This window comes from Falco punctatus (assembly GCF_963210335.1).
Source record: "Falco punctatus genome assembly, chromosome: 13".
In the NCBI taxonomy this organism is placed as follows: Eukaryota; Metazoa; Chordata; class Aves; order Falconiformes; family Falconidae; genus Falco; species Falco punctatus.
The window spans coordinates 9,646,471-9,717,585 of NC_137593.1; the positions used below are offsets into that span (position 1 = coordinate 9,646,471).

General features: G+C 48.3%; 1 protein-coding gene and 1 long non-coding RNA gene across 2 annotated transcripts; one reads left to right on the plus strand and one right to left on the minus strand.

The window, feature by feature from the left end:
- The first annotated feature begins 17,953 nt into the window (after positions 1-17,953).
- SOX2 (SRY-box transcription factor 2) lies at positions 17,954-26,353 on the plus strand. Its single transcript, XM_080410071.1, has one exon. The coding sequence runs from the start codon at positions 24,344-24,346 to the stop codon at positions 25,289-25,291; it is 948 nt and encodes a 315-aa protein (XP_080266197.1). The 5' UTR covers positions 17,954-24,343; the 3' UTR covers positions 25,292-26,353.
- A 7,813-nt stretch (positions 26,354-34,166) lies between these two features.
- LOC308072759 lies at positions 34,167-47,889 on the minus strand. Its single transcript, XR_013931781.1, has 3 exons — positions 46,483-47,889; positions 45,327-45,397; positions 34,167-42,163 (listed from the first exon to the last, which is right to left on the minus strand). It is a non-coding gene; the product is annotated as an uncharacterized lncRNA (long non-coding RNA).
- Positions 47,890-71,115: the final 23,226 nt, after the last annotated feature.

The window sequence follows — 71,115 nt, forward strand, 5'->3', positions numbered from 1 at the left end:
CCTACCCTTCCTGCCAAGTGGTGGCCAGGTTTTTCATGCTCTTTCCAGCCAGCAAGCTGCAGAGAACCACCCACAGACTCTTCTTTCCCTCCCTGAGGGTTTCCGTGCAAATTTCTACTTGTGGGCGTGGCAGACATACAGGCACAATGACAGTGACTCTGTGACTCCTACAGTCAGGAGAATGTGCATGTGAATGTGTGGCTCTTCATGCTAGGAATATGCTGCTGATCTGGGTGAAAAGTTACCAGGCTCTTCTTAGCCTTGTTACTTGTCCCTTCTTTTCCTTCTCCATCAACACTTGTGGCATCTTCACACTTACTAGCATAACTGTATGTGTTCTGTCAATGTGATTCCGTTTAAAACAACCAAACAAAACAAAAAAACACAAAACCCAACCAAAGAAAAATTACTTGTAAACATGTTCAAGATAAACCAGATAATTTTAACAAGCTGTTCGTAGACTGAGCATACGTGTGGTTGTGTTGAAATTGAAATTTCAGATGGGAAGTCGCTAAGAAAAGGTGGTGGCAGTAACCTCCTAAGCTGAATCAGCGACAGCCAGAGCAAGGAATCAGGGCAGCCAAAAAAATGACTAAGCAATGCATAAAAAACCCCAGAGAAGTGGTTTTTCATGTTGCCCATCATTCACATGTGAAATTCATTGCCACAGAATTTCGGTAACATGATTAGGAAAAAAAAAAGGGGGGGGGGGGCAAATAAAGGGAAGAAAAAATTATGAAAATCCTATTAAAAACTATCTGAGACTCAGAAAGTTCCTGAACTTCAAGCTGCTGGGCATGGGGTGAATATGGCAGGGAAATAACACTTTGTACTCGCTCTGTCCTGGCACTACTTTTTATACTTCCACTGACATTTACTGTTTCAGGAGGATACAGGGCTAGATGCAGCTGTATTGCAACCATTATGAATTCAGATTTCATGTAATCAGGTCTTGTAAGCATTCTGTGTGAACCTGCAATCACACATGCTAAATCCTGTGAAGTTCTTAGCTTTTTCTGAAGTCTGTGGAAGGTACTTGAAAAGTCTGGTTACAGTTCAGAAACTGCTAACCTGGCTTATAGATATTGAAAATAAATTGTTACTCACTCTCCCCAGTAAAGCACTCCCATTTCTGTGCTATTTTATAGTGGGAAGGAAGCGCAATTTAGCTCAAATCAGGGCTTGTGCAATCTGACCGTTTAAGTGGCTGACTTTTTCCAATCTGCTATGTGTGTGCATGTATCACTGTGTTTGTAATTTGGCTTTTTAATGATACGGAATGTTTAGAATCAAATAAATGTTCTTTCTTATTTTCCTTTGAGAAAAGTAACTTGAGTTAGGCTGCAACAAGTATCCTGATTAAGAAAGAAATGTAAAACTTTTACTTTCTTGGTAGGACTTGATTTAGTCATTCTGAAATGTAGAATAGCTACTTCATCTATCAAACAGTACAGTCTCAGTTATCATCCACTGAAGTACACTTTTTTCCAGAGATGTAATGGAAATATAATGGGGGGGGGGGGGGGGGGGCGGGGGTGAAATGAGGGTAAGGAAAAGAAAATTACACTAGGTCTTCTGAAATTGAACATTTTAATGGCAATAGAATGAGATGTATGTTGCAAAGGACTTTTCACTTGAATTATAATTTTTTCTATAATTGTAACATCCTAAATGATATTACAATATTTAGTATGTGAGATTAGATTATTAGCATGAGTAAAAGTAGAAAAAGGACACAATAAGACAAATTTCAAGCATTTGGGACTGGAGGAGCGGTATGAACAATATGAATTGACTCACCAAGGCTCCAGTATAGCAGTTACCAATGTTCATGAAAGTGATTATTTCCTCTGGAACTATTTATAAACATTAGGCTAGACAGGATCCTAGGATCTTATAATACTGAGGCTAAATTAGTCTTCTACAGAACTCTGGCTTTCTAATTTAGCTTTGGTCACTACCTGAGTAGCACTGTGATGGGTTTTTAAGGTAATCTCAATTACTTTAAAAAAAACAGAATTAACAGTGCATTTCTTTTTTGCTTCTCTGGGTGGTAAAAAGTGTCCTGGACACTGTCACTATGCGCCTAATAGCAGCGAGGGCCAACATCAGTCCCACGTTGTGCATGTGCATTACAAATGATGGATAAAATCAAAGACAGAGAAGTCGTATCACTGCTGATGATCAGCCAGCATCATTTCTATCTTATCCAGGGATCTCTGGTCATTTAACTTTGTTCTGTGTCCCTGTTCCTACAAGATATAACATTTAAAAGAATAAATCAGATACTTGAGAAATGTAGGCTCCTATGGGTGAACGTGTTGAGGACCCTAAGGCTCTTTGATTTCCCAGCACATTTGTGGGTCTGGACTGTCATGTTGACTATCATCAGCTCATTGTAAATAGTGTAGAACATACTTCCACTAACTATTTTATTATCCCTAAATGCCTACTGTGGAGAAGAAAAGACAAGATAGATCCCCACAGGACTCGCCATGGAAACACTGATCCTCAGGGGAAAAAGCCGCTCAAGATCAGTGCTGTCCACTCTGTGCAAGTACAGAGACATTCAGGTGTATTGTATGAAAAAATGTTTGTATGTGTAAGAATTATAAGCACAAGTATCTGATCATCAGCCACTGACAGGGTGAATGTACCCATTAACTAATTAGCAACAGAATTTGCATAGCCTGCAACTCTCAAACATTTTTATGAATAAATTGATGGTCATCCAAATACTTGCAAATGAATTAATTAAAAGAGATTATAGGATTCTACAGATAACCAAATGAAACTAACCATTTTTAGTAATTAAAACATTTTACCCTGATGATTACTTACCTAATTCTACTAGATTATTTTTGTCTGGTTCAGTGGAAAAATCATGACCTGTTACTACTATTTTTTTTTTTTTTTTGCTTTTTATTTTCTTTTATCTCTTGACTGTGCTGATTTATCCAATATATAAAAAAATAAGTGCATTAGCTTATTAGTGATTAGCTTCTTAGGCAGGACTTGTGAAAATTTAAAGCATTTAAAATTCTCCGGCTGGCTGCTACTTTCTATTTTGACTGCTACAGAATTCACCCATACTCACAACATATTTCTCTTGTCCTTTGGTAATTAATAGGCTAGAAGTGCCAACAAAAAAAAAAAAAAAAAGTGAGAAGAAAAGGAGAAAAAAAAATCCCTGTTGCCCTGGCACAATTAGAACAGGAACTATGAGCCTCTAAAAAGTATGAAATACCTTATTCTATGTTTAGAGGTGATGGTATTATTTGGTGGTTGTGGCCTTGAAGTATTTTGATTTCATCTTAGAAAACAGGGCTGATCTGGATGAATTCCAACTGAAGCTACAGGAATTGAAGAATTAAGCTACAGAACATAATGAAATGATTCAGTGCCATGCAGTCTGATGAGCATCACCGTGTGTAATAGGGGGTGCGTGTGGTTCTATCTGAAGCTGGTTGTATACCATTGATTACAAAAGTACCTTTTACACATAGTGTAAGATAATTACTTTGTATGAAAAGCAGACTATTTTAAAGCATTTATTTTAATAAATACATTTAGTACTAGTTTTCTGTATGTGGGTATATTGTTAGTGGGTAGTATTCAAGGCTAAAGTCCTTACCTTTGTGCCGATGCTGAAAACTATCAATTATAAAACACCTAACAATGTTCTACCAATGAGCGTTCTCTGTTAGCGGCACGTTCCCATTCCTCTCTTTAAAAGACAGATATTGCTGCGTGCAGGAGCACTGAGACTGGGGTACCATTGTTAGGGCTGATTAAGGGGAGGAGAAACTGTTCAAATTTTAGGGTTCTTTTCTTATCAGACATCTATTGAACTGAATAGCATTTTGTTTTATATCACACTTTTTATGGCCTAGGTATCTCAGAGCTCTTTACAAAACAGTCTGTTTCAACAATAAATATTACTAGTATAGTGATTGTGTAGGCATCTATTATGTGATCTGCAATAGCTCACATACTCTTTGGCATTTGAACAATGCATTTAGGTAGTAGGGTGATGGGAATATGTAAGACAGTTTTATTTGCAAGAGTTAAAATAAATGTTTAAGAACCTTAGCATTGAAACCAAAAGTAGGAGGAAAATATTTATCCTGCAGCTTGTAATTTGCTAAAATCTGCTTAGCATCCACCTGGATACAGAGTTGCAGTAGGCAAGAAAAGCCAGAGTGGTAATTGGTGGAGGGATGGAGCTCTTGAAAGAAATAGTCACAACCTACAAACATCTCACAAGTGGCTTAGGACCACAGTAGGAACGGTCCTTCTCACCAAACCGTCTTTGTTAGAGTGGTGGACCTCAGACTACATAGAGTAGGTCCACAATTTCAGCTAATCTTGACTGTTTATGAGGAGAAAAATACGAGGGGGCATGTAATAAAGGCTGAAGAGGCAGTAAGAAACAGAGAAGGGGAAAATAAGAAAGCAAGACAGTAAGGTTTCTGTGCCTCTCCTTCTGAAATTGCTGGATCAGTCTCAAACTGTACTGGCGCAGTTAGCCTCTATGGCATCAGTAAAATTACTGCATTGCTAGCTGGGGCTATGAAAAAATACACATCTGCAGCTCAGCCACCACAGTTCACAGTCCAGCAGAGTGGAAACTAGGGGAGACAGTGGGATAAGTAAAATCCTGTGTTGTCCCCGACTGTATAAATTGTCCTGAACATGGTCTTTCTTACAGGTACATATATGACAGGCTTACAGCTACGTGGATGCCTTTCTTTGACTGTGCACCTCAGATGCATTTTCTCTTTCTTTTCTCTAGATTTCTGGCTATCTGTGCCCTAGCTATCTTTTCCTGTAGTCAGCATCTCTCTCTCTTCTTTCTCAACCTCCATCTGCTCTCATCTCCCTTTCAGCTCTTCTCTGGCCCCCCTCCTTCAACCTGGGCAACACTGCACCTCTTTTCAAAGCCTTTATTTTTAGAAGAAAATAAAATACATGAAATCTGAATGACTTCAAAACCATATTCTGGTGCTTTCTCTTGCTTCTCAGTCCACTATTGTTGTTCAGACAGTATATACAGCACTATATCAAGTAATTGGGTATTATCTTCTGGACTGTAGTTCAGGCACTAAAAATAGCATATTAGTGACCACTTTGTTCTATATGCCTCCTTTATAAAAAGACCTAATGGCACTTTTTCAGGTTTTCCATGTTGGAACATCAACTTCTAGCAGAGGTGCTATTCTTTTTGTGGTCAAAGCAAAATAACTATGAGCTGGGGGTGATTGTCGCTTCTATGTAATACCGTAAAACTCATTGCCACATGATTATTTTCTGTCACCAGGCTCATACTTGCAAGTTCAGACTGATATGGTCTCCACTGCTGCTGTTTGACGGCATATTGCTTTGTTGTTCTACCATTCTTTACCCCGTGCTCTAACAGACTGTGTAGGGCAGTAACAAAATCACTCTCATTAAGACAACCACCAAGTGGGCCACTGTTACCAAAGGTGGCTGATGATTTTTGGTTTTCAGCTAGCAACACCTCACAGGAGCCTTATTATCAAAAATTATAAGCCACTGCCCTGTGCAAACCATGCTTTTATAAAGTATATCACCTAGGCCTCCAAAATTGAGGAACCCAAAATACCTGGTCACTTTGTGAAATCACTTCGGTGCTGTCCACGACTGGGTAGATGATCTTCAGGACTGCATAGTGGTTTCTGTCCCTTGGTGTGTAAAAGGACCCAATGTGGTCCTGAAAAGTTGGCTTGAAGGCCAACTTTTGTTGGAGTGGCTCTTCCTGTGTACCCTTCTTTGTTCAGTTGTTGGGGGACCCTGAGAATGTACTTTTATTTCTGAAAGTCCTGCAGGTTATTACCCCACTCACTTTATCATCAGCCAGTGAGGTCGAGCTGCTGTGCATCGCTGCGGGGTGATCTCTTTTTCTTACTGCAGATGTTGAGAAGAAGGATGACCAACTGACAGTAAAATTGCTTGGTATTGATGAGCCCTTGGCTTTGTTACTGTCGTAAAACATACATCATTTGACAGCTGCTTGTGAATGGAAAAAACCATAAATGATTAGCGGTTTCCTATCTTTTCTTGCTACTGATCTTCTTTGCTTATGACAGATGAGACTCAGATGTCTTTTTTTAAGAGACAGAGAGAGAAAGGGAGAATATTTAAACTTGTTCTCACCTAAGTCTTTTATGTTATCCTAAGGACCTTATTTGTGGTAGAGATTTTTTCTGAATTTCAGCTCTCCTGAAATGATCAGCTCTGTCATTCAGCTTTAAAAGGGAACATATACTCTTCCCCTTCTGGATTTTTTTTTTTTTTTTTTGCAGAAGAGTATAATGCTAATTTTACTTATTCAGAAATTAAAATAGCAAACAGTTTATATGAGGTGTTGATAATTACCTATATTACTGTAATGCTGTGACAGATGTTGGCAAAAAAGAGGCAGAAAATGCCTACAGCTGTGCACTCCATGACATCCAGTTTATACTCAGACAGAAGGCTAACAGATGTTCTGAACTGTCACTTTGCCTAAATGTTTTTAAAGTCTAAGGACCTGCTTTATAATTCACTAGGGCCTCGTTTGGTTTCACAGAGGTCCTCAGAATTCCCATCTGTGACAATTAATGTCGAAGACTTTTATAAATCAACCCCTGTCCTTATTAGCCCTCTGCAAATAGATACTGTGTATCTGTATACTCCTGAGACTTCTATTTTTGTGACCCAGTTATTAATTTCTACAACTTGTGTATAACATAACCCTCATTTTGAGTGGCGAGAATTGGATTACATGAATACAGCTAGAGCAACAAAGTCAAAAGATTGCTGATGTACATTTTACTGACCTCAGAATACCTATGTTAAAATATTCTTTATTCTCTTCCTGAATGCTATCGTCATTTCTAAGGTGGCTGTAAAATGCTAACAGCTTCAAACTACTTGCTTTCCCAAAGGAAAATGTAAATGGTGGTGGTATTAACATAGAGCACTTAAACAAACATGTTCAACTGCCAGAGACATTCCTATTCCTAGAGAATATTCTCATTCAAAAATAGTTAAATCATTTAAGAGATACTTTATAATACAGATCAAGTTTCATCTATTAAATTATGCTCTTTAATTTAAAAATTGATATGTTATAAAAGTGGCATGTATGTAGCATGTGCATGTAGAAAAACTGAGACTGAAAATAGTCTTGGGTCTTCAAGCTCCACCCAAATTTTCCAGCATACCTTTAGATAAGCAAAAACTGTCTAGTGTAAAGCAACTTAATACTTTGTTGAACATTGCCATTTCTTTTTAAAAGCTGGATTCCTGTTATACAGTAGTTTAATAGTTTAAACATTGTGCTAACATAATCAGTGTTTGGCCTCTTCTGTTCCCCAATCCTGTATAGAAGCAGAACTCCAAATTGTACATCTTTCTGGGTTTGTTTCTAAATTACTCCCCACACTTAATTACGAGGATGAGAGGGATGCCTTATTCCTCTTTGTTATAGGCTAAGCTCTCAGTAATCCCAAACAAAAGAGCCAGTTCTGGAAGATATAGGATTTGCTAGCAGGATTATGGTCTCATAGATAATGATGTGCAGTCAGCAGAAGCGAAGCTTTATTTTAATTCAAATAAGCTAGTAAACAAACCACTGACAAGTCTGCTGGTGAGAGTAACTGGCTTCTGTTGCCACATTGGCAGCTAAATTATAGAAAATCTATTATACCCTGTTCACCATATGTTTAATTTAATACAGATACAAATTAAACTATCCACAGTGCCAATTAAAATAACAATACATATTTTTAAAATATATGAATGTTTTAAGATACATTCCCCTGACCTTAAGAAGGGTAATGCTGATTTGGGAGACTAGAGCAAAGCATATGCTATAGTCAACAGTTTCTCTTCAACAACAACAGTGATTTGAAAAACCCAGAATATTAATAGTACAAATTTGTAACAGATAATGAGGTTAATTGGGGTGGTTTACCTTCTAAGCATCTGCTCTTACACACTTCCCTCCCCCTAGGTTCCTGGGCCTTGGATTTGATAGACGTGGTTGATATCTAATCCATTGTATACTTTTTAATTCAGTGACAGCTACAGTTTGAGGGGTTTGCCCTTTTCCTGCTGCAAATAGCTATCCCTCTTTTCTGCATATTCTCATTTATTAATGTTCTTTTAAATAACCTGGATTTCTTGACCTGTCAGGAACCTTGGAATTGCTACTCTGTGATATTGGTGGAGAGTTTCAGATAATGCAGAGGAATTCCTGCCCAGGGCCTATGTTGTTCAGAGGAAGAAGTGTTGAGGAGAATGTTTTGTGGCCCGATATGGACACTGATTGTTATCTTGAGTTTTGTAATGGCTAGCGTAAAAACAAATATTGGGGAAAAAATGAGAATAACAGGAGGCGAACATTGCCAGGGTCTATCTAAATCTGGCTGTTTCCAAAAAAATTTAACTTACCTCACAAAGTCACTAAGTCACTGCAGGCTATGGGGATCAGACATGTTATAGTGATGAGGTGGTGATGGTAGACTTGAAACCGTACAGAAACCACAGAGAAAAAAAATAACTTCCCCAAATTCACCATATATTTTAAGTGATAGATGATGAAGAAACTGCCACTCTGCCAGTTCCAGTCTGTTAACAGCAACTATAAGCATGTAATGAAAACCTAAGTTTTGAGAAATGACCTGCATGTAGGCTGTGGATTGTCATCTTACTCCATGGTAGTATGTTCAGAATTTAGCATTCAAAATTAGGCTTCTCACATCATTTAAGATGTAAGAACACATGCAAACTCCATGTGCATGTGCAGAAATATGTGTGAAGGGAGTCTCTGACTCCTATAAATGTGCAGTATTATATGCCATGTATGTACCAGGCACTAGATTGTATATGATCATATGTGCAATGTATAGCATGTGCATGGGTAAGAGAGGTACAGTGTAAAGTATATATACACTGTGTGCACATCGTCTATTTATTTATTTTAATCACTGTTGTTATTTGCCAAAACATTTTCAGAATCAATACGTATTTGTGATGCAGATGTAACATACACAGGAATTGAATAGTTATTGCAAACAAGTTTTGTTTATTCGATAGATCCATCTTTAGTGTGTAAAAAAAGTCCCATTCCAAATAAAGTTGCCATCTAAAGAACTGAATATATGAAGGCGTCAAGTGCTAGAGATAGCTGGAGAAATTACTTACAGAATATTACTGGTGCTATCCTTTCTGCTCTTTTTCCCAGGAGAAATGTATCCTATACCATGTGGTCACCTTTCAGTAACGGCATATTCAGCACCGCAGCTACCCGTAGCAAAAACATTGCAGTACATGTTGAGGTACTAAATGAGCAGGTCTCGGCTCTCCCATAGCAACCATGAGCAAAACTGGACGGCTGAAAAATCTCCAGTTTTAGGAAGCACATCTAAAGTTCTCCTGTACGTTGCTATACAGCGAAAGGCCTGCCCGCTGTGCAGCCCTGCAGCTCCTCAAGGGCCGCTTTTGTAAACTACAGATTCTTCACGTTAAAGTAACTGGTTTTTTACTATCGTGTCATGGAGGGGTGGGGGGAACAACGAGAAAACCCTGCTCTCGGTGTGTCACAAGCGTTTTTCAAGGCCACAGGGTGGTGGGGAGCCTGTCCCCCCTTTCCGAGGGCTCTGTCCCTGCCCGCACGCCGGCGGCACACAGGGATTCTCACGCGCAGCTTTTTGGTTAGAAAAGCCCGAACGCTGTTAAAATGAAACGCGAGGGGAGAACTGCTGGAAAGGGTCATTTGGGAGGCGCTTTCCCCCGGGAAAAAGCGCCAGAGGAAAGGCGGGGGGGCGGCCGGGGAGCGAGCCCGCCCCGTGCCCCCGCGGAGAGGGACGTAGGAGCTGCAGCCTCTCCCGGCTGCGCGGCGCGGGGGCTGCGGGACCGCTCTGCCCGCCGGGCCGGGCCGGACCCCCCAGGCAGCCCCGGGCGCGGTGCGGCGGAGCCAGGCCGCGGGGCTCACCGGGGCCGCCCGAGCCGCCCTGCGCGTCCCCGTCCGCCTCCGGTCCCGCGTGGCCGGGGCAGGCGGCGGCTCGGTGCGTCCCGCCGGTGTTACACCTTAACCCCTGCCAGCGGGCCAGCGTGCGGAGCGCGGCGTGTCCCGTTGCGGGTTAGCCCGAACTCCTCCGGGAAGATTAACTCGGGGCGGCGGGGAGCGGGTCCGGGGGCGGCTGGAGCCGGGCAGAGGTCGTGGCGGAGCAGTTAGAGCCCGCGGGGACGCAGCGAGGGCAGGAATATCGGCTGGGGGCGAGAAATGCCAGCAGCAGCCTGACGCTTCCTCTCTCCTTTAAAGCAGGGTCAGTGGTTTGTCCTGGGCAGGAGCCCCACAGTCCAGAAATTCTTTTTTTCCTGGACACAGCTGTGGGGCAGACACCTGGCGCTCAGCCCCTCTGCGGGAAAGCGCGTCTGACAAACACCTTGCTGATCGTTTCTGTTTGGATATGCAACATAGAGATACAGATATATTTCGCAGATTTGGAGTGATCTGTTATTTTATCTATGCACCTGGGTGCAGGTGGTTTTGTTCCGAGTCTAAAATGAATTGTGGAAGCCAAAATATAGGACATTCATTTTCCCATCCCGTGGGATCGGTCTCGGCACAGAGACTTAAGGGTACCGATGCCCGTGTGGGAGCCCAGCCCTCCCCAGACCAGGGCGAAAAATACATGTTGAGATGCGAGTTTCTTTTAGAGCCCTTCCAACACTCTTCTTTTCTCCACCACCACCCCACCCACCCCCCTCCAGAAAGTCTGAGAAATTGCTGCTGAGCGTTAGAAAGTTGCAGCCACCCGGTCCACGCACTGATGATTTCGTTTCTGGTTATCTGCAAAATGAGCTTTAAGCCAATTTCGTGCTTCAGGCTAAAGAGAGGAATTCGTAGTTCCCTCCTAGATGCGTGGCATTCCTGGAATCTCTTTGTCAGCTTGCCGTAGGATGCTGCTGCAATTTGCCTGGAAACTCCAAAATTTTTATACAGCAGTTAAGAACCACGTAAAATTTTTGAGCCGTCGGGATGTTTTGTCTGGAAAGAGAAAAAAGATCATCTTTCCTTGATAAGTCGGTATTAAACTATTCAGAGACTGGTTCCCATATAACCCAAAGAACCACCGTAGGCAGCAAAACGCGCATTTCTACTAATCCCTTTCCTTCACTGCTCAGAGAAATAAAATACCTCTTCAGGAGAATCGGTACTTTCTTCCCGAGTCTTCCCAGTTCAGGAAAGTTCTTGCACGATTTCCGGAACTTTGGCACGTTTGGATCTTTTATGCCACTTCCCCCCCCCCCCCCCCCCCGTATGTAAAGGCTATTGCAAAATGACAGCAGGTTGCTTGAACTATGTGCGTGGAGGTGAGCTCTATCACTCTCCCTGCGAGCCTTCTCTCGGCGTTCAGCCTGGAAAGAAAAGCCACCCCGGCCCCTGGAGGCACGGGAGGCACGGCCCCCCGGTGCGGAGGCGTGCGGGGCCGGCCGGGACCGCTGCGGCCGGGCGCTCTGACAGGGACCGGGACGGGGACCGGGACGCGGCCGCCCCGAGCCGCCCGGGAGAGGCTCCCCGCACCCTCCCCGCCCCGCTCCGGCAGAGCGAGCTGGCGCGAAGATGTTTATCCTGAGATGGAAAATGGGTTGTTGAAAAACAAGCCATGTGCAAATAGTTTAATTTTCCGTTTTGATGCTTATCTTTGTCTACCGAATTTCATCGGAGAGGCTTTAATTGGCGTGTGGGTAATAGTTCCTAAATAATCCCTTATTAGATGACTTCAGACGAATTGTGAACCAATAACGACTTAGACCCAAAAGTGAAAGTAGAATTTGAAGGCGCAGGTCAGTTTTTGTCAAAGGGCTCATTTGAGCATCTTTTAGTTTGCTGAAAAAGCTAATTAAAGAATGTTTGAAGGTTAAAGTCATTATTCCGTGCTGTTGTCGCGCTACAAGTGAGCCGAGTTTTGTGAAAACACAAAGGGCAGAAGTCACAGAGGTGGATTACTGTCAGTCCAGGCTACAGAGGCACAGAGAACTGTGGCATTAATTCCTATAGAAAGGTAGACAAACACAGTCACTGACTAACAACTTTCCCGCAGAGCCCTATTGTCTAAGCACTTTCTTTTGCTTTGGGGCTCTCTTCGAGTTGCCGCAGCCGTAACCAGATCCAAAAGTGGGTACCGGGGAGACTTTCGGGCGCAGAATTCCTGACCTGTGAAACAATTTCCAAGACAAAACCAGCTGTGGAGCTTGGCGTTGCCTTCTAATATGTGTTTCCCCTTTCGGCGGTGCTAATTTATTCATGACTTAGCAAAAAGTTCGCAATGCACGGGAACTCCACTGGAGCCCGCAGCACCCTCGGTGCACGCTGGCTGCCGGTCGCTGCTGCCCGGTGCGCTCCGCGGGCTCGGCCCCGGCGCTGCGGAGGGGCCGGAGCAGGAGCCTGCTCTGCGGGGCCGGCTCGAGGCGCTCCGCAACTTTGCGGGAGGCGGTACCGCGCAACAGCGGCGCTGCGCGGGAGTTGCGCGCTGCGGAGGGTGCGGGAGCGCACGGCCCCGCCGCGTGCCCGCCCGCTTGGAAATGCCGTGGGCTAATCCCGGTGGCCGGTAGCACCGGGGTGCGCCTTTGTGTGTGCGTGTGCGTGGGCAGCGGGTCGCAGAACACCACACACAAAGATAGGCGTCTGCACCGCACGGCCGGGGCTGCTCAGCCTCGCCTCTCCATCGCACGCTGCCTTCGCCTCAGAGCTGATTTGCCCCGCTCGCTCTCCAAGTCTGGATTTTTAGGTCTGCCTGCGACTACAGATCTCCCCAAATGCAAAGAAACAGATGTTTGGGCTGATTAGGGATGGGGCGCGGGGGGAGGGGAGGAGGGATCCCTGCAGCTGCAACTCAAAGAAATATATTGATAAAATATTTCAGTGGTAATAAATACGCAGAGATCAGCTCGACCTTGCGAGGTCTTTATTTTAATTTTTTCCCCCTATATACAAAAATCTTTATCAAACCTCTATTCTATGGCTTCAATAAACAGAACCCATTACCTCACGGCAGCTTTTGTTGGCCTGTATACAAGCGAGAACAAAATGGTTATTCAGGAGAACGCTTTCGATTTTTATTGTGTGTAGTATGCACAAAGAGCAGTGTTATTGTATTAAAAAGAACCATCTGTAGCAGAAACAATGGCATCAAATTATCTTTGAATACCCACTGCAAAAATATAAAGCTTTTTTATTATTCTTCTGCTGTACGGTGGGGGACAGAGAAGTGACTTTTTTGTTGTTGTGGGTGCATTCTTATAACACACAGAGAAAAAATCAGCCATTTGGATTTTTTAAGCCATAAACGATTTTTTCCCCTCTTGTTCCAGGGACTGCAGTTAAAAGCCAGGGCTAGGACTTGGAGGATGTGTAGGCAAACGGAAGGAGAGCCGGGGGAAGAAAAACCGAAATGGATTCATTCTCTGTCCTGGATGGAGGAGGAGAGGAGAGGAGAGGAGAGGAGAAGGGGACGTGCGAGCTTCCTTCAACTGCCTCTGTCCGGTGAAAAGTGCTCAGACCCCCGGGGCTGAGCCGGGCTCAGGAGTCCACGCGGACTTTCGCTTTAAGCTGCCAATCAAACCGCTAACTAGCCACCACCCTGCGCTGGCACCGACATGTAAGTAGCCGCAGCACAACTTTGACATTCACAGTTTTTCCCCCCTCCTCCCCCGTGACCTTTAAAATGATCTGGAAATGTAGCTCCCACCTACGACCCGCCGCTCTGAGCTCCGCAGCGTTAACCTCGGGGACTCGTGTCCGGGTTTGGGCTCGGCTGAAATTGCGCGGTAGCTGATCGCGACCGTACCGCTGGGCAAGAAGCGCTCCCCGTCCGCAGGCTGCCTCTGCCCGCCTGCCCCACTCCCCCGGAGCGCACGGCCCGGGGGAGCTCCGAGCTGCTCCCCCGCCGCTCCGGGGCGTTCCGGACGGGGCTGCTATTTTGGCGTTCCCTCGTGGGGTGAGCCGAGGAGCGGGGGGGCAGCTCCCAGCTGCGCAGCGCGCACCCCGCTCGGCGGCAGGCATTAAGCCATCTCGCCGCTCCGAGCGATGCGCTGGCTGTTTCCTTCGCCGGGAGGTGCCTCCGGCGGGGGCGCTCCGCAGGGGCGGCCGGGGCTGTGCGCGGGGTGCGGTGCGGCGGCCCGGGCGGGGGTTACCTGGGCGCGCAGGGGCGCGCAGCGCTGGCGCGGCGCCCGCGGCTGCTGTTCTCTGGCGCCCCCTGTCGGCGGCGCGGCGCGCAGCCTGCAGCCTCCTGCCAGCGAGGTGGCGGCGCTCCCCGCCCGCGCCGCCGGTCCCCAGCCCTCTCCCGCGGAAGAGGAGGCGGGGGAGGGGGGTGTCACCCCGGCGGGGCTCCCCGGGCCCCGAACGCTGAAAATGGGGTTGCGCCGGAGGGGAGACGCAACGCATCGCCGGACAGGGCTCTGGCTGCGCGGGGGGGCCGCGCCCGGAGAAGTTGAGAACAAATCAATACATGTAACTGCCTCGGTCTAACGCTGCCTTCAGATGCACGGCAGTTTGGTGTGGAAAGAGATCGATTTTGACGTTTCGGGTCGTTATAATGGTATTTAAAGGGAAGCTCTTTTTAGTTACAGTTAGCAAAGTTGAGGCTGGATTTTCCTCCTCTTTTTTCCCCCCTCTTTTTTTTTTTTTTTTTTTAGGTTAGAATTTGGTAGATAAAGGTTAATCTTGGGCTGAATGATAGAGCTGTGATTGACAAGAGAAAAGGTGTTGAGGGCAGGTCGAGCTGTCTTATTTACAGCCCACTGCTTGCTATAGAGCCTTTGTTAGGACTGGAAAGCTAATTTAGTGCTGATCAAAAGCACCACAGAGTTAAAGGACTGGTAATGACTGCTAATTTCATTTCAGCCTTATACATCCCCAACTGCTGTAATTAAAGACGTGCTATTTAAATACAGGTGAAGAGTTTTTGTAGTAGGGGGAAAGTGGGTAGCCGGTTACAATTTTATTTACGCTTACTATGGTAAAAGACCAACATTTGATTTATTATTTCAGTGTGTTGCTTTTGTGCGGTATTCTGCCTCTCCAGGGCAGGGCTGTGCGGCAGAGGCCGGTCATGTAGAGGCAGAGTGAGTACAACGCGCCGCAAACGAGGGATGCGAGCCCCTATTTAGCCTGGGTTTATTTTATTTTTAATTATTCTCATCAAACGGCAGTCAGGAAACATCGGGAGCGCTAGGAAGAAGGGAGACGGAGGGGCATGTGTCAGCTTTTAAGTGCCTCAGCGGAAGCTCGGGTCCTCATATTATTATTATTTTTAATTAAATTATTTTACCACTCCACGGCTGGTTCGTTGGCTCTGAAACGATGTAATTTCACAACCTATGTAACAGTTTCTTTCTGGGAAACATCAAAGGATAAAAGCTCTACATTTTCGTAGTTGGCTAAAATTGATAAAAAAAAAAAAAAAAGAAGAAGAAGAAGAAGAAGAATTTAGCCTTTAATCTCTTTTTATCCGCGAAGACTAAAGATCTGTACTCGACCCCGCTAAGCCCCGGGCTCTCCCCCTCTTCCGGGGCCGCGCCGGGCGGGAGGCGGTGCCGAGCGCGGGTGGCGGCGCCCCCTGTCGGCCGCATCGGGGCTCCCTGCTGCCCGCGGGAAACCCGCAGGAGAGGCTGCGCCCGCAATTAGAGCGCGAGCGCGTGCAAGGGATTAAAGGCGAGGGGGAAGCCGGCGCCTGGAAGTGGCTCGGAGTCGCTGGGGGGGCTTTAAAGTAAGCACGGTGAAGCAGGGACAGGCAAGGTGAGCAGATAGCCTAGCCCAGAAATCACAGAAAGGGAAGCCGCCTCCAGCTTGTGCTGTTTGCTCTGTGGATAAACAAATGTTAAAAAAAAAAATAAATTAAAACGTCACAGCTTTGTTTCTAAGCAGAGCTTTCCGAAAGCCTGCGTTGTCTAGAAATGTCGTTCTGTGTTGCTCTCCCACGCCTAGGCAGAGCAGAGGTGCTGCTGCAGACCGCGCCGCCAGCTTGGGCTCTGCTCGCCAGGCAGCGGGGCATCCTCAAAAGATCAACTTCTTTACTGGTAGCATGAGGCACAAAAGTAAGGATGAATTTCCCCTCGTTCCTAACTTCGGTGTTCCAGTGCTGTCAGTAAACGCCAGCCTTTCAGAAGATTGTGCTTGTGTTTTCCTCCCAAGGTGTCTTAAATAAGTCAGCGTTGACAGGTGTTACTTGTGAGCAGCGTTGAACGTTTCCTTTTCATTAAAGAAAAATTTTCTAAATGGCATGTGTTTAAACCCGAAGCAATAAAGTTGTCTCACCTCCCTCCACCCCCACCCCCCCAAAAAAAAAAAAAACAAACGGAGCAAAATAAACACCCCCCCTCCCCCAGTTCCTGGAAAAGGAAGAAGCTTTATCTAAAGTGAATGCCTGGAGTGGGTTTTTTCTTCCTCACTGTGGAGACGACAGATTTAAAAGAAGCCTGGGTGATATAAAACGATTAGCCAAAATATGTGAACTGCTGCATTGTCACCAACTTTTTAGATAAATTAGCTACTTATTTTGTAGGCATCTGCATAGCTCTGTGTAGTGCATTCAATGGTGGTGTTTGCGAGTTGCGCTGCTACCCAGCACGGTTTATGCGTCTTGCGTGTGAAGAGAAACACTAATGGAAACCAAATTATTTCTGCTAAATTGGGGTTATTTTATAACTCCTGTGGACAGCCTGGATGAAAGTCATAACGCCGCAGTTTTTCTATTAAATGAATCCTATGGTTGTTGGTCTCACAATAAACTTTTCACTTTAGAAATTATATACGAATAGATTTTTATGAAAGATTAGTGTTTGTCGCGCTGAGTATACTTTCTCCATTCTCTCAGTTTGATCTCCGCTTGAGACTCTTAATAAGGCAATTCTGTAGTAAGAGCGCCCAAAATAAAGACATAGCATTTTCTATAAATAATAGCAAGAGCCCCGCACAGATTTCCTGCACAACGGAATTCCCAGATTTCCTTTACTGTTTCTTTAGTTAGCATGCGTTGAGTATATATAACTCTGAAATTAAGCACAAATATACATCTGTATAGATCTGTCAAGCTAGCTATAAACAGAGATATTATATGTCAATTACCACAGGAAACGGAAAAAGTACAGAGCGGTTGGTACACACGGTTTAACGTCAGGAGGCACTTTACAAAAAATTTAGTGACTCCTGCTGAAAGGTGAATGATTAACCCGGTTCTAGGAGAGGGGCTGTTAGTGCTCCCCTTAGAAACAGCAGCCGTGAGGGGGGCTGTAAAGGGGTCGTAAACTCCTCCCTCCTAAGGGCAGAAGTTGGCACATAAAATCAAGGGTCCCGAGCGATCGGTTTAACCAAAATGCGGTTTTCCTGGGCTCGGTCCATAATTCAGCTGCCGGGGTTTATGCTGCGGACGTTACTCAAGGGAGCAAATGCTGTAAATCTGGGATCGGGTCCCAGGCTTGGCAGACAGCTGGCAGCAAGGGAGGGGGGGTTAGCTCTGTGCTCCTTCTCGTTCATCTCTACTTGGAGGAAAAATGCATTTTTAGTTTATTTATGTCTTTTGGAAGGAAGTTTTGGAAGCCGACATTTCCTACAGCTCTCTCTTGGGCGAGGGAAGGGGAGTCTGGAAGAAACAAACCAGAAAAGCAACTTCAGATGCGCATTTCCCTCTTCACCTTTTTTTTTTTTTTCTTCTCCCTCAGCTCCTCCGTGGCACCTGCTGCCTTAAGCACCTGCCCCGCCACAGCTCTGCCCCTGCCCGTCCCGCACCGCAGCCCGCCCAGCCCGGTGGGCAGGCCTTTCGCCCACGTTCCTCCGGCCCCACCGGGAGGGCTCCCGCGGGGACACGAGGGGTGCTGGGAGAAGCCGCGCTCACTCGTGATTTCCAGGGTAAAAGGGCTGTGACACCACCACCCCCACACACACCCCTGACCCAATCCAGAGGTGCTCCAGATCTTTATGTGCCTGAACCGCTTCCCCTGCCCGCGCTGCTGGCAGACGCGTCCGTGGGCCAAGCCTGGGCAGAGGGTGGCAAGGAGGCAGCCCGGGTTCCCTCTGCTGCCCCGGGGGCGCTGCCTGTCCCCCCGCGGCCTGAGGCACCCTCGCCTCCCCCCCGGGCACCCGGGCTTCCTACAGCAAAAGCTCTCTCAGATCTTTGGTTGGAGGACAGCGGATAGACACAGGGGAAGTGTTGTTATTATTTATAGCACCGTCTCTCTGCTCCGATTAAGCGCCGTCTAAATATGAATTCACAGTATAGACAGCTAGTCTATAATTTGAATTAAAATCCCCCCAACGAGCCCGTCGTTGAAGAATTCTGAAATCACAAGCCTAAGTTGACACAATGAGCCCATGGTGTCAATAAACCATGGGCGAGATGGAGAGATTGTCACTCCAGACCATAACAGTTCTGAAAGTGTCATTACCGTCTGTCCTGTCAATGAGCTCCAAATTAAGGACTATGAGGAACAGCGAGATAAAAGTCACCGTCTTGGCTCCATTATGGGCGATTGTGTCAGTGATCTGAGAATCATTGGAAAGGGCTGCTTTTTTTTTTTTTTTTTTTTTTTTTTTTTTTTTTTTTTTTTTGTAATGTACTTTTCAACCCATGCCTCGGGATGCCAGGGTTTGAGGTGCGCTGAGGAGAGAAGCAACCTTGAAGCACCCCAGGCTGTGCCTCAGGTGTTCCCATTGAAACTGCCAGAGTTTCTTTGGGAAACGGTGTGAATTCAATGGAGGAGACGGAATAATTCCATCAAAACTGCGCTGGGGCCAAAGAGGACTTCATTTGATTTGGGCGACACGTGTGATCCCATGAACAGACACTTTTTTAGACCATTATTTTCTTAAGTCAACACAAAGATGGTGAAGGGGAAAGAGGGAAATAAAATAGAAGTCTCAACTTTAGCAAAAGACAGTACATCTCTATTTGAGATAGCCCCTTCCAGGCATTAAGACTTTCAGAAAATGTCCCCAATCTCTCTCTCCTGCGAGCCTGAGCGAGTTAAGGGGACTTATTCAGGAACTGGAAACCTTCAATTCTGGATTTTTGTGCTTTTGTGGGTTTAAGCAAAGCAGTTAGCGTTCTTCAGGAGGGGTTTTGTGTTTAATATACATGAGTTCATTCATCTACAATGGGAAAAGAAAACTCATTTGTTCTTATAAAACTAGGAAGGAAAGATAACTTTAAATAGACTGCCAAAAAGGATCCTGCTCGAGGGAGCTGCCTTCCCGCTAAAGGGCCTACATTCAACTGTAATTTCACCCTGTTATGTTGTGCAGTAATTCCTGAGTTTACCCTCGCCACTGGTGTTTGATTTTCTGATTTATTTTAAGGTCATGTAAGAAAAAGTACGGGCTTCAATTATACTCTCCTCTGGGAAGGAGGTCCGGGGAATGTTATTTCAGATGCAGGGGAAAAATCGTGGAGAGTTTGAGAAGGCTGTTGGCTATTTATGAAGAGTCCTGGAAGCGTGTTTGGACAATCGGCTTCTCCATTTATTGAGAAGCCTTTTGAAAGCGACTTTGAGAGGTGGTGTGTGCGGGTCGGGCTTTCTGCTGTTTATTGTGTCCGTTAAACTCGTCCCAGGATCTGAGCTTTTTTTTTTTTTTTTTTTTTTTTTTTTAATTTCGCTGCTCGTAGCACTGGAGAAAAGCAGAGTCTGTTCATTTTCTTCCCTCTCTTTCCTTAACCTCTCCGCGTTTTGTTTTTTAACACCCGAGCCCCCGGCAGCAGCGCGCTCAGTCATGCGGCGGTGGCCGGGAGGGGAGGTGGCAGCGGGGCCGCTCGGAGGGCACGGCGGTGCCGCCGCGGCCAGGCTGGGGCAGAGACCGGCGGCCGGGCGCGCTGCGCCCGCGTCCCCCGCCGTCCCCCGCCGCTCCGGGCCCCGCGGCTCGGAGCAGGCTCGGGCCGTGCGCTGGCCGCCCGGCCGCACGTGTGCTCACCCTGCGGTTTCATTAGGGAGAAGGAGGATGAAAGGGGAGGCCGGGAGGGACGCGGAGCTCCCTCTGCATTCCCCGGCTTTCAAGGGTCCTTAGAGCCCTTGAATGAAACTACTGGGCGAAATGGGGTCTGGCGGGAGCGGTCGTGACTCGCCCCCCTCGTTGGTTTGTACATGTAATGCCACTTCTGAGAGCGACAATCGGGCTACTTGCTGGACAGGCAGGGACAAAAAGGAGATTAAACCGTTTTAAATAATAATAAAAAATATCCAAAACGTAAGCAGAGTGGATTACACTTGCTCCAGCGTTTCGGTTCCCCTCAGACCCCCTCACAGCCGCCCTCGGGCCTCGCAGAGAGGGTGGCCTGGGCCGGGGCAGCGGCGGAGCCCCGGCGGGGTGCGGGGTGCCGGCCGGGCGCGCCGCCCTCCCTCGCCCCCGCCAAACTTCTCAAGTTCATGTGAGCTCTTCCCTTCCGGGCCCGGCGGTCGTCGCTGGGTCTCTGTCCGTCGCTGTGTGAGATATTTATTTGGCTGCAGAAATGTCGCATTTTGCCCACCTCGGGAGCGTGCAGGAGGCTGGGGAAAGGCGGCCCTGGCGGGTCGGGCAGCGGGGCTCCTCCTGCCCTCCTGCCCCCCTGCCCCGGGCCCGTCCCCACTCGAAGTGTGTTTTTTATTCTAGGGCATTCCAGAAATATCTGACCCAACTTTTCCTCGGGACACTACCGCAAAGTCACCATGTGATATTTGAAATTCCCGAGACTGGGGTAGAGTTAGTGCGGTAAAACTTCCCTGGCTAACTTGGGCTCCTGAGCGCTGGGCTGCCACAGCATCAGAGGGGGAAGGAGAAATTTCTTTGTACATTTTCGTCTTCGCATTTTTTTTTAACGTAATGAAATTAAAACTTTTGGAGCTCACAGTTGACATTTTGCAGAAAATTGAGTTATCAAGGCAGTAATTATTTCACAGGGAGATAAAACTCTCATAGCCCTAACTGTCAAATAGGGCCCTTTTCAGATTTTAATTACAAAATAAAATTAGTCTGCTCTTCCTCGGAAGGGTTTGTGAGTGGCTAAACAGAGCTTTCCCCAATACTGGTGGTCGTCAAACTCTGCTAATTAGCAATGCTGAGAAATTCCAGTTAACAAGGACATTCTCTAAGTCTCTGCAGGTTCCCTGCCGTTCGCCTTCATTTCCATAAGAAGATTAAGAGTGGAGGGGAACACACTCAAATGCAGATGCAGAAAAGAAGCGTTTTTAACAAGCATCATAATAGTAAGATGCTTGGCTAGTTCTCACCTAATTACTGCAAGTTAAACCTCTATTTGCAGCTAAGGACAAAAAATGGAGCTGCAATCTCCCATCTCCACAAGACTGCTTAATAGTTTGCTTTAGATTGGTTACTAGCAGGTTCAGGAAAAGAAAATAATATGAAAATGTGTATATTCTTTCCGATACAGTTAACACGATAGGTTGTATCCTTAGGGCTTTTAGAGAAATCGGCGAGTATTAGAACAATAAATACATGAAATCCAAGTAGTTAACATTCATTTTCTTTTTAAGACACTCATAACCTGGAAATAAGAGCGCGTGTGCCGCAGAGCCCATCACTGAGAACATTTGCAGACTACTTGTTTAATGTAAGCACTTTTCATTTCCATAAATTATACCAAAGGCAACGATTTTTTAAATCCACTCAGATTAAACCATCCCTCCGCAGGCCTTCCTTCCAACGTGGCTATATTCTTCCAGAGAGTGGTGGTATTATTGTCATTAATACAGAAAATCAGGGACTATTTCATCTTTTTTTTATTTTATAGCCAGCATCCCGGTCTGCCTTTGCTCCCGGCCGTGCATGTGTGTGTATTACACACTCCCAACCAAGCACACCTCCATACCCAAAGGAAAGGCAGAAATGCCCCAAAAGAGCCATTGCCCTCCCCTTATTTTCTGTGGTGCATTGTTATGTATATATGCCAGATAATTAATAGTTTTAATTATAGATGCCATAAACTAAAATAGCTCTGTAAATACCCGCCATGACACAATCGCTAGGCATTTCCCATTCCTTATATCGCACGATAGAGGCAGTCAGGAAGGGCCAGGCCCTGAAGGTCCTGCAGCGTGCACAGGGCCACCCCACGCACCTCCTGCAGCTACAGCTCGAGCAGAAATAGCACCCTGCCTCTGCACCACCAGCCCTCGGTTCTCAGTGTATTATGATGAACAAGCACCACCGCCACCCACCCATCCCCCCGTTTTTTTAAAAAAAGTTGATTATCCCTAAGGGTTTTTTGGGGGGGGAGAAATAACACTATCAACTGCAGACCAAAGGGAGAACAATAAGAAAGTAAACAGCCGCCGTGCCCTCAGGAGTGTCTGGACAATCAGAATCCGTTTATATCCCACATCGCGTAATTTGCACCTATTTTTCGATGGTTTAACCTATCACTTATCTACGACTTATATATACATTTTCGAATTAAACACATTAAACCCGATAGGATTTATTTGCATAATCCACACACAGGAAAAAAGATGCGTTCTTGTTCGCTGGCGGGGTTTTATTATTATTATTTAGATTGGGTGTAATTGCTTGGTCCCTTCCCCCCCGCCCCGGCTCCCCGTCTCTCTCCCGGCTCCCGGCGGTGCCTCTCCGCCCGGGGCGCGACCGGGCCGGCAGGGGGCGCCCCAGTGCCGCGGCTGAGCCCGGGCTCTGCCCCGGCCCCCCCCTGCCCGCTCCGCGCCGCTCCGCGCCCGCCGAGCCCGCCCGCGCCCCGGCCCCCTGCGTGGCGCTGCCCCGCCGCCCCTCACCCCCTCGGGCGGGTCGGGGGAGGGCGATGGCACCGCCAGGCGGAGCGGCCCCGGCGGGGCGGGGGCGGCGCACAGCGGAGCGGGCACCGCGGGCGCGGCGGTGCGTGTGGAGCGGGGCCGGCCAGCGGCTCCCCCCCTCCCGCTCCGCGGCCTCCCTCCCCTCCTTCCTTTGTCGCCAAGTGCGTTTTAGCAACAAAGCTCCCAACAAGAGAGTGGAAGTAAACTTAGCCGGGGCTTTGTGCGGCCCGTGTAGTGACAACAAGAGAAACAAAACTACCTATTTGTAGCGGCCGGCCGCGCTCCCCTCGAGTCGCCCGCACAATGGGCGCGGGGCAGCGTTACACCGCGGGCAGCGCTCCCGAGGGGGTCCCCGCCCCGCTTTGTGTTCGGCAAGGGTGGCATCTAGGGGACCCGTGTGTGCACTGGACACCCCCATCCCCCGGAGCCGGAGGCTGGAGGGAAGGGCTCCGTTGTGTGCCACGGCCGGAGCGGAGCAGGGCCCGCGGGACGGCTGGAAAAGGGCGCAGCCGCTCCCCGCGCTGTGTGGTGCGAACGCGGCTCCCCGGCGGCGGCGGGCAGCGGGAGCGGCGCGGCGCCGGGCCCACCCGCGGGCTGCGCTTCCGCGGGGACCCCCGCCCGCGGCGGCCGGCTGCCGGCGTGCGGGGCCGAGCTGGGCCGGCACTGCACACGCAGGGCCCCGCGCAGCCGGGAGGACCCTCCGTCCCGAGGGGGACTGGCAAAGGGGGGGGGGGGGGGGCGCGGGGAAGCCGTTCCCGCTCCGCTCCCCCCATGGCTTCTCCCAGCCCAAGCCAACACCAACTTTAAAAAAAAACAAAAAAAACAAAAAAAAAAAAAAACAAAAAAAAAAAAACACAAAAAAAAACCCACCACGTAGCAACAATGCTGTTTACCCACTTCCTCCAAAAGGCGTGTGTGACCTGTTGCTGGAAGGGGCGATACAAAGGCTTCCCAGTGGCTGCCTGGGCCGCCTCCGGGCCCGCCTCCCCGCCGTGCCGTCCCGGCGGCTCCCAGCCCCCGCCCCGTTTCATGCAAAACCAGGGGTAGAGACTTGTCCTCAGTGGCGGAGCCGCCGCGCGCTGATTGGCCGGGGCGAACACATTTATTCCCTGACAAGCCCCCATCACATGGATGGTTGTCTATTAACTTGTTCAAAAAAGTATCAGGAGTTGTCAAGGCAGAGAGAGAGAGTGTGTGTGTTTGCAAAAGGGGGTAAAGTAGTTTGCTGGCTCTTTAAGACTGAGGTGGAGAGAGAGAGAGAGAGAGCGCGGCAGGCAGAGAAAAGGGAAAAAGGAGGAAGAAGAAGTTTTTAAAAATCAAGGCTCCGGAGGTAATAATAGCAGTTATTAGCATTATTAATCCATCAGCGAAGAGGAAGATCCTGATCTTGATCCAAGTGTGGTTTTGGGGAGTCCCCCTCCCCCCTTTCCTACCCCTCCCTAGGAAAAAAAAAAAAAAAAAAAAAGGTCCGGCTCGGGACTTCGCTGCGGCTGCTCCTCGCTTCTCTGCTCAAGGCTGGTTCCAGGCAAAAGTAGTTTGAATGTACAACATGATGGAAACCGAGCTGAAACCTCCCGCCCCTCAGCAAACTTCGGGGGGAGGCACGGGCAACTCCAACTCGGCCGCGAACAACCAGAAGAACAGCCCGGACCGGGTCAAGCGCCCGATGAACGCGTTCATGGTGTGGTCCCGCGGGCAGCGGCGGAAAATGGCCCAGGAGAACCCCAAGATGCACAACTCCGAGATCAGCAAGCGGCTCGGGGCGGAGTGGAAACTTTTATCCGAGGCGGAAAAGAGACCCTTCATTGACGAAGCCAAGCGGCTCAGAGCTCTGCACATGAAGGAGCACCCGGATTATAAATACCGACCCCGGAGGAAAACCAAGACCCTCATGAAGAAGGATAAGTACACGTTGCCAGGGGGCTTACTGGCACCGGGCACCAATACCATGACGACTGGGGTAGGGGTTGGGGCCACCTTGGGAGCTGGGGTGAACCAGAGGATGGACAGTTACGCGCACATGAACGGCTGGACCAACGGAGGCTATGGGATGATGCAAGAGCAGCTCGGCTACCCGCAGCACCCGGGTTTAAACGCGCACAACGCGGCGCAGATGCAGCCCATGCACCGCTACGACGTGAGCGCCCTGCAGTACAACTCCATGACCAGCTCGCAGACTTACATGAACGGATCGCCTACCTACAGCATGTCTTACTCCCAGCAAGGGACCCCGGGCATGGCCCTGGGCTCCATGGGCTCGGTGGTCAAGACGGAATCCAGCTCCAGTCCCCCCGTAGTCACTTCCTCGTCTCATTCAAGGGCTCCTTGCCAAGCTGGGGACCTTCGGGACATGATCAGCATGTATCTACCAGGTGCTGAAGTACCAGAACCAGCTGCCCCAAGCAGACTTCATATGTCCCAACACTACCAGAGTGCACCTGTTCCTGGCACAGCCATTAATGGCACACTCCCTCTATCGCATATGTAAGACAAAGGGGCCGGGGGAGGGGGGGGCGGGGGGGGGGGGAAGGAAAACTAAACTAAACAAACAAACAACAACAAAAACTTTTATTAGAAATTCTGGACTTTTTTTTTTTTTGGACTATTTTTGTACAGAGAAAACGCGGGGCGGGGGGGTGGGGGGTGGGAGGCAGAAATTAAATCGACAAGGAACTTGTATAGATCTCGGAGGGGAAGCAACTACACAAAACTTTTAAAAAGTTCTAGTGAAAACGGTAGGAACTTTGCAGAAAGTTTGCAAAAGTCTTTACCAATAATATTTAGAGCTAGACTCAAAGAGCGAAGAGGAAAATGTTTTAATATTTGCAGGCAACTTTTGTACAGTATTTATCAAAAGAAACATGGCAATCAGAATGTCCATTGGAAATACAGAGAAAAGGAAAAAAAACTAAAGTCGCGAATTTGCCAATTATTTTTTAAAAACAGAGTCTACTTGGAGCATTGTGGATTTGGCAGCTGAATTTATTGCAGCTGCGGGAGGAAGGGAAATTATTTTACAGCATTTGGACATTTAAATTGTTTTAGAAATTGTACAAAAGACAAAAAAGGTAGGATCAGTACTTGCGAACCATGGGCTTGGTTTGCTGTAAAAGGGCAAACGTTTAGATTGTACTAAATTTTTTTTTTTTACTTCTTGTTAAAAAGCAAAAATTGCCATGCAGGTTCACACGCCGTTTGTTAATTTATAATAACTTTTTGTTTCCAGACTTCATCCTGTTCAAAGAAAAGAAAAAAAAAAAAAAAGAAAAAAATACCAACCTGAAATTACTGTGTTTGAAATATTTTCTTATGGTTTGTAATATTTCTGTAAATTTATTGTGATGATATTTTAAGTTCTTTTTTTTTTTCTCTCATTTTCCGTAGTTGTATTTTAAAGATTCGGCTCTGTATTATTTGAAATCAGTCTGCCGACAGTCCATGTATATATTTGAACTAATACCATCCTTATAACAGGTACATATTCAAGTTAAGTTTTTACTCCATTATGCACAGTTTGAGATAAATAAATTTTTGACATATGGACACTGAAGTTCCGCTTGAGTCTTGGATTTATTTTTGTAACGCAAGGTGTTTTTTAAATAATTCATGCAGTAGAAGGTATCATCGTAGCTGCCCGAGTACGATAAATAATGCAGCGATATATGTAACGCAGGACTATTTTTTTGTATGTATAGAGAGAGGGAAGGACGGATAGCTCTGGTGGAACAGCTGCCCGTGCCTCCTGCCGGGGGACGGGGACGCGGTGCCGGACGCCGGTTCCCAGCTCCCTGCCCCCCCGGGGGCGGCGGGCAGGGGGCTCGGCCGCGGCCGCCTGTGCCCACTTGTTGCCCGAGGCGGGGCCGCGCGGGGGCTGGCGGGGCGCAGGAGCGGGGCCCGGCCCGGGCACGGCGGCCGGGCGCCGGGTTTGCCTGTGCAGATAATGTCTTCCTCTCTTTTCCCGACGGTGCCTTCCCCCTCCGGGGCACGCAGGAGGGCAGCCGGCCTTCCGTGATGGGAACCGTCAGCGGCCGGCCCGGCGGCTGCGGCTGCGGCGCGGCGCTGGCAGGGGGCTGAGCGCTCCCCGCTCCCTTTGTTCAGGACTTCCCAAACTTTCCTCTCCTGGCTTCTGGGCAGCGCAGGAGGAGGCGAGAGGTGGGGGTGGGGGTGGGCTTGGCCGGGCAAAGGTAAGAAACAGCAAAAAGCGAACAAACAAACAAAACCCGTCGAATACAAGAGGCTTTCACGCTTTGTCACAGCTCTTTCTTGAATCCTATTTCTTAAATTGCCAGCGCAGTGTAGCCCCGTTTCGGACACTCTCTGCAGCCGGTCACAAACCCCACAGAGAAGCGGTGGCGCCCGCCAAATAGGAGGAGAGATCCGCCATCCGTGCCAGGTAGAGTTTTACTTTGTACAGTCGCGACCGCAGCGGCCGAGGAGCGGGCACGGCGCTGCTGCGCGCTCCGGCCGCGGGCCGCGTTCCGGCCGGCCGCAGGACCCATCGCCCCTGGGCCGGGCCCGGGCAGGGGTCGGCGGGCAGCAGAGCTGAGCAACCGCTGCGACAGCCCCAGGTCCTCCCCTTGGAGCCCCAACGTTTATTCGGTGCTGCTAACGCGGCCTCCGGTTTCCCTTGGGAAACGCGCGTGAGGGAGATGCTAATAATAATAATAACTGGGAAAAGAAGAAAAGGGGTGTGAAACGGGGGGCACTGTGATTGCAGACCGGTCGTGTCTTCTGCTAATGGCGTGTCGTGCATGGCAAGGAAAGGATGTGATGGTTGGCTTGGGCAAGGCACAAAGTGGACACTCTGGAATGGGGGCAAGTGTTGCTCAGCTTTTCTCTCTAGTATTTCTTTGTCGGTCACTGGATTTCGCTTTAGCTCAGGGAGGAAGAAGGCAGAAAAAGAACACCCACCCCCCCAAAAAAAAAAAAGTTACCTGCCTGGTTGTGGCTTTTATTTGGTAGTGCTATTTCCTAAGCTCAGCCCTGGCCTCCATCCTTGGAGCCTGGTGTCCAGATGAAAACTAACCATGCCAGAGTAGGAGATGTGGAGTTTTGCTCACTGCCTTGTTTTGTAGTTCAGCTCCCTTTGTCTCTTTTATTTTTACACTGTCGCAGTACTTGGGAAGCACAGCGATTCCTGCAGATTCCCACTCTTTCTTCTTTCTTTTACGTTAAGGCAACGAGTAAAATATTCTTTTTCAGAGCTGCGAGCGTTTACAATTCGTCTGGGGATTATTCACGTGGTAACGAGCCCACATTCCCGCTCGCCTCGCGGAAAAAAGAGAACCAGGAATAAAAGCCCAATCGATATCGCGATTCCATTTTTTAGAAGGGAATCTTAGCCAATTAACAGCAATAAAACCTGGCCCCTTTTTGAAGTGCTAACTAAAATATTCGAGGGGGGTAGTTGGAAATGTTGGTCCTTTTACAATTCACATAGAGAAGGCGAGCTAATACCATTAAACAAAAGGCACTAAGCCACATATTCAGGCTTAGTGAATTCAGCAACTTTTTATATGGGCAATTTGTTTAAGCTTAGATTTCGGAGTACGATGTGGAATATATGTGGTTGAAACCTGATCTCTCTTGGACAGATTCCTTACATCCATCCATCCATCCATCCATCCATCCATCCATCCATCCATTTAGAGAGGATAACCCAAAGCGTCTTACACGTACAGCTGAACGATTTTATTTATTATTTTTTTTTTAGTGTTACTTGGAGGAACGCCATTGTCCGCTGCTAATTTTAAATTCAACACATTCAGTAACCCCATTTACACCTAAGCCATTATCCTAGGCTTTCGCTTATGGCAGCTGAAACGTGTAGCAGAGCTCGTGGATATGTTTTTATTTTGGTTTTTGAAGACCTTTTGGGTTCTCCTTGTTTTCCCTCTCGTGAACTGTTGTTGTGTGCTTTATAGCCAGGGTGATGCTCAGTCCAAGAGCGCCAGCGTAACGTTTCGCTAACCTTCTACAGAGCCAAAATGAACCCAAGGATAAGATTATAGTTTCCCCTGTGATTTTTTTTACGGTGTTTTAAGGACTGGGGTGTTAAAATATTTTGCGGAACTGGAGAGGTAGATTAGCAGGGTTTCTTGCCAAAGCTGGGAAGCTGGTATTACTGACTGTCCCAGGGGGAAATCGCTCACATTAACCACTAAATGAATATTTGACAAGGGCTCATTCGGGGGTATTATTACTACAAACGGGTCCCTACTGGACTTTCCAAGGGTCAAAGAGCAATGGTTCAATTAATTATTTAGACTGTTAGTAGATTTGGTTGTAATAGCTGTACTTATTTCTGCAACCGACAGCTTCTTGTGGCGGGGGACCCGGGGAGAGGCGCAGCCCGCGGCGGGCGGCCACGGGGCGAGCGGCTGCCGGGTGCCATCGGGCATTTCTGGGCTGAAAACATATTTTTATTCCTTGAGATGCCCACCGGTGCCGTGTGGGACATCAGGGGTGGAGGCGATCCCCGCAGCAGCGTGTTCTCTCGCAAGATTAATTCCTCCTGGTCCTCAACGGGCAGCAGACGTGTATATCTGTCTCCGAATAGGAGGTAGATATCTCAGCAAGTTAATAGTATATAATATAGGTCCAACAGAAAGAAAGAGGCCCATTACTGATAGGTGTGATTAGATACAGTTCAATTATTTAAATCCTGATCTAACTCAAATATTAAAGCCTAAAGCCTGCTTCGGTGCGTTCGAGATTTCCGAGGATATATGCAAAATGCTGCCAGCCTCGCCTGACACTGTCGTTTCAGCATTTTTGTTGTTGTTGTTGGGGGGGGGGGGCGAGAGAAGGGAGGATTATTTTGTTTAATTTCTACAACAAACATGTCCGCAGTAGTAGATACTAAAAAAAAAAAATGTTGGGAGTGTGCGATTAGGTGACAATAATATATGTTGAATGAATAAGAGATAAGCTGCAAGGGGGGAGAGGGAAGCAGTAATTACAAACCCAATTCATTCAGCTTTTCAGGACTTTTGTTGTGGGAGCTCCATTGACGGGCTTCGAGCTGCCAGTTTTCTCACATTAAAAAGAACTGATCAGCGCCTCAGGGGGACAAGCAACACCGCTTAACTGCATAGTGATGGGGTCCTCATTTAGAGCCATTACAACAAGAAAATTAAACAGAGCCTTTGTGTGCACCAGGTTTACTTTTCAATTGCTGACAGTTTATAGCTAACTGCTCAGAGATTGAAGTTTGATTGCGGTTTGATCGCCTGCTAGTTAGCACCAGCGCTATTTTAGTTTTGGTAATTAAAAGCAGTTTTTCTGACGATGGCACGGGGAACCGCCAGAAGTTCGGTACTGTTCTGCTTTTGAGGAACCGGTTCCCTTGGCGAGGACGTGCAGCGGTGAAGTGAGTGTGGGGGCTGTTTCACTCGCGAGCTGAAAAGACAAGGAACCCAGGGATGGAAATTCTCGGAGCTGCACGTTTGGCTGTGCCAGAGCGGGAGGGCGGGCTGCGGCCCCCGCCAGCCCCGCTGCGGGCGCCCGGCCGGTTCTGCCCGGGGCCGGCTGCGCTCCGCGCTGCGGGCTGGGCGCCGCTGCCGGCGGGGCAGGTGCCAGCCGGCGGGCGGAGCGGGGCGGGAAGGGTGCAATGCAAGACCCCAACCTTGCCGTGATGGTTTGTGAGCTTTGCTTTGCCCCTGGGCTGTGCAGCGGGTTTGCTGTGGCTAAGCCCGGTGCGCGCCTCTGTGTGTGCGCGCGTGTATGTGCCTGTGTGTGTGAGTGTGCGTGTGTGTGTCTCTGTGTGCGTGTGCGTGTGTGTGTGTGTCCGTCCGTGTGCGCCTGTGCGTGCAGGGGGAGGGGGCGCGCCGAAACGAGCTGCAATTTTTCACTACAATTTAGCACGGTTGGTAGCGAGCCGGGCTCGGACACTTGCTGCGGGGGATGGTCCGTCCCCGCCGGTCCTCTGTCCCGCGGGAGAGCCCGAAGGGCTGTTGGCAGGAGGGGGGGGCCCGCTTGGGGGTCCCGGCTGGGGGGGGCAGCGCAAGTTTCGCCCGGAGTTTGTCTGCGATAACTCCGGCTGCAGGCATCAGTGCGGCGCGCCGCCTCGCAGGTTCTCTGCCGTGTGGACGAGAGCTTGGACAGCGTGTTTTTATGTCTTTTTTTCCTATTTAATTTTCTTTAAAAAAATTATTTTAGGGTTTCGATGTGTTTTGTTTGTATCCCCGCCCCCGCCGGTGAAAGAGCCTCTCCCCCCCTCCAAGTGCGTTTCAGACTGAAGTCACCGAGAGCTTGTTCCAAGGCAACCCGTTGACTCCTTCAGAGGAGCGAGAGGGCCGCAGCTGGGGGGGTCCCTGTGGGGCACCCCACGGGGCGGGGGCCTGCCAGGCCGCTCCCGGGGAGCCGGGTGGAGCTCGGTGGGACCAAAGCGGCGATGTCGGCGGTTCCCAGAGGCTCTGGGGACAGCGAGACCACAGCAAGCCCCGGGGGAGCCCGGCCAACCCCGAGACACAGAGCGGGGCCGCGGCCCCTCGGCCCCCCAAGGCGCGTCCTCCCCCGGCGGCGGGCATCGGGCTGGCTCCCGGGCAGGCGGCGGAGACCCGGGCCCTGGGGCGCTGCCCCGGGGGAGCGGGAGGGGCGGCCCGGCCCCCTGCGGGCTCCCCCGCCCCGGGACCTCGGTGACCTCATCATCTCCGCAGCGGTTAGGGCTCATGACGTAATATGGGCGCTTTTTTTTGAGGAAAGTCGTGATTAACGGAAAGGGGGGGGGTAGGCGGGTGTGTGTGTGTGCTGCAGAGAAACAGGCCTCTGCGGAGCTGCTCCCGCGGGACGCCTCCGGAGGGGTGCCAGGGGACATCCCCCAGGCTGCGGGCCTGATCCTGCAGCCCTGCCGCCCCTCCTGCGGGCAGCTCCCGGGGCCCGGCCGGGCGAGCGGAGCTTACCCGGGCCAGCAGGGCCGCCCGGCGGCGGGGCCGGCTTCCCCGCCCCGAACCCCGCAGCCCCGCGCGGGCGGGCCGCTGGCTGCGCAGGGGGCTCTCGCAGCAAGGCCGGGGCTCGGCCCCCCTGTCCCCGTCTGCCGGGCTCCTGCCAGGGGCGCGGGGGCCACGGGAGAAGATCTCAGACATGTCCTGGCATTTCTTGGCATGATGGTTCCTTTAAGCTCTTACAAATTGCAAAAGTTGCTGAAGACAGAGAAATAATTAATGTATTAAAACAAGCAGCGAATTCCTCAGGAGGCACCTTATCAACTCCAGCCACACTGGCTTCATCCCTCCTCGTATGCTAATGCCCCGTGACGTCACCGGCGCCAGATTGAATGTGAATCAGTTATGAAATTATTAGTTTTAGCTTAAAAAGCAATCCGGCTCTCCCGCGAGTGGGGTTTGCATTGCTGCGGGTTCTCTCTCCGTGTCCTCCCCACTTTATACACACACAGTAGTTGCGACTTTCCTGTCACATGAATCAATATTTCCAAAGCACACATCCGAACAGGGGTTGATGTAAAGAAAAGCATAGATTAATTGGGTTCCGTTTCTGAGACGGCTGTGTCTTCCTTATCGATATACACATTACACCCGAAACCAGACAATCGGATTTCCTCCTACTTTTCAGGTAGGCAAGAGCTCCTTGTGATTTATTTCTGTTAAGAGCCCACTGAGGGGGTGTGATTCTTTGCCAGCGTCTGAGAAAAAATACCCAGGAGTGTTTGCTTTTGCTCGCGATAGAGGAAAATGGGCCAGAAACGGGGGGAATACAGAATTTTAATTTTTTTTGTTTGTTTCAAATAGAAAGATTTTTAGTTTGGATTTTGAAAAGGAGAGAAGCCCAGCGGTGGAGGTCCAGGGGATCTGAGCGGGGAACAATGGGAATTAACACCGTTTCAGTCGCTGAGGCCACTCTAATTAGATGTCTGGATCCGGCGAGATCAAATACCTGAATCTAACCCCCTCGGCTCGGTTTCTTTCGCTTGCAAATGCTTCTGAAAAACGGTTCTTGAAGAAACCGAACTAACCCGAAATTCGCCGGAGCCCCCTTCGAGGAAGTTTTGCCGATAACAACTTTCTCCCCGGGTTAGGGGTTGGAGGGGGGGGGGGGGGGGGGGGGGCGGGGAGGGAGGGGGGCGGCGCGCCCCCTCCCCGCGGCCCCGGAGCTGCCCGCGGCCCCGGCCCAGCACCCCCCGTAACCCCCCGCCGCCCCCCCCCGAGTGCTGGCGGACACTTGGGTCTGTTGGGCCGTTCCTCTCCGCCCGTCTCCCGAGAGCAGGCTGCTCTGCTACCATGAATTATGAATAAACTTGTGGCTCTTGCTCCTGGGGACACCGCCATCGGCCCCTCGCTCGGCTGGCTGGGGCCGGGGCGCCGAGCTGCCCCGGCCGCGGGGCGGGAGGTGGCACCCGCCCCAGCTCCTTGCTCCAGCAGCCCCTGAGCAAAGAAAAGAAAGAAAGGAAGAAAGAAAAAGTTGTAACTGGCTAAGAAGTGAGTTTTCTGACTAATGAAATCCAAAATGAGTGGCGAATATAAAGTATTGTAAGATTTCTTCCCTGCCCCCCCGGCACTGATTGGCAATACTCCTTTTTTTTTTTTTTTTTTTTTTTTTTTTTGGTGTGTGTGTTGGTTTGAAAAGCAGGAAGAAATGTAATGAATTGAGTGCTGTCAGAGATGTCTTCTCTGTTGATGTGGTGAATGGCAGTAGCTCCCTGATCCAGTGCAGGTGCAGTAGAGCTGGGGAATAAAAGAGGGGGGCTCTCTGTTCAGTGGAAAAAGCACATTCCCTACAATAGACCACACACTGCCAGCCAGCACGGCATCAGCTCACACTCTCAGACTTTTTTTCGCCTCTTTCCACAGTCCTGAGCTCACAAAATGGCTATACATTAGCACTAGTTAGGGTTTGCTTTTAATGAACAGTTGTGACTCCTTTTGACCAACATTTAAATCTGCTGTGCTCTCTCTGAAGACAGGTCTGTTTTGATCACAGGTTTTAAAAAATGGCCCGTTTCCTCACAAGGCGGCTCATTCAGGACCATCAGTTGCATTTGATTGGGGAGAAGAAAAAAAAAAAGACTCTCGATTAATAAAACGCGTTTTCCAAGTGCTCCTAACGGAGAAAGTTTTTTTCTTTTCTTTTCTTTTTTTTTATATATATATATATAATAAAATGATATGAGGAGGAGGAGTGGCACTGTTTTTAAATGGATGAGATGGTCTAATCCTATACATGAACGCATATTAATCCTGTTTAGAGATAACCTGTCTCCTTTTTGACTTAATATATTAACCTTATACAAGGATAAAAACTTTGCACTCCTATTAATTCGGTCGATTGGCTTTTCTTGGCTTATTTCCCTCACTGTTTTTTTTTTTCTTTTTCTCCCTCCCCCCGCCCCCCCCCCCCCCCCCCCCCCGGCGATCCGTTCAGAGGAAGCTAGATGGTTACACTTGGTTACTCAAGTTTTATTCGAAATTATTTCCAAAGCGAGGGCTCATTCCTCAGCCAAGAGGGCTGATTGATTCTGTCCCTCTCCGCCTCGCATTTTATGTGCCTCGTCCTATCGCGGCCAAGCCAATGAGCCGGGATTTTCATGGCATCCCGGAGCAGCCCTTGCTGATTCCTCTTGCACCTATCCTGCAAGAAGTAGATTAAGCTCTTTTGGATATACTTGCTGATGCATTACGCTGAGGAAAATTCCTCGGCGTTTGCTTATAAAAAACCATGTTACTGTGAAAGTTCTTTTTTCCCCCTAATCGTGGTAACAAATAGCATCAGCTCCTGGAACAGTATGGCAAAGGCATTCTTTGCCTGAATCCTGCTAAACGGCAGAAGTTGACAGCTAACCAGTTATTACCTGAGCTCCGAGTAAACTCCCCCTTCCCCCCCCCCCCCCCCCCCCCAACTGATAACAAAACGTGTTGGCAATAAGTGACATTAGAAATAACAGTCAGATGCCCGTGGGTGCCTGGAGCGCTTTTCCAGGGGTCAGATGTTGTCATTCCACGCACAAAAGAAGGGATCTTGTCTACATGGGAGAGAAGAGATCATATAGATGCGCCTATATGAAAAATACAGATCGTTTACACTCTGTTTTCGGGATGTTTCAAACGCGCCAGAGCATCATCACCTGACAGCGCCCTATTTACTGCCAACAAGTTGGAGCTCTCCCAGCGCCAGCCTTCGCCCCGTTGCAGCTTGATAGTAACAGAAGGAAGGCTGGGGCTTTGGGGGTGCCCAGTCCCTCCCGGGCTGGGGCTGCGCGGGGTGGCCGGCAGCGCCGGGGGGCGAGGTGCGAACTGCCCCCCCCCCGCTCCGGGTTTCCCACTTGCTTCCCCCGCGCCACTTGATAGCCTTTGTGTCCTCTTGCTGCACACACCCATAATTAATCCTCCTTCTTACCGCTTACATCCCGGACCCAAGGGGCAACTCAAACCTATTTAGATCGCCTTGGTTGGTTGCACAAATTTAAGTGGCAAATGAGTTATAAACCTAATAACTGCTTTAATAAAAATAATGATTTGATTATGGCAGGGGAAAATTGCTGGAGTGCAAGGATGCGGCTGGGTTTGCGTTCTGGTGGCGGTGAGACTCGTCTTTGGATTGAACTCAAACGCCTTGTAAAAACATTGCTCTGGGAAAAAAAAAAAAAAAAAAAAAACACCCACAAACAAACCCAAACGAAAAAGCTCCCGAAAATTCCAATCCCAAACCCAACCTTACATCAACAAAAAATCGTGCCGATTCGAGGAGCGTCGTGGAACATTTACCCATGATATTCAGAAGAAGAATTAATTTGCAAACAGAAAAATCAATATGAGATTTGGATGGATTTGAATTAATTAAAAACAAGCAACATGGGGGACCATTAATCACAAACGCTGGTACCTCTCTCACTTTTTTCCCGTTAAGGATGAAGTTTCTGCGCCTCTTTCAAGTGTATTTATGCTTCTAGTTTTACAAGGAAAAGTGAGGATGGAACAAGACCGGTCGCGTTGTCCTCTCTATACTTTTAACGCTAGCATATTGTTTGATTACTAATTCGAGTTAATATGATCTTTATGGCAACATAACAGTGGATAATTGGCCCTTTTTCTGAACAACAATGTAAATCACAATCGCTTTATTATTTAATAACGTCAAACGCTTCGTTGGATTGGCCCCGACAGAGAAGACCTTTTCTTTCTAGGCAGTGTTGTTGAGAAAGAACAATGCAGATCTAATTGTGGAGATTTCAGAAGTTGGCTCCTGTAAATGAACAGCTTAGATATGGAAGTTCCAGCAGATGTCTGCACTTTTCCCTGTGACAAACCTTGTAACCCCCCTTCCTCCCCCACTGCCCCGTCCTCCCCCCTCCCCGACTTATTGAAGATTTTTTGTTCTCACATCCTAGCAACAACCTAAATCTTCCAGTCGCAAGTACACCCCTTTCCCCTCGTTGCTATACAGCACTTCACATGGCAGGCTTAAGCGTACACACCAAATTAGTGCTTGGCCCAAGGCGCGCTCGCCCCTCGCTCACTCCGAGCCCCAAGCCCCCCCCTCAGCTGCGGGCTGGGGGGGGGTGTCGGGCCGGCGGGGGGGGGAGGGGGGGGCCGGGGGCGTTGGGGCTCTCGGCGCTGCGGTTCTCCACCGTCTTGCCAGCCCTGTAAACGTGCCGGCGGTTTGTTTTGCAACAGTTTGGAGGTGACTGCAAGTTGCGCACGCCGTTATGTGGCAAGGAAACGTGCCAGAGCCTGCTAGCCCCGGGGGGGCGGCGGGACGGGCCCCCCAGCGGACCCCCCCATGTGCTACCCGCTGCCCTGGGGGGGTCCTGCTTGTCCGACCCTCCTTGTCCGGCCCAACTGACCCAAACCCTCCCGGCTCCACCGAGACATCAGCAATGAGCCTGCCCGGCGCGGCGTTGTGGGGCACGACTCCGGGGACAGGGATCCCCCCGGGATTGCTCCGAGGGAAAAGGTGCGCGACTTTTGGCGGGGGTGGGGTGCGGGACGCGCATCCCAGCGCGCATTCGCTCTCCCGGCCTGATGCCCCGGCCCTGGGCTGCGCGCTGCTCTGCGGAGCGCTCCGCGCTTCGGGCGTTGCGCGGGATTTTCCCCTGCGCTTGAGGCGACCTGGCCGGGATCAGTCGGCTGGGGCAGTGGATCCCGCCGGCCCCTCCGAGGGCAATGCCGCGGAGAGGAGCTGATCTGGCGAACTTTGGCGCTGGCAGCGCTGCCGAGCCCCTGCCCCGTCCTGCCGGCTCGCCCCCAGCCCCAACAATGCGCGCTTTGATGCGCGCTGAGGGCCCTGCCGGCGGGGGGTTAGGGTGGTGTGTCCCACCCCTCCGCGTAGCCGGGCGCTGCCGAGGGGCTCAAGAGATGGGGCAGATACACCGCATTCGGGATATTTCCCTTTCCTTTTCTGTTTTTCTGTCACTCTTTTTGTTAGTTTTTTTTTTCTTCTTTTTTTTGGCAATTTTTGACACAAACTAGCTAAATCCTCCTCCGCAGCAAGCGCGGCGAAGCCCCTTACTGCTCCCTCCTGGGGTGCTCCCACAGCTGCCCGGGGCAGGACCCCCCCATCGCAGACATGCGGGTCCCCGGTGCTGTGCTTGAGGGCTCCCCCCGCCCCCCCATCCGCTCAGCCGGGCCGTGGCGGGGCATCGCCGTCCCCGAGGCCACCAGCCTCACACCTGCGGTAGGGTGAGGGGTTTGTTCCTTTGCAAGAGCCCACGCGAGGAAAGTATTGAAAACCAGGTGGGATCACTGAAATCCCCCCAAACAAACCCAGGTTCGGTAACTCGGGGCTGCAGCCCTGCCTGCGCCATGGGAAGCGGTGGGTGAATCCTTGTTGACCTTTAGGCCTTTTTCTTCTCGAGTGGGTGGAAAGTCTTGATTTTCTTTTTTTTTTCCTCTTTATTTTTTTTTTTCGTTCTACCCTTCCCGGATTGTTCGTTTGTTTTACAACTTTCCTTTCCCCGCTGCCATCACCTGGCGGGGGGAGCACCGCGCACGCTGGATGCGGCCCGTGGGAGCGCTGGGGGGACACAGGGCGGAGCGGGGGTCGCCGGGGCTCTCTCGTCCGGCAGCAGCGGCCCCGCGGCGTGTCAAGGGTTAACTGCACCCGCTCCGGGGCTCTGCCAGCGATGGATGAAACTGCCGCGACTTCCCCCCAAAAAACATCCACAGGAGAGAGATCGCCCGGAGCCCCGGGGTACGGCGGGCCGGGGGCGGGGGAGCCTGGGCGGCTGCCACTCCCCCCCTAATGAGCTCATTTCCATGTCTGCGCCTCCCGCAACTGTGAGAAAATCCGCCGGGACACGCAGCGTGCCGATGCGGCCCGGGCTGCCCCGGTCTCCCCGGTGACAGCGCCCGCCCGGGAGAGCCGCGCCGGCTGGGGGCGAAACTAGTTAAATAAAACAAAATAAAACTTCTCCCGGCCCCCGCACCTCGCAGGTTTCCGCGGAGGGGGGGGGGGCACCACGCGTGTCTTTCGTGGGGCCGGGCTCCCTAAGCACCCGCCCGGAGCCCTGCGCGGGGGGCGGGAGGGTGCAGAAGTGCCCGGGGACAGTACGGGAGGGGGAGGGGAGCGCTGAACAGCCCCACACTTATCAATAACAAGATGTATAAATATCAAAGTGAAGGAGCCCGAATAAGTCTTTCTAGAAGCGAGGAGGAAGCTTAAGCAGCTTTCTTTAATGGTGATTTGTAGCTCTGTAAGGGGCACGGATAGCAAATACCCTGCAGGTGCATGTTGTAACACTGCCATCCGGACTTTAATGTAGATTACTCTCCAACTCGTTTGATCGGTCCTTTGAAACCCTTTACAATTGCCTGTGACGAACCGCCAGTCTCAGGTTTTTTTTCTTTGAATAATGCCTTAAGGGTAAGTCCTCGGGGCTTTTAAAGATCTCCAGCACATTTTAAAAAAATCACGTTAGATTTTTACTTTAGAGCGTGGGTCCACGTCTCTCAACTTGGAGCTGTTAACAGGCATCTTTTAAATCATTAATCATCTAATAACCACTAACTTTACTCTAGAAGGGAGCTAGGGGGGTCTTCTAAAGACCTCCAAATTTCTATGGCTTTTGGGTTCATACTGTTTAAAATTTAGGAGTCAAACACCCCATCCCTCCTGCTGAAGCCCTGGAGCTGGTGGGTCTCTGCTCTTGGTGGACTCTGCTGGGTGAATCTGTGCTGAAGGCCTTTCTGCTGGCCTCTGAGAAACACCCGGCGTGGGTTCAGAGAGCAAAGCCGGAGGGTTATGTAGGGAAGAGGCCCGGGGGGGGGGGAAAGGGAAGCGGGGAGGGCACCCCGACCCTGCCATGGGGTCTCTGCCCGCTGCTGTGCCGGTGCCTCCCAGCAAACAGTGAGCATTTGGGGGGGGGGACGAGGGGGACACACACAAGACGAGAGGACGCAATGAATCCCTCAAATGTTTCCACTCTCTCGCAAATAACGTTTAACCTTTAATATTTATTCGTTACTGCTAATTCAAAAAAATAATTACTGAACTTTTGGCCCTTCGACTTCCACAAGTGGCGCTTTGTTTCTCTAAAATAAACTTGGGAGAAGCGATTCCTCCGTATCAAACTAGAGATTTGAATTAAAGGCCCATTTGGGACACTTGAGACTACAAAGGGTTACACATAAATAAATGCCACATTTGCCTACTGCAAAAGTTTTCTCTGTTCTTTCTCAGTCACAACAGGGGAGGAAAAAGCCGTCGTTTATTATCTAGCACTGGGCAGGAGCAGCCCCTCCAGAATGTGCTCTTAGATTTGGCCGGCAGAAGAAGGACTCCCCCCCCCCCCCCCCGCAACAGCAGCTCCTTTTGTTCTCCAGATCTCTTTCCCAATTTCAAGCTTCACTTGCAGATCCTAAGTTTGTTTGTTAATGACGCTATTACCATCTGGCTCGTCCTACTTTCCAAAAGATATAAATCTCCCCAGTTTCATTGCCTACATTATCATTTAAGTGCCACCATAGCTGGAAGAAAAATATGCTTTCAAGGCTGCAAATTCTCTTGCACGGAGGAACTTCCCCGGGCGCGGAGCTGCCGCCCGCCCCGCCGGCCGCGGGCCGCTTGGCAGGGATGCCTCCAAATGGATTTCACCTTGCAGCGATGCTGGGAGAGGGGGAGACAGCACGATTTAAGTTTTCCACCAGAAACTTAAGTGAACCTTCTCCCCACCCCCGCCCCTTATTGTGGCTGTTTAATGCATCTGGCTACTTTGAACCGTTATCTTCGGCGGGGAACGGGATGCCCGGCGGGGAGAGGGCAGGGTTGGCCCTGCCCCTGACAGGCTCCTGTTTTCCCTCACCCAGCGTGAACTCCCGTCTCTCTGCCATTAAGTACATCTTCCATACGTGTGAATAAACCTTTCCTACAGGCGTCGTACAGCAAAGGGAAGAAAACTTTGGGCTCCTCTTAGTGCAGAGCAGTTGCAGATTTGTGTGCGTTTAAGCATAAAGGGACGGGGGGAGGGGGAGAAGGGGTGGGGGAGGGAGTTGGGTCGGTTTGTGTATGGGCTCCACAATGACTCTATTTATTCGCTGCAACCAGCCTGGGCAGATTGAATAGGCGAGAGACACTCAGCCTTCCCAACGCGTGGGCTTTGTGGGATCCCGTCCCCACAAGCAGATCCCGCCTGCTAATTTCCCGTTCTGCGGGGGGACGCGGCCGTGCCCACCAGCTCTGTCTCCCCCAAGCACCAGCCCCTCGCCTCTCCGCGCACAACTTCAGCGAGGGGAGAAGTTTAAACCTTTATCGCTGGGTGTCCGGCAACGTTGCTGCCGAAAAAAATCCCCAGAGCAAACCCCCAAACCGTTTTATTTGAATACATGCATGGGCGCACACACACACAGGTAGGTACACACAGCGTTGGCAAGCGAGGGAAGAGATACTCCTTTCATATGGGAAAGAAACCCAGGGATTTTTTTTTCCCCGAGTGATCTAATTGTTATAAATAATTACGGGTGAAAAGAAAACTCACTTATTATGCACTTCTAATACTGTGACTGCAGAGGAGAGAAAGGGGGCCAAACCAGTGATTAATTAATATCGCACTGGCGTAGCTGTTTGCTCGCTAAAGGCCTTTTCCCCCCTCTCCGCTGCCGAGTTATCATTCCAGCTCGAGTCATGTGTAGCCAGGAAGGGATCTTGTTTATAAATTTATATGACGACCTTTTCTTTGTGTGTGCTCTAAAGTTGATATGGACAAATTGCAGAGGTATACAATTTAAGTAGATGCACTTTTAATCACCGATCATTAAAATGGTTATGTTAAATATACTCAATTACATGCATGACTTCACCCCAACAGTACTTTCTATTCTCCCAGCTGCTCACGTATTCCTTAACTATAGTCAGCAGAAGAAACTCGATTATGCTGAATCCATACATTTCTATGGATTTCATCAGCCTAATTAATGCTTCAGTGTGGTCCATGTGTCTGAATGGTCCCTTTGCTATTACTTGGGTAAGGAGGCAGTGCTGGAATGCAGAGGGTCTTTCTTTCAAAGATACCCATGGGGGTCACTCTAGGACTCTAATGGCAAAGGTAGCAAGTGTTAAATAGCAGAAACATGCAGAGAAAGGGAAGGCAGCGATGTAAAAGGGACATTGATACTGTAGGCATACCTACAGGTCAGTGATGATAATTAAAACGCTTAAAGAAGAAAAGGTAAATGGAAAGCTTCCACAATTCGCAGCGTGCCTCTTTAAAAGCAAATAAATCAGCCCGCAGAAACGCACCTGGTGAGGGGGAAAAAAAAAGAAAAAAAAAATGACGGCAGATTTTTAGCGTAAATAACTACCAGGGCAGCCTCTTCTGCGAATACCGCGTCTGAATGCCCAATCTCTTCTCTGGTTTTCTTGTTGTCGAAATGCAACATGTCACGGCGAGGATGCGCGGCCGGGCGGGGCCGGGCGCTCCCACGCTGCCGCGTCCTGCGCGCCGGCTGCTCCTGCGGCCCCGGCCGTGCGGGTACCCTCGGCGCTGGCAGCAGCAGCTCTTCCCCTCCTCTCCCCAGCCTTCTTCCGAAATGAAGAAGCAATTAAAATAAATGGGATGCGTTGCAGCTTTAGCGCAAACAGCCAATGGCTGCTTTCGTAACACATCCTCCCGTCTGAGCCTTTAGTGGGATCTAAAAGGCAAGGGCGCTTCCTGCTATTCAGACAACATTTTTAATCGATGAGAAATGCATCGAGATGTATTTAATTTTTTTTCCCCACCTGTTGTAGCAGAAGAGCATCTGATCACACCGTTCTCTGGCTGCTGGGAGGGGAAACCAGAGATCTTTCTTGTCGCCCACTGCACTGCCAAAAAGGTGGTGATGGAGCCCGCATCTCTTCCCCGCTCCTCCACCGTGTGCTCTGCAGCTCAGTTGTCCTAACTTCGAGTCAGTGCCTTGCTGCAGCCTTCATCCTTCAAGTGGAGAGAGAAAGCAGGGAAGATTTCAGATCTATAACCAAATTATAACCTAGGAACTTTATGCTTGTCATGCTAATTTAATGACTTTTATAGCAAGTGTAGACTTTCTGTCTTTTGAAATTAGCTCTTCAAGACGCTTTGTGTAATGACAGACACTAGACATAAGAGACAAATGCACAGGCAATAGTGGGATAATAATCTGGCAAACACTGCACCATTTAATATTAAAATGGAGAACAAAGTGCATTAGATCTTAGCGGAGATGTATGTCGTTGTCCGATGACACTGGTCCATGTCTGGGCCCCAGACTGACCCGAAGGGAGGGTGTCCTCCGGCAGCTGCCGTGCCTGGGTCCACCCAGAAAATGAGCAAATACCAGATGTTAAGTACGAAATCGTATTTCGTGCAGTGTGGTGCCCCTTTGCTTTCCTGGGGTGCTCACATGCGCCTGGGTACTGTAAATATCCTGATTTTGAGAGCCCGGTTCTGCTGGGCCTGGCCTCTTGCTCGGTTCCCAGCGGGAGGATGTACATGCTGCGCTCGCGTATATGGCTCTGAATGTACACATCCCCCCTCCCTTAAGAGCGTTGCTGTGCACCCATGTTATGAGTGGTCCAGAGATCCGTCTTGATGGTGTTGATAACAAAGGGAGGGCTAAAGCCAAAGCTATAGGTGTATTGCAATCTGGGTGACTCACTCATTGCCTATAATTGTAAATAAGGTAAGTTCACACGACGATCGGGTAACGAGGGAACAAGAGGCCTATTTTAATCAGGTGGTTATCTCTCCTTGGTGGAGATCAGAGCTCCATCGCTCCTGGCCTTCTCATTGTGTCCCCCCTGCAGGAAATGACAGCTCCTTCAGAAAAAGCCAACTTGGACCCTGGATGGGATTTCAGCTCTTTTGCACTACACATGTACCAATTGTCATTTTACAGGTACAGCAAAACCTCTAAATTATATAAGTGTATAAACTCGGCCTCATTAAATCCCCCCTTTTGGATAGCCTCAAGGTTGGAGGGTATATTACTGTGAGCCAGAGGACACTTAAGTTATATCCAAGTGGGGATTGAAACATCGCGGTGCTTAAGCACACTCCTTGTCTCAGTTACAGAGGTTTTATTTTTCCCCTTTAGAGCGTTATAATATTCCAAATGCAACAGTTTCTTTATGTCAAACCGAACTATCTGAAATCCTATTTCTTGAGTCAGCCTACGGGTCCCTTTGTGGCGGGGACACAATCACAAAGATATGATCAAACAGCGTGGCCCGACTGAAGAGAAATTTCTCGTTCATCTGAGGGAGCTTCCTAATTTGAAGCTAAAGCCCTCCCCTTCCAGAAGGCACCTGAACACTGTATACCTTGTGTTCTTGCCCGTGTGCCCGGGTAGTAAGTCGGGGTGTGCAGAGGGACAGGGGGCGGTGGGCAGCGGTCACCCCCCTTGGAGCGCTCCCTGCCTGCAGGCCGATATCCCACCCGGGCCCACCCAGACCTGGGCGCCTCGGTGGGAAACTCACGCCCGGGAGCTGCGGCTTCCCCCCGCCCTGCGGTGCTGCGGCCCAGGGGGCTCTGCCCGGGCCCCCCCCGGCCCGGCCCAGCTCAGGCCCCCTCGGCAGGGCGCTGCCAGCTCCGGTCAGAGGGGCACGGCGCTGCGGGGACCACCCTGCAAAGCCCGGCGCGAAGCCCCCCGAAGTTGGGATTGCCGGGAGGGGGTCGCCTCCCCCCCCGTTCCCCCCTTTCTGCAGCCCTCGCAGGAGGGTCAGTGGTTTAACCAGGCGTCACCAGGGCTTCGTTTTATTCCCGGCCCACTGAAGCGTGTGGCTTTCAGTGACTGATGGCCGCGGTGGCTGTACGCAGCACAGTTGCTCTCACGGTGCGCGCTCCAGATGGGCACGTCCCGCAGGCTCGGGGCGGGGGGGCACGGTCGCTTTGGAAAGGCCACCGAGACACTGAGATTTGTTCTGGGTCAACCCTCCCCAAACGCCAAAGTTGGGAAACAACTTTCGCAGCGTGTGTCGGGGAGGGCGGGAGCGGCGGCGGAGCGGCAGCGGGTGCCGCGGTGCGGGATGCCGGGGCTGGGGGCCGCCGGCCCCGCCGCCCCCCCCCAGCGCATCGCCCCTGTCCCTCTGCCCGGCTCTCCCTCCCCGCGTCCCGGACGTGCAGACAGCACGTTTCCAAACTTTGAAATGCCAAATCACGTTATTGCTGTGGCAGGAGGCTGCTTTCGGATCTGTGACAGCTGAGTTTTCCCTATCGATTATGTGACACTGCAGTTCATTTACACAGCTCAAAAGGTTTAAGACACTGGAGGAGCCCCCGGTTTAACCCGAAATCCTAACAGAAAGTGAATCAACTTTCTGGCCAGTGTTTAAACTGATAGATCAGAACTTAATTCGGAGAGACAGAAAGGGAGAGAAACGACAGCACGGATTTATCTTGCCCAGCGTCCTTCGCTGAAACTTCAGGAACTGAGGCGCGGAAAGCCCAGGGCCGAAATGCTAATTAGGAGCAGCGCGTTCGGTGTCCGGATACGTTATAGATTTTGGAAAGCAGAATAGAGCGCTTGGGGGCTTGTGCGGGTGCGCCAAGTACGGCCGTGGGTGGCGGCTGCCCGCGGCTGCGGGGAGCTGCGGGGCGCGGCGGGGCTCGGGGTGGCCAGGGCCGGGGTGCGGCGGGGCCGGGGTGCGGTGGGGTGCGGAGTTCAGCGGGGCCGTGGTGCTGCGGGACTCAGGGTGCTGCGGGGCTCGGGGCGGCCGGGGCCGGGGTGCGGCGGGGTGCGGGGTGCAGCGGGGCCGGACAGCAGCTCCCGGCGCGGGGCCGGCGCCTTTCGGGCTTGCCCAGCCGGAGCGCTCCCGGCCCAGCGACCGGGCGGCGGGAGGGGTGGGGGAAGGGGGGCCCTGGCATTTTCCTCTCTCACATGGGGTCGGGACCGGCCCCGTGGTGCTGCCGGGTCCTTCCCTTGGCTTCTTTAACCGGGGGCTTTCCAGGAGCCAGCTCAGCTCCCGGTCCGGGCTGGTCCCTCCCCCTGTCCTCGCCGAGGTTTCATTACTTGCTGTTAGTGCCTGGAAACAATAAAGGATGTGGGACTGGGCTTTTATTGATTATTTGTCACCCTGTATTTGTCAGTTTCAATAACTTTTCCTGAAGTTTTACTTACGGGCACTTGAGCTTTCGGATTAGGCCAGCTCTGCGGATTGGTGAGGGGTAATTATCCGCTGGCCTGCTTCCCTGCAGCCGGAGAGAAAAGAGCATTAATGTATAGAATGGGCAGGATCCGGCCTGAGCCCCCCCTAAAGCGCTGCCCGGGCGAGAGGCGGGAGCAGCCCGGAGCTCGCCGCGGCCCCGCCAGCTGCCCCCCGCCCCCGCACCGCTTGCCCTGCGCGGGGTGCGCCCAGCCCGCCGCTCGCTGCCTCCTGGCTGCTGGGAGGGGGGGGGGGCTCACCTAGGCCCCCAGGGCCGTGTGTGTGTCCCTCCCCCGCCCCGGTTTTGGAGGCGAGAGATCAACCCTCGAAAGACGGGCCCGCTCACGGGGGGGGCGGGGAGGGGGGGGGGCGCACGGCGCTGGGGCCCGAACCGGGGCTTTCGGCATCGGCCAAATCCCCGGGATTCAATTAAAAAGCTGGCTCGCGCCGCTGGCGGGGAGGCGAAGCCGGGGGATTTGTATTATGAAGATCGACTCTTCAAAACTGCCCGCCTGGCAGCCCGGCCGCGGCCCGCCGGCGGAGTGGACCCGCTGCCCCGGGCGCCCCGGCCCCAGCCCCGGCGGCGGAGAGAGCAGCCGCGGCGGGGACGGCCCCGCGTCTCTCGCAGCCTTTTCAGAGAGGGGGGTCAAACCTTCCTCGAGAGAAAAGACCTTATCTCGGGCCATCTTCCTCCTCTAATAACTTTCCTACGTCTCCCAAGCGATGCACGCTGCTCCGGACGTGCTCCAGCTATATGCATTTGTAAGCACACTAAAGGCAAGCTAGCATAATCGTTCCCCGGGCTGGCAGGGTGCCTATCGTGTACAGTATAGCGTTTGATGTACTGTATCTCATACCACTGCAAGCTAAGAGACAAGCGAACACGGAGTGCCCAGTTACACAGGATTTAATTACAGCGGAATGCATTCTCCATGCTGATTAGAAGCAAAAGCAATCGGGGGCTTATTTGCCACAATGAACCAATAAAAAAACAATTTATTAGAGCAATAATCTCAGCCCCAAATGGTCTAAATATTATTGTTTCAATTGCATTGAGGGAATTCAGACTGAAAGTGTTACACGGAGAGCATCAGGGGGTCCTTCTCCATGAATTCAGCAAGAGTTTCTAACCTCCTTCCAGGGGCTTGCTTGCCGGCTCAGAGATCTTTGAGACCGGGGGGTGAGTCCCCCCATTCCAGGTCCAGGTGTCGGCATTGCTGCAGCACCTACGAGGCAATGAGCACTGCGGTCCGCAGCTGTCTGTGCTGAGGCAGACACAGCATAGAGCCTCCCACTAGGTCTTACAGATTTCCTGCTTTCCAGTGATTTATCTGTGAAATTCCTAGAAGAGGGGAGGCCACACAAAAGACCCCCAAGCCATAGGCCGAGATAAATGCCTTGTTGTAATATCGTTAGAAAAGCACCCTGTGATGTGCCAGAAATTCTCTGGTGGGGATGAGAGAGAAAGGCATTCCCTCGGGAGGGTGCTGAGCACCAGGACCGGACTGGGGCATGTGGGGAAGGTGGGGGGACCGCTGTGCCTTTGCTTCCCCTCTCCCATGTGAAATGGATCCCTTCATGGCAGGGTGGGCATGCAGTCTGGCAGGGTGCTGCCCTGGGGGGGTCAGTGGGGGGCCGGAGGGCGCAGGCGATGCAGCGCTGGTGGGCCAGGTCGTGCCGGGAACTGCGGGGTCCCCTAGAGCTTAAAGCCTGTGACTCAGGGGATGCTGATTTTGCTTTACAGCTTTCTGTAACTCCAGTCATCTCTGTCCCAAACCGGAGAGGACCTCATTTCCTGCTCAGTGCTCTGCCAACCACAAGGTCTTTTCATAAGGCTGCCAGGGGTGCCTGGCTGCGGGAAGGACAGTCAGTGTTTGTCACCAGGGAATGAGCTGGCATCATAGCTCTAATCTGAGTCAACAACCTGGCTAGTCCTGAGCATGACTTCATAAATCATGCTATCTAATTGAAAGGCACATGCTTATATATGCAGGGTTGTTAAAAAAGGATGCAAAAAAATAAAATGCAACAAGCACTTCTTTTCTTCCCACTAGCCTATTAATCAGTCACCTGATTGTTTCAATTTACATTATTTCATGCAGGAAAAAAAAAGGAAAACATAAAACCATTTTGTATAGCCATAATAAAAACACAAACGAAAAAAATCGTCTCTTAATGAGAGGCTTAGCCTTTCTCTAACACATCCCTAATAACAGGAAAACAATCTTTAAGTGTTTTTAATTTAAATTGTTTTCATGTTTAATGAAAAATTGCTAAATAATATTATCGTGTGTCTATGTATCTATTTAGCACCGAGGTGTATGATATTTCAAAACAATTGAACCAGTCTTGAAAGGAGAGAGTCCTTTACCATGCCTGCATTCACTTCTCTCAATATTGGTTAATACACACTCGCTGGCCTGCCTTTCTCTCATCCTTCCAGCAGAAGTGCAAAATAAATCTGGGACAAAAGCTCAGTTACGTGCTTTTTGCTTTTCACACCCAAATTTCCTGCTTTATTTTTTCACCCACAGGGTCTGCGGGATCTCCCTCTGTGAGAGGCAACTCGGGCAGCTCGGTCCTCTCTGCAGTCTCAGCACTGCCAGTGGAGAAGCCCAGGAGTGCAGAGCAGTGGCTGAGCAGCAATTTGAATATTCATATTTAACTCTTCAAACAACAGAAGATACTTCAAAACCATGCGTGAGACAAAATGCCATTAAACTTCCAATCATTAAACCTCTGTTTGCTGTACTTCAGAAATGAGCAGTTCATAACAACTGGGGAATTCTGATTGACAGTTTGCCATCAGGAGCCCTTAAGTAGGATTTTTCCAGCTATAATGCAGCATACTGTTCAGTGCTGCTTTTCGCAAGATGCTATTTCAAGTATAGGAGCAGGAGGAAAATTTACATAAAAGCTTCATATGTAATACGTGATTGCTCTGAAATGAAGAAGCACCAGTTTTCCCCTTATTGTTTTAGAAATGAAGAGTGCACTTTGTTTTCTTGTTTACTTAACACGCTCTCTGATCCCTTGATGTGTTTCAAGCGTTTTTTGTCAGCATCACGAGACCTTGCTTACCTGGTAAATTTTATGTGTGAAATGATTAGTGTTCGAAGTTCCTGAAAAAACCAGCAGTAACGATGTCTGACAACTTTTCTTTCTTTTTTCCCCCCCTCTTAAATAATATTTCATGGTACATTAAATGGGTTACGCAGTCTCTTCTTTAGAGACCAAAGCAACGTATTGCCGCTTACTTAATGTTTCATCAAGCAGCTAGTTTTTAAAAGGAAAAAAGCCAAAGGCAGCATGGAATCCTTCCCCGAGCCTTTTCTCAGTTTGTTCGGGATTTGATAAGGGAATGGTAATAATTTGGAGACAGATACAGAAAGAAAAATAAATATTATTTCACAATAAACCTCTTAGTGTGTCATTTGCGATCACAGGCAGATACTAGAAACGCTACTTGCTAAATCCACTGAACATTACTTTTTCAGAAGTCAAAATGTTTTTAACCAAACTGCTTTCTTGATGTTCACTTTGGATGTACCAGTCAGAGCCAGAGCAGCCCAAGGAGAGAAGCAAACAATTAAAACATTTACGTATTTGATTCTTGATAGACATCCCTACAAGGTAGGTTTTAACATTTTTTTCTTTTTTTTTTTTCTTTTTTTTCTTTTTTTTTTCAGTAAGAAGGATAAGCTTGGAGTGCCCAGTCACCGTGGTAACTGCCAGAAAAATTCTCCTGAAGTTTGAAGAGGTCAGCTAACGGGGTCAACAACTCTGGCCTCTCCCTGAGCTGGGCCTGGCAGGCTCCATCCTGCGGTTGGGGTGTTAGCGCAGGCTGAGCCCTGGGAGGTGGACCATTCCAGCTCTGATATAAATTTTTTGAGTCAGTTCACGGCCTGGACTCTCCAGGTGGCCTCCAAAATCGATTGTGACCTTGTGACCCTGTCTAACGGAGGCATAGCATCCAACCTAAGTAAGGATTTAGCCAGGAACGACAGCTTTCCACTGAGTGTTATTGGGGACAGTACAAACAGTTTTGGAAGCAAGGAGGTAGGTATGAGGAGTAGAGGTCATTAAAAGCATATTAAAAAACAATTTTAAAAATCCTCGTTAGTGGAAAGTTTTTATTAGCAGTAACTGTTCCTTAAATAAACTCTTCTGGTAACAATTTTTTTTTTTGCTTCCCTAACAACATTATATCAAGTAATTCAGTGAATTAATATATGAAAAATTGGCACTTTATATATTCCAAACCAGACAAATATTTTATCTGCCTCTGGATTTTGAACTTGTAAATGAAGCTGACTGGCATGTGTTAAACTAGATGTCTGTGAAGCATTTTTTTTCCTCAATATCATAAAAACCAGGAGGCTGTTTATTCAATTGGGTTGTTTATTCTTTTTTAATATGGTCTATCATTTTTTATGTTTTAGGAAGTATCTTCCCTAATATGTGCATTCTTTTTAGGTTCAAAAGGCTCTTAATCCCTGTAATTTTATTTTTAAACTAGGAAATCAAGTAACATTCAGAATAGTGTGGAATGAAAGTGTAAGAGTTTCACAGGCTAGTTCCTTTACTGATTTGTAATACAAATAGGGAAGCCACAAATGTGGTTATGCATTTTTGCAGAAGAAAATTGTGGTCACACTAAGATTGTATTTATAGAAAATATGATATTTTTTTCCTTTAAGATTTTAAGCAACAAACTATGTGGGGGAGAAAGGCTGCTGCAGATGTCTGGTTTTGTTATCAAATCTAGAAACTTGCCCTTCTGAGTGAAAAGATGTGCTCATGCTTTATTCCGGCTTCTGCAAAACCTCAGCTCCACAAGCATTGCTCAGATGAGTAAGTGGAATTGCACCGAGGAGCAAAGTCCAGTCTCCCCGGTGGAAAATGCTCTCCCAATTTAAGTGACTTTAAAACTGCTCTGAAGGAAGAAAATTGCTTAATACTTAATACTTGCTCCAGTCTTAGAAAATTTACTCAAACTGATTCCAGCAGGAGTCTTGCCCCAACGCTTCTTGTACCTTGCAGGAGAGGGCCTGGCTCTGGCATCCTTCTTCCCAGTTGTTTACCTGTTGCTCAGTTCCCCTAAGGTTAGAGGGGCTGTGCAGAGATGGGGCTGTTAAATGCTGTTCTGGCTGAGAGTCTGAGCTGCTCCACGTGCTGAGTATCATTGTACTGCTGAAAAGCCCCATAGGTTACAACAGCAAGAGTCTCTGACTTCTTATTTGCAGTAACACCTTGCTCTGCAGAAAGTCCCCCAAAACACATGGATGTCTGTTGGCCAGAGTGTTGGCCAACCTCTTTTAGGGTTGGCGTAACCTGCTCGGGTGGATTATCTGAAGAGCAGGAGCTTCATTACTAGGAATAACAAGGGTGGCTGAACTGTGCCCTAAAATAATTTAGGGCTCAGACCTGCACATGCAGATATCAATGGAGACACTGTTTAGTTCCATCTGAATATCAATCATAGTTTGTTGTTGTCACTGGGTTTTTAAAAGAACTATGCTGCAAACAAGTTGTTCACATTAACAAGCGTGTTGATTCAGGGGAGTGCCTTGTGTAACTAAGCTTGGCAAGGCACAGCCTACAGTCCTCGGTGAGGACCAGCACATTTGATTGATTTTCAGAAAAGAACATTTAAAAAAAAGGAATGGTGAGCAGCTTGGCAGGTGAATCTTCAATATTTTCAAAAGCATCTGCAGAATTTTTAGCTAGGTTGTTTTCTTTCTTTTTTTTTTTCTTTTTTTTTTTTTTAATGCTTATATCTCCTTTGTAATGTGAACAGAGTTCACCAGTTCTACCTGACAAACTGAAGGGGATCACTTCTAAAACAGATGATACAACTATTCCACTGGAACTTTTGGACAAAAATTGCCCCAGATTTGCCCCAAAGCCTGAGGCCTGAAATGAGAAATTGTTGGCAGAGGGAACAACAAGGGATCTTAGGAGCTTGGACTTGCTGCAGTTTTCTTTAGTGTTGATTTCTGTAAATCCTACTGAATTTACAACCAACTGCAAACCTACAAATGTTACTGGAAACATGTCCTGGGCTTGCATCTTTTGTACCTCTTCATGTTCAGTTGTTCATCCCATCCTGGGATGTGGACTGCCTAGAGGAGCATATGTTAGTGGTAGCTGCAGGTTGCTGCAGTGGGACTATTTGCCGCCTTCCCCTTCAGCTCAGTGAAGTGCTTACTCAGTTTCATTTGATTCTTTGAAATATTTTATGAAGTGTTGACTGTTTTAGTTTTAGTGGAGTGATATATATGAATGGGCTTAATACAGTGTTAGAGATGAACAGTCAGAATCATAAAAGTCTCTGGACTGGTGGTTCCCAGCCTCTGTCCTATGGATCACTGATTATCCATGAGGCCTCGGCAGGTTTGCTGCACGTGGTCTGTGGAACTGTATTAAATAATAATGTTCACAGTCATCAATTAAAATTTTGATGAGAAGACTGTGCGGCAGTCTGCAAGAAAATCTGAGAGCTGAGAGCAATCTACTAGCCTTAAAGCTCTGAGGATGTCTGCTTTACAGGAATGCGTCTCAGCCTGTGGTCCATGAGGCATTAGAAGGTATTTTGGGAATGTTTTCAGATTAAATACATGCCCAGTTAAATGAACACACTTTATTACTCATGCAAGCAAGCAAAAGAAAAACAACACACCCCCCCTCAAAATAAAGAGAAGAAAATAGAAGTAATAAATGAACATTGATGCCTCAGCCTAGTTTGTGCTTGCTTGTATCTAATCCCCGTGTTCCCAGCGCTCTCAGAGAGCCAGAAGCACTGCTCTAGAAAGCAGCACATTGCCACAGCCTGGATCAGGGCTGGCAAAGGTCTGCACACTCCGGAGGAAGCAGGTAGGGCAAGCGAGCGCTGGGACGTACAGGTGCGCTGGCAGAAGGTCCTGAACAAGTGCTGCATTTCCTTCTCCTTTTACCTCTCGCCACTTGGAGTGTGTGTGCGGCTGGCATGTAGTGGAAAAGTCAAACTAATTCTGATGCTTTTCCCTATTCTGGGTGGACTAAGTCAGAGAAAGCACTTATGGCAGCCTTTGTGGAAGGGTTACAATATAGTTGATACTTTAGGAGCTATAGGAAGTTCTTAATCCTTCCCTGCCTACGGGACTGTCATTTATAGACTTGCTATTGTCTCATCTTTTATAAGGATGTTTCCTTACATTAAGGTTCCAGGAGCAACCGGACTTGGCCATTGTTCACAGCTATTTTAGTTTGCGGTTTAATGCACATCTAGTATTCTGTTTGTGCTTTCACTGCTCTCCTACGCAGCAGACTGTACCTACACACTGGCTTAGGTGACATCATTCTCAAAACATTCAGTTCTGTGTTTCTTTTTTTTCCCGATTTGTCTGTGCATCTTGATTTTGCATTAACCTAGTTTATTACAGAAAACACGATAAAGCACACATAACTTTATGCATTTAGTTGGTCATTTCATGTTCAGTTCTTGTTTGATGAGCAGGCATACTTGCTTATAAAAAAGCTTCTATGTGTTGCTTTTCTACCAAGTTAAATCCTTTTAATAAAAAAAAAATATCTCTTACTATATAAAAAGAATGAATTCAGCCATAAGCAGACAAAATGGAAGTGTAGATTATTTTGCATGTATAAAATCTAGCTTGAGGTTAGTGGTGGTTTAATTACAGGATTCTTTTATTGCTATTCATACAGACGTCCATTGTTTTCTGCTTTGATTTATCTCCAGCTTAGCCCTCTTCAGAACCCCATTTCTGGCAATCTCAGCAACATGTGGGGGTCTGGCAGCTTCTGCAAACATTGCCATCTTCCCTGCACTGCTCCTTCTTCTGCGCTGTTCCACCCGCGCCACAGCCTGTCATTTCTCAAAAGCCCTTAATGATGCCTTTCCTCCGTCATCTGCCCCATGGCTTTTCCAGAATCAGACATTTTTGTCAAAGTTTTTCAAACCAATCTAGAAATAGATACAGAAATAAAGGCAGGTGATCTGGTGATCGGGTGATGGGGTGACGTTCTGCCACTGCCTTCCTGCCCTGCCTTGGGCAGATTACAGACCTCCGGAGCTCAGCTCTTTGTCCACACAATAATAATGATAATAACAACTTTTCAAAGTGCTTTTATATGTCTGAAAGCTTTGATGCAAACTAAAAGCTACCTAGATTTTGTCAAGCCTAACTCTGCCTAACACTTTCCACCTTCTCCACTGCTGTCTTTTAGCTGTGAAGGTTTGCTGATAAGCCTTTTAGACTCAGTTTTTGCTTCATGCCTTGCATATAGTGACATTTGGGCTTTTAAATTACCCTTACATTCATAACATACATAGCAGCACCGATACAATTTTTTCCACATGTGTTCTGACTTTGCTGAGCCCCCACCCCTGAACAAACTACAAACAGCCGGATGATGCAGGGTTTCGAGCACCCGGTAACCCTTGCGTGCTCCAGGCTGCACCCAGCTTTATCACAGCCATTAGTGGGCCAGTGCCCATCCAACGTGTGCTCCAGCCCCTCTGTGCCCCCATTACACCTTGCGTAGCAGTTCCTCCCGTTGGTGAGCTGCTCTTGTAGTTTCCAGTTATGTAACACATCTCATTTTGTGAATATGTGAATTTAACAGCTGTCAGTGTCAGCAGCGGTTGGGGTGGTGGTGTGTGTGTGTTGTGATTTTTTTTTTTTTTTTTTTTTTTGGCAAGCTGGCATTACTCATCAGTCTCATGGTAGTTTTGTTTGAAAAATGCTTGTGTTAGAAAAAGTGGATTTATCAGCTCAGCACTGTATGGTGCTAGCATGCAGCACAACAAAAGACAAGTGCTCATTTCAGTAACGCTTGCAGCATTTCATGGGGCCCCCAAATAGGCTGAACAAGGCTTCTCTGGCAACTAACCCCAAGTACAGTGGGAAACCGTTAAAGTGGCAGTGTCACTGCCGGCAAAAAGGATTTGCTTTTCTTCCATCGTTTATTGCTGCCTTTTTTTTTTTTTTTTAATAAAGACTATGAACTGCATTAGGAATTTCACTGAATATTAGTGAAAAAAGGGCCCTAATTGAAAATGTTGTACTCTTAGCAGTCATTTTTTTTCTCATGGTTTCTTGGCGCATAGACCAAACTGTCTGTCTGTCCTTCTGAAAGTGTGTCTGCTTCATGGGGAAAAATAGGATACTTGCAGGTTTTTCAAATACTATTACAAAGTCAGTAGTGTGCAGCCTTTCAGGGAGGACGCATTCTCTCTTTAAATCAGTTTATTTTCAGAATGATTTGCTGCACTTATACTTTCTTTTGTAACTGCTTTTCCAGAATGCAAATACAACCTGGAGAGTTTTCTGTATTTAACTGAATGTGTCAGGTGGTTAAAATCATGTTTTAAAAACAGTATTACATGCTGCAAAATGTGTTAAACCCTTTGTTCATATCTATTTAAAACAAATGTATTTTTCAGTGTTTATTTATTTATTCTCTCTGTTTACACTCTGTACAGAGAGTAAAGATAAACAAGTGAGTTTCATTTTTGCTGAAAAATTGTCTTTTACATTTTCAGGTTCTCACAATACTGTCAAGATGCTACAAACCCCATGTGACAGAGATTAGAGGGGAATACTTATTTGAAGAAATCTTTGTCTGTAGCTGTATTGTAAGTTTTATAAAAGGTTCAATTTTGTAAAATGCAAATTCTGACTAATTGTTCCTCTGCAAGCCTTCACGGTTTCTGTAGCTGCACGGTTAATCTACTACCTGCCTCTACCCAGGTATCCGACAGAAGTCAGAGCTGGGTAAAGCATGTCTTCACAGATCAGTTACATCTATTTAAAACTTTTACTTGCTAAAATGTGATTGTTTACCGTAACTTGCATCCCTGTATTTAAACATGCACACTTTTAAGGCTGCACAACAGGCAAATGCACCACCCCCTGGACACAAACACACACACACACACAAACACACACACATTTCCCTGTGTTCAATTCCCACATGTGGGTGGGCTCCAGACGCCACTGTGGCTGGGTGGCTGGGAGGAATGGGTGCACGCAGCTCCCATCTCATCTGCCGGGTCACCGTGGAGAGAGATGGCCACAGTGAACTGTGCTCTCTGCAAGGACAGGGGTTTGCAGTTGTGGCTGCTGGAAAGCCTGGAACACCTCAGGAGAGATGTATAGGCTGGAGGCATAAATGCATCCTGGTGTCGCGTTGTGTCTGCACGCGGAACGCACAGCCCCTCCATCCTCGCCACCCTTGCCCATGGTGTCTTGCAGCATCCATGGGCAGACATGAAGCAGCCACCTCTGAGCTCGCTGCGATTAACCCATCGGCTTGCAAACCCGTCTGAAGACAGCGCTGCGTAGCTGGTAAGATGCTTGCATTTCAGCTCAGTACCCAGAAAACTGGGTACTTTCTAGGGTGTTTCTGAAGTAATGTAGACAAATTGGAGACCCTTGGTCCTTAGCCAGAGCAGGCACAGGTAACATACCAAAATGATGCTTCAGGGGAGCAGGGAAGATGTTCAGTTCTTTGTCCTTTGACTGGAGTAAATTTGAAAGCTATGGAGAGGCATGAAGCACAGGCTGGGGAACCAGGCTTTGAGGGCATGGAAACCATGGAAGAACTTCCATCACTGATACTCTGATGCCCTCTATCTTGTTTCCACCCAGGGCAAAGCTCACTGCCCCACCACCCGGGCTGTAAGTGAATGATACTTCCTTCATGACTCACCATACCCCCACGTTTGTAGCTCATCCCCTGGTGCCTGGCGGAGCACCCGGGGCCAGGCACACTGCAAGACCCTGCTGTAGGAATGTAACTAAGAAATGCAGTTGGGAAGGCCAAGGAAGGGTTCTATCAGTAACTGTGTAAAGGTAGGGGTAGCTGTTCCAGCACAGAGGGCAGGTATTGAAACGTTTCACCCATACCTACCGCAGCAAAGTTGTGGTCGTTAACTTGAGTGACGGGAATGGGGAACTGGGATGTCTCAGCCCAGAATCCCTCAAGCCTTGGTTTGGTGGTTGAGATCTTGAACATAGCTAGAGCCTACGACATTAAAGGCTTTATAAAAGCAACAGTGCCAGTTTAAAACCAACCTCCCACATCACCAGCAGCCCCAGCAGGTGTAACGTGATCCAGGCAGCCCAAGCCAGTGAGTAAACAAGCTGGGGCTTTCTGAAAGGGTTGCACCAGAGAAACACTCCTCACTGGGAATTACAGTGAGTGTTTGTGCTAAGCGATCTGCGCTGCTATTGAAAGACCTGTGAAAATGGACAGACTCCTATGACAGTTATTTCTTCTTATTCCATACAGGTTTTTCCCTCTACACCCAAAACGAGGTAGGGGAAAATTTGTAGGTGAAATTTTCCCTAAATAGCCTGTAAAGTCTAGTGGGATTGTGCGTGATGTAGCTCCTTGAACTTCAGTGGGGTCTGTTGCTGGGTTTTCCAGAGAAAGCCAGAGAAAACAATCCTACTGCTTCAAAACTGCCAAGCCAGTCAGTGGCATTTAATATTGTCCCCAAGGAAGCTGCTTCCTTTTGTTGTGTTCCCAGTCCCCTCTCCAGTGAGCTATATTAACTTCAGGGCTTTTTACTTGGCTTCAACATCGGTTACTTTTTCCTCCTTCAATGCCGACACTTAAGCCTCCCGGCCGTGGTGAATTCACCCTCTGTAGGCAGCCCTGCTGCACTCAGCTCTTCCCTGGCGTTCCCCTGGGTCCACTGAACGGAGGTTCACTGCACCATTTTAGATCATCTTGGTGTTACTGCCTGGCTCCCTAGCTGGGAGAAATGCGTAGAAGTTAAAAAAGGTGCTAATCTGTCCAAGTAGAGCCTGGAACTTGACAAGTATTATGGGTTTGGCAGGCTCTAAGGCTCACCGCAGAGTCCTTGGAGCATGCAGACGGTGGGCATGCTACGCTGAGGTCCCGGCAGTTCAGCTCTGCTCCAGCATTTCTGCCTCCCAGCCTGGGTCCCATCCTGCCCCAGAGAGCCTCTGCCCCCTCCCCATGCCCATGCTCTGGTTTCTCATGACTTATGATAACATATAAGCAGCTTAGAGAATTTTTTATCGGAATAAGTTGAACACAATGCAACATTTAACTCTTAATGACAGCCACCTCTGACTGTGAGTGACATGTTATAAATTATGTTTGAACTGAATTTTTTTTTCAGAGGCAGATATTCCCTCTGCCACCCAGTCAGCCCTGTAACGTTGCACTTGTGGCCTTAATCCCACTTGGATGTGTGCCCTGCTGCCTCCACTTTCCGTCACTTGGGTACTTTAGTATTCTTGAACAAGTGAACAATCTTTGTTTCTGTACCTTATTAGGCCAAAGACCATAGCAGCTCGCGATGGCATCAGCAGGCCCTGCAGGCAGGATTCTCTGCAGACACAGCCAACCTCCAACAAACCCCTTTTTATCCTCCTGTTTCTAGGAAGAATTATGATGGTGGTGCCCTGCTGTTGATCAGTCAAATCTGTGGTAGGCCTAGAGATAAGTCCTGTAAGCGTGGTGTACTGTAAAACAGCGGCTCCCATTCATTAGTAGCTTGTGTGTAATAAACCACCCAAAGGAGGGGGGTGGGGAGGGAGAGGGACGAGCAGCTGCAGTATGCAGGAGCAAACAACACAACTCATTCTTGGGAGCCAAAACTTTCTAATTTGCTGCTGGGCTGCTGGGAGCACTCAAATTCTTTCTGATAATGCGCTCGTGCCCTCAGTGCTTCTCTCTGCCTTTCCCGAGTCCTGCTCCCTTGAGGTCCCTGAGTCTGGGATAGTTTCGCTTTGAACCCAAAACACAGAGGGTAGCTGAGCGGGGAGGAGGGGAGCCCATCGGCTGCCCAGTGTTTGCAGACTCCAGCGTAAGCAAGCGGTGTACTCTGAGACAAGTCGTTCTGCCGCGGAATGGCTGTTGCACGTATCTGCTTGTGCAGTGAGTAAACAAAGCATCACATGGGCTGCAGAGCAAGCACAAGATGTGGAGCGAACCCATGCGTATCTGAGGCATGCAGGAGGAACAGAGTATCTCAAATGTTGATTTGAGAGCCTGATGCTGTATTTAGAAACCTGTGTCTCCCAAGAGGCAAAAAACCCCAAGCAAACCTCAAATCATTAATAGCTGAAGTTACTTGGCTTAATTTCTACTGTTTTTTCACACGTTCCTGTAAATATGTGACTGTGATATTTCCCCATTGAAAATGCTTATAGGCATGTGAATTTAAATGGAATCTGTCAAGTGTAGCGTAGGATGTTGCATGTGTTGAGACATCAGTAGTCCCTAACACTTGCATAGCTGTGAATATGTTGGTGCTTCAGGATCTCAGCCTTGGACCCTCCAACTGTCTGTAAAGCATTTCAGACCAGGAATTGAAATTATTGTGTTTGCACAACTGCTCTAATAGACCGGACCTTTGTACCAACATTTGTACTGTCACAGGAAAATGAATTTATTTTCAGATAGATGCTGCTCCAGAGGAGGGCTGTACCCTTGCAGGAGATGACAGTGACTGCTTTTTCACAGTGATGTGCCAGGCTGTGACGGTGCTGGGACTGCCTCCTAACATTTGTGTAGACAAGGGCTACTTTAATGGCAAATTCAGGCTTGGGCCAAACTGCGAGTACTCTTTATGTGGCCAAGGCAAAATCACAGATTTGAGCTTTTCCACTTTCCTGCTGGAGATCCATCTTTCTTTCTGCTCTCTGGGAGGAGCTGTGCTGTGTTGCCAGATTCTTAAGCTCTGAAATGAGAGGTGCTTCTGCCAGACTGCTGCTTGGTGAAGTTACCCAGTGGGCTGAGGTAAAAACGTCTCAAAAGAGCCCTTGTGTGCATCCACAAAATGGTGTTAACGAAACCTGGGTACAAAATGGTTTTCTCATCCGAAAGTTTAGGTCATGCAGTTTAGCTGGCCCGCCACTATGAGTTCTGATTGTGGCATTTTAGCATGTCTGACAAAGTCAAATCCCCCAAGCTTAGGTAGGTGGGCAGATACCTTTATAATAAAAATTCTCAGGTCAGTGCCAATTTCCAGCATGGAGCCTGACTTCACTATGCTGTTGCCAGGATTTCCAGCTAGAATTGCAGTGAGGAGGATTTTATGGGAATCTCTCCATGACTTTTCAAAGAAAATTGCAAGGTAACATCTCTGGTAATTGTTGCATGTCTTCACTATGTGAGTAGACGTGTCTGTAGCAGAGAAGCACCAGCAGGAAAGCTCCAGCGCTGGTCAGGCAGACCTGCTCCCCGATGGCAGGCAGCGCCCAGCAGTTACCTGTCTGCGATCAGGTTGTCAGCAGAAGGTTTGAAGTTACAGATGAGATCAGAAAACTGAGTGACTGGGCTGGGTAGGTATGTAATCAGGGGAGGGAGTTTTTTTCTGAGGGTTTGAGCCCCATCTCCAACACAAGCAAAGCCATGTAATCCTTTCCTTGCAATTAGAGCTGCAAAATAACCCCTGGGCCAGAGCACTCACGCAAGGACCAATTAGACAAGCTAGACAGTGGGAAAAGCTAAAAATAGCAAATAATCTGCCTCCACAAAAATACCTTGAATCGTTTGAAAAGGATGTTTTCTGAATTTCCTGGGAATCATTTACTGGTTTTATATTTTCATAGTGTTCTGCCAGAAGGGCTGTATTCTAACCGTTGTTTGACAGAGGTAAACATGAGTACCCAACTCTCTTCTTACACTTGAGACACTGAAAAAAGCTGAGTAAGTTCTGAGATTTTAATATCTAACCAACTGAAATTGGGGGAAATGAATTTGTTCATATTGAACTGAGGCAAAATATGCCTTAGTGCTCTTTCAAGAAAAGCAGTCTAATAATCTGGGGGTAAATAATGACTTATTTGGGGTTGTTTAATGACTCAACCCAGTTTTCTTTAAAAAAGGATGTATGAATCAATTATATTCAACCATTAGTTGAATCCAAACTATTATAATAACTCCTTTTGGAAAGTATATTATTTGTGAAAGGCTGACAATGGCTGACTTATTTTGCAGCACTCCTGAGCTGGATGAAATGTAAAAATAAAAAAGCTAATCAGAACAGAATATTTTTAGTCCTTTGCAGGGAACTATAGATGATGCTATGTTATTAAGAATGATCTTAAAGGATGATTTGACTGTTTCTGATGCATTTTAATAAATGTAACATAACTCAGACCTGAGGCTTGCAAGCAAAATGGTGTGTTCAGAATTAGCTGTTTACTAATGCATGTAAAAAAGGGGTTATAGGTTGCTATGATTATTATTTTTTGCTGGTGACTTGCATAATACTGTATGAAAAATGCTGTGAACAGTAAATGACATTCTGTTCTGTCTTCTCTATCTACAGGAGATAATTCAAGAGGAAAAAAAACCCCTATAAAATTAAACAGCAAACCCTGTGTATCTGTGTGCACATACACGTGTGTATGCATGTACTGTTGCTGGCAGGCTTGTTTTCAAGTGGAGGGTTCAGTGATGGATGTTTCAGCATAAACTTTAAGTGTGTGGCAGACTGTGTTTTGTGTGGTGCCTGCAGCTTATTTCATGAGCTGCTCTTTCCCATTCCAGGCAAGCGTAACGTGTTGCAGCACTGTCAGCACCCCACCAGCCTCGTGACGGGGATGCTATATTGAAATTCCAGGAGCTATTTTCCCACTGCTGACTTGGAGCAGGAGTGACTGTGGTGGTGAAGGGGGTGCACCGGGGCCAGACGGGCTCTCGGGGTGCTGTGTGGTGGTGGGAGGCGTCGCTGGCCCTGGTGTTCCTACAGGTGTGACCATCGGAAGGGTCTCTGGCCGCGCTGCATCCATGTGTGTGATGTGCATCTGGGCGTGTGAGCACGGCGGGTGTTCGCTGGCCTGGCTGCTGGACACGTGGTGACCGGGGCTGAGGAGAGCAGCTGTGGGGCTGCTCCGGGTGCTGGAGTTGCTGAGATCCACCCCATCCCTCCGGCTCGGCAGTCTCATGGCCTGTGTGAAACTCTGCACAAAGTTTCTTCTAAACGTGAATTTAATGTGCTTTCAGCCTTGACAACCTCCTTTTAAATGAAACCATTTATGTTGAGCAAAAGGCACATTTGCCTCTCCAAATAAATGGAATTATGGTTCCAAAATCTGACTTAATCCTGAAGCTCTTACACTGTACAGTAAGTAGAAAAGAAAGAGGATTGCTTGGAGGAGCAGGGGTTAGCAGGATCAGGCTCCATTTTATATAAACTCGCTTGTTTTCCTTCTGATATTTAATATATCTTTTTCAGAACTCCCACTGGCTGTTTATCACAAAGTCAAAGTAACTTCAAATCTGTTACTTAATGGTAAACAAACTAATAATTGAAAATAATGAGGGATGGTACAGAGAGTGCCCATCCAGCTTTCCTGCTAGGAAAATTTGAGGATTGTTAAAGAAACCAAAACGGCTGTTCTTCCAGATGTATTTTTATCATAAAGTCACGTCCTTTCTAAATTCATATCGGGACTTTTCTCAAATACATTGTAATTATTTGTTCTTCTTCTACATTGTTTTCTTTGTAAAACTGTATTTAAAATCTGCATTGACATTTCAAAGGATTTGAGGGAAGATGTTTACAAAGTAGTGGTGCCATTTGGATTTGTTATATTTCTAAAAATGGAATTTCTGATCAGATAACATTAAAACATTTTTGTATTCATTTTTGTGTGTTTTCATGACATTTATATATTTCTGTTTGTGATTTTGGTACCTTGTCCCATGTTACCAGTCTAATTAAGGAAAGTGGGATCAAAAGTTCTATTGTTCTTACAAGTCAATCTGTTTTATAACCCACTGCTGGTCTCAGTATTCTCTGAATTCAATGATTTGGATTTTGATTTATTTTTTTTCATTCTGCTAAAGCCCTGAGGTACCTGTATTCCAGTTGGTAGACTGCATATTCAGGACATCTAAGGCTGACAGAAGCCTGGGCAAGAAGAGTAGTTTGTTTAGTGGATACATTCACATGAGTCTCCCACAAAGACTGAAATTAAAACTGAATGAAATTTATTGTGGCAATGTTTCCTTTGTGGGCTGCAAAAACATACGTACAGAGAATTGCACAAAGAAAGTTTTGCAAGCTTGATTTCAAAGCTGAACCCTCTTGCAGGGAAGAAAATATTTTAAAAAAATCTTCCTGGAAGATGGGACTTTGTTTTTCCTGTACAAAGTGGATGGATACCTGGCCATCCATCCTTCATACTTCATATGCTGCTGTATTGTGACCCTGTAAGGGGGTTTTGTATGTGGACAAAAACTGGGCCCAGCAAAGGACGTAGTCAGTGATAGAGGCCAAGGTGAAGCTTTGTTTCTTCCTTCTGCCTAGGCTGAGCTTTCAGGGGAGCTCAGCCTGATGTAACTGGGGGTCTCTGTAATCCCTTACTGCCCATGCCTCCCTGTCCCCTCATCCCTTGTGGCACCTTCCCGTCCCTTCCTATGTCCCGTCCCACAGAACAAGGAATGGCTTTCTGCCAGCCCAGCCCGCAGACTGGCTGGGTGCGGGGTGAGAGCAGCAGGGACCTGGCTGGGGCTGCCACCTGCCCAAACCCCACGGAGACCCCAGGGACACCCCGCGGGGCTGCTTGGGCAGGTGGGAGCTGGTGCAACCCCTCCTTGTCGCTGAGATAGGGTGGGCGGTGGTGGCCTGCACCCGTGGGGTGGTCTTGGGCAAACGCCACTTTCTTGAAGCAGGTTTATCGGCCGTGGAGCCTGGGTTTGTGCACAGGGCCAAAGGGAGCCAGAAATACAGGGGATTTCCGAGCAGCGCCTCCACCCCTTGCAGGTTCTGGCTTTTGCTGCTGTAATGCTGGAGTGAAATGAACAGTCCGTGGTCAGAAAATAAAGCAGTGTTTTTAACCTTTTGCCACTGAAAATGATCAAAAGCAACATTTAGATTTAAAATAAACTGTTTTTTTTTTCTGTCAGAGATGTTGCATGAAACATTTTAGCCAGTTCCAGGTTGAAACCAACTCACTTTTTCTTTTTACATTCAAATTTAAACTAGTTTCTATTCAAAGTTTTTAAAGGGACATACACATCATCATTCTTCAGCATGACATTTGAGTCTCACCCCCTACCAGGAAGGGTACCTTAACCTCCCTGTTGCTGAAAAGACTAGAGAGAAAAATAGCTTGTTTTTTTGTACATTGCTTCACATGGTCACTTGGTACTACTTGGAGTAAAGTGAGTTCATTGTAACTCTTCTGCTTTGTGTTTCACCTTTCGGTTTGTGTGGGACTTTCTGTAGCTGTACAGACTTGAACAGAGAAAAAAATGAAAAAGCAAGGAAAAGTTTGCCCTCAGAAAAATCACTGTGTGGATTATATGGGCTACGTGGGCTAGACACAGGTGGGCTACATGAAAAGAACATTGTTTTGTAGATGACTTCGGGGACCATCTGCTTATCAATGTCTCCCTAAAAAATAAAAATGATAATAAAAAAATCAAGCTGATCAATCCGTATGGGCCAGTGTAACTGTACTACAAGCTGGTTTCACAGAAACTGCTTTAAACACAGCTGTGAAATTGATATGGGCAAATCTGTGAATATTTTTTCTCTTAAGTATTTTTAAGCAGAAATCAAGGAAAGGTCTTTCCTTGTGTTTGTTTGCTTTGTGACAGGGAAACAGACCACAGTTATGCAGAACAAATATATTACTGAAGTATTCCTTACATATCTCCCTATCTTAAGCCATTCCAACCAAAAGCTTTTGTAAGCGTGTGGGGGCAGCACTGACCTTTTAATTCTGTTTATATGATGACTAGAAAAAAAAATCCCTGGTCAAGGAGGGTCTGAACTCGTAGGAGTTGCCTCAAGATGTTTTAAGCAAATACAATGTGAGGCGTTTCTGCAGGCAGCCAGCCCTGCTCCAGCGCTCCCGGCTGGCAGCAGGCACCTGCCCGGTTGGCACTGGTTTAAGGGAGACACAGGGACACAAGCACTTATCCCAGCAGGGCTAAGAGATGGACAGTACTGAGGTCCTGTGCCTGTGAGCACTTACACACGCCTCAGCATCTTGTCAGATGCAATTTTGATCATGCCAGCACTGAGACCCAGTGTGGAGGCTCTGGTGGGGCTGTCGTTCCTGGGTTGCTCTTTGTGGTGCTGAGGTGCTTGGTGGGTGCTCAACCGGATCCGGAACAACCTATGGGGTGCCCCACATGTATGGCAGGTCCTGCCCAGCAGCGTGACTCGAGGCTCTCAGCATGCAGGTTTGCAGGCTGGCTGTATTGGAAGCACCCTCTGCCCCACCAGCTGCCAGCTGCCAGCCACCTCCCTGCCATGCACGCTGGCGGACAGCACCCAGCAGGGAAGCCATGCACGCAGGGTGGCACCCACAGGGACACAGCTCGGTAACCTGGGGCTGAGCACAGCTCTGCAGAAGGGGCTGTTCCATGGCCTGGCTGTGGCATGACTGTTTCTGAGCTTCCCTGGCTCTGGGATGGCTGCTCACGCAGATCCACAATGCATGTTGTTGTTTGAGTTCACTTTTGGGTGGTTTTGCCTGCCAAAGCAGATCCTGGGGGAGCCTCTTCTCCGAGGGACAGCTGTGTTGCAAAACCATGTCCATGGAGGGTGAGGATGCAGAGTTAATGCACAGCAGCAAAAGAAGAGAGGCATCTCACAGTGCTGGCACCCATGAGCTGGGGGACTGCAAGGCAGCCCATGGGTAGGCAGAAACAGGGCTGTGTTGGTATCTGTTCCGAGGAGTTGAACAACAGCTCTGAGCACATCCATCCTTTTTCTTCCTTTATTTTTTTCTTTTTTTTTTCCTTAGCCACTTGCTGCTACATCACTGCATGAAGATACGAGGCACAACCAGTGCAAAACCACAGCCACTACCCAGGGCTGCAATCCTGTCTGGTGCTGAGCCCCTGCACGGAGCCAGCCGGTGCCCGCTGCTGCCATCAGCGCCGGGGGAATTAAGGGCATTTCACAGCTTTCAGGCACAGGAACAAATTGTAAACTGTAGTGTTGCATCCATGTGTGAACACACACACACACAGACGCACAGAGAAAGCCGCCAGCAGCTGATGCTTCACACTAATCACTCTTATAAATGACTCTAATTAGACTTATAAATACCTCTAACTTTCCTACAGGGAACAAAATGCCCAACAGGCTTAATGTAAACTCGGGGGAAAAAAAAGAGTTAAAAAGATGAGTAAAAGCTATTTTTAAACCTGGCAAGTCCTAGACCAGCACTCTTGAAAATTCAACCAGTGCTACAGAAATCCTAAATTGCAGTGCCCTGCACCCCCCGGAGCCCTTCAGGCTGCCGGAGGGGCGCCGCAGCATGGGCAGATTGGGGGTGAGCAGCGGGGGAGGGGCTGCAGCCCTCAGCCTTTGTAGCCGGAGGGCGAAACATTGGGATCCTGCAGAGAGGGAACACAGAAACCCTCAAGGCAGAGAGAAATAGGCCTAGACAAAAGCCCGTTACATGGTTGCAAATCACCCCACTGCTGTTATTTTATTTACCGCTGTCCGCAGGAGGATTGTTTTCTCTTGCAAAATGTTAAGGTTGGTTTTTTTTTTTCCCTTTCTTCTTCTCCTCTCCGCCCCCCCCCCCCCCCCCCCAGCTTCACAACAGTGGTCACTTGTACCACAGTGCCACATACAGACTGAACCCACCGCCGTGCCCGGGCAGGGGGGTGTGCTGCCAGCCAAGGCCATCCCATCCTCCGCACCCACCGCCCTGGGTGCTGTTTTGATTAAAAAAAATAAACCTTCTTTTTTTTTTTCCCAAGGAAACAGCCCGTAGGCGGCTGATTTTGCTGTCCGGGTGAGGAGCACAGCGCAGCCGAGCCATCCTGTGCCTGGCACTCAGCCCCCCTGAAGCCCCCCTGCTGCGCCAGTACCACCACCGCAGGATTATCATCAAACTTTGTGCATTAATCTTCTCCAAAGGATCTTTACATTATTTTTTTGAGGGTGTCAGGCACAGGAACAAAGGCCTCTGGGGCATCACATTCATTTCTTGGTAGTTTGGGAAATAAATTCCTCTTTCAGCATCTCCGTCTCCGTAGTGCCGTGGAGTCAGACTCATCTTCCCCATCCTATTCAGCAGGTTAAGCTTAGAACTGTCAGATTTTAACCATGGTTTTGAATATGACTCCTCAGTAAAAACAACCTGTAGACTTTTTTGCTTAGAAAAAGGTACTAGTATGGGCCGGGATTTGCTGGTGGATCCCCCACCTTCAGCTTTAGGGTCTGTAAAGCACCTTTTGGACATTATCCACCCCGTGCATGAAATCATCGTCAGTGTGGAGAGGAAGGAAAGAAGGAGAAAAGACTGAAGCTACGTAATTGCAGGGAAGAAATGACTCCTGCCCTTGCTGTAAACATTTTTTCGTGGTGGTAGCTGTGGTGGCCTGGCTGAGGGGAGCGGAGGGGGGTGTAGGGGGGACCCCAACAAGGTTTGGCTGCCCCATCCCCAGCCAGCCACCTCACAGCCAGGCGGTGAGCTCTCCCTCCTCTGACAGGTATTTAATTTACAAGATGTTTGAACAGGTAATTAGCACCCAAACCAGGCTGCAGGAAACTCTCCTGGTCATCCCTCTGGAGCACAGCAGCGAGCTGCGGGGCTGATTTTCGATGGCTGATTTACCCCAAACAAAGACCCCAAGCAACACTGCGCGCCTGACTTAGGGCTAGTAACTTTAGAGCCAATGGGCTCCTTTCCCATCAGTTTAAAACAGTGTTATTTTTTTCCAAGCTGATAACATTTTAAACATATTGGAAGACGGAGTTTTCTTGGGAGGCAGGGAAACCTGTGGATTTGCTATAAAAGAAACTGCTGTGAATAAGGAAACCCATCCTGTGAATTCACCTGTTGCCAGCCAAGGAGAAATGTTTGGTGTTTTATTTCAATCAAGAATTTGCCGCGTATCTGGTGCTTTATCTAACCTCAGTCTTTGGAAGATTTGATGTTATGCTTGGCAGAGCTCTCAAGTCCAAGCTGCTTTATTATGCCACGCTCTACAAGTTTTAACGTTTTAGACTGGTGTTACTGTAGGAATGAAAATATAGCTTAGAACCCTCACAGAATGGGCAAGGTGCATTTAATGTGGCCCAAATGAATCTTGGATTTTTTCATCAGGAGTTTATATAAGCACTTGATGCTGTTGGAATAAAAAAAAAACAAACACCACTTTTTTTCTATAAGAAAGTTCTTAGAAATGCACAGCACAGCTGTGGCTATCTGGAGAACTTCTCTGGCCTTGATCAGCAACTGGATCACCTGCATGTCCTTCTCTGCAGGTGCAGAAACCCCCAAACCCTGTTGCCAGCAGTAGAATTTTGCCATGGCACTACAAGTTTAAGTCTTTGCCACATCCTCTGCGCAGCTATCCTGGTTTGAGCAATCCAGCTACTTCAGGTGAAGCACAAGGGCAGAGGGTGCCAGGCAGAGCCGTTTGCTGCACAGGTTTATGCCCCACACTCCCATTTTTATCAGCCTTGTCTACTGGCCTTTATTTTTTAAATTTATACAAAGACAGAGCTGTCTTGTAGCAGCAGATTTTGATGTATAGTCTCAGCTTCTCAGTGTCTGTATTGACTACATGGACTGAAATCTGCAGTCACGGCCACTTTCTTCAGCCCACTGCATTTAAGGTCACTCCCAGGTGGGGTGAGGTGGGTGCTGAAACATGTGTCTGTACTCTGACCAGTCCTGTCTGTACTTCTTCATCTAAACCTGCTTTTCACAAGTACGGGGTGTTCGAACTGCAATGTCGGGGGCTGCCCTTCACCTCAAGTGGTGGCAGCTCCTGACAAAGGTGTAACATCAGCTAGCTGGGGACATAACCTCTAACATTACCACAGCTGGAGTCACTCAGGCTGCATCTGTCATAGCACTGAGAATGCCCATATACAAAATTAATTTAGGATTACGGCAATTCACTGGTCAGTGTAGGACACGGTCCTGTTACAACCTCTAATTAGGGGCGGTAACATTTTGAGCACAAGTAGTAGGATTTTATTCTTGTTGTGTTAAATGTTGGGCCTCGCTGTTTGGTGCACCAGCTAAGGCTGCAAATAGGAAACCTCTTTTGCAGTGAAGACCCTACTTAACCTATCTCAATAGGTCCCAGCTGTGGGTTTTATTAGTAGAAAAATTGTGCCACCTGCTTGCTTGCAATCCCTCAGTGGAGGTCTGGTTGGTGCCCAACAGTTGCTGCTTTCTCTGCAAGTAAGGATTTTAACTTTATTGCTATTTGTATGGTTTTTATTATAATGTACAAGGTGTGTTGTTCTTCTGGAGGATGGGAGAGGGGGAGAAAATGCCTGTTCTTAGAGAAGGATGGGTATATAGTAAGTTTTGTGGGTGGTGGTTTGTTTATTTAATGTTGTTGTAAGTGTACTGTGTGCCTAACCTGCAAGTATGTATAAATCTGGTAGTGTTTTTCTTGAAACAATTGAGTTTAATGTATAAGTTCATGCTGAGGTTGAAGATAATTAATAACTTTTCTAGCATTTGAAATGAAATGTAACTTTGTGCTCAAAAAGCATGTATTTTTCACCTGGGTAGCAGCTCTGTGTCATAACTGTAAGTGGCATAAAACAAAGTTTGCTGCTTTGATTACAAGTATGTCCTTCACTACCATACTACCTCCTTTTGAGTCCAGAGAGGTATAATGGTGGCCTGTGTTAGCCCTGAAACCATGATTGGCTTTAGGCGTCCCAGGGTTATTCTAAAAAGTAACATAAGGAGTAAGTTAATTTTGTAAAAATGAGACATGATGTAGGGAGCTGTGGTCTGGTCCCTCTGTGGACAGTGAAGCCTCTCTGTGTGAGGTGCTGGAAAAGTGTATGGTAAGAGATGGCCGTGTTGCCCATCAAAAATCCTGGGTCTGGGTTATAGAGCAAAAATGTTGAAGTGTTAATAATCCTTGGCTTGTTTGTCTACCGCTTTGTGCGGTTAGGGGATGTCTTCCAGCTTTGTCTTTCTGCCTGGGGTTGGAGACATGTCCTTTATTTATTCATACCTTAGAAACATTTGTAACTGCAGGAACGGGGTTTTTAAAGCCCACCTGAATGCTTGTGAGATTGCCAACAGTACCAGGAGCTCCATTTCTGAACAGCAGAAGGAAACCAGGGGTAGGGGGCTCAGCAGGTCTCCTCCTGGGCCGTGTCCTCTCCCAGCAGCAAGGGCTGGAGTGTGGCTCATGGCTGGGCTGTAGTGGAGATGCTGGGAATGTGGAAACTAATGATCAGCGAGCAGCTCCATTTCTGCCAAAGGGGACTTCTGTGGTGGGGTGGGTGAATGCAATTTTTTCTGGGTGTCCCATATAAGCACTTTTTTGCATCGCTTGTGGGCTGGGGATCAGGCAGCCTCCCAACCCTGAGAGCCGCTGCATGCACACCCACCACATCTAAAAATGTTTCCTGGCAGAGAATGAGGAAGGATATGATGCTTCTCAGTGACTGCTCAGGGGTTGCAGTGCTGCTCTGATGTGCAGCACCCAGCTGCGAGAACCAGAGCTTCAGTCTTGGGGTTCCCGTGTGAAGGGTGGTGGTATGTGTGAATATTTAAGGGTTATCTGCTGTCCTTAAGTCAGGTACAATTGCCACAGAAATCTTTCAGCTTTTTAAAGTTGTGTTTGGGGACATTTAAAGTGTGTCATTAAATTAAATTAATTACCTGACCTACTCATACTTTTCCCCCCCAGTCAGGATCATGTTAAATGTAGTTGGTTTTTCTTTTCCAACAACAAGGAAGAAACTGAAGAAAAAGGGTTGAAGCAAGGCTGTGTAGAGATGGCTTTTGGCTCTTCATCTGTGTGGAACGTATCTTTATTAATTTCTGTCATGATTTTAATAATGACTAATTGATGTTATAAAACCCATAGTTGTTACTGTGCTGAGAGTTCAGGAAATGAATTAGAAAAAACCACTTATATCGCATGAAGGTTTTAAATATCTTGCTAAAAGCTGCTGGACCCAGGCTCCCAGATCTCTCTCTGCAGAGCGCACTTTAGCTTTGGACATACCTTTTAAAGACTTTAAACAGCTTGAGACTTGTAGTTTGCCACAGGAGCTTAGAGAAAATTCATGTTTCTAGGTTTTAAACCCTGAGTTGGAGTACAAGAGCCCTGCTCAGGAAGGTAAGGAAAGGTGTAACAAGGTCATTTTGAACCATATACGTTCAGGTTGTACCTTTAAAGTCAATTCTAAATTTAATTGAAAGCTGAGGGCAAAGGGAGGCAGAGTAGCACCGATGTGCTGACTTATTCTGAAATGTGTGAGCAGTTGTGCCGCTGAGTGCCTGATGAGCCACAATCTTAATGAAATGGCCCTGGGCAGGTGTGCAGGAAGGGGGCCTGGGTGAGATGAGATGAAGGGTGAGGTCTGGGATGGTGTGTGGGGTTCCTCGTCTGTGCAGCCTTTCCCTGGAGTCTGGTGCTCTCAAGCTGATGGCAGTATGCGAGAGTGTGAAAGATGGTGATGAAGTCAAGTACTTAACCAAAACCTCCAACAGAAGATTTTGCAGGGGTTTTATTGGACTGGAGAAGTGATGGATAAACAGAACGAACAAGACATGGCTGTTTGAAAATGTTACTGGAAAAGACAATATTTTTACTGAGCATGTGCTCAGTTTGAGTAATAGCACTGTTTCCTCTGTTTATGAGATGTTCAAGAGATCCACCGGTAAAGGAGGTGACAGTGCTTCACCCTCATCATGGATGGAGATGCTGAGGCATAGGGGGGTGCAGTGCCTTGTCCTGTGTCACCCAGCAGGCAAGGGGCAGCCTGGAAAAATCTTCCCACTCAGGATTTTG

Coding starts and splice junctions, on each gene's coding strand:
- SOX2 (XM_080410071.1), top strand. CDS start 24,344: ATGTACAACATGATGGAAACCGAGCTGAAACCTCCCGCCCCTCAGCAA.